This window comes from Camelina sativa, chromosome 12 (genome assembly GCF_030686135.1).
Source record: "Camelina sativa cultivar CO46 ecotype springtype chromosome 12, ASM3068613v1".
Lineage (NCBI taxonomy): Eukaryota > Viridiplantae > Streptophyta > Magnoliopsida > Brassicales > Brassicaceae > Camelina > Camelina sativa.
In genome coordinates, this window is record NC_141891.1 from 39,793,246 (window position 1) to 39,863,548 (window position 70,303).

Sequence of the window (70,303 nt, forward strand, 5' to 3'; positions counted from 1 at the left end):
GCCGCCTGGTCTTGAAGATACTATCAAACCTAGAAAGGTTTTGCGCTTAAGGAAAGCAATATATGGTTTAAAACAGTCACCGAGAGCCTGGTACCACAAACTTAGCTCCACACTGAAAGATCATGGGTTCAAGAGATCACACTCGGATACTACCCTCTTTACACTACAAAATACTAAAGGTATAGTGGTTGTTCTCATATATGTAGATGATCTAATCATCACAGGAGACAATCAAGAAGGTATTAAAGAGGTTAAGGCTCATTTAAATTCAGTGTTTGATATCAAAGACCTTGGAGAACTTAAGTATTTTCTTGGAATTTAAGTCTACCGATCCCCGGAAGGCTTATTCCTTTCACAAAGAAAATATACTCTTGATTTACTTTGTGAGACAGGAAAACTAGGAGCAAAGTCTGTGGACACACCACTTCCCGATGGCTACCAACCTGAGCGAAAGGGGGAGCGAACGGATCCTCCTTATGACAATTCTTCTCGCTATCGCCGACTTGTAGGTAAGCTAATTTATTTAACACTCACTAGACCTGATATTTGCTATGCTGTGAATCAGGTAAGTCAAGACATGAAGAACCCTACAACATATCATTGGAGCATATTGGAGAGGATTCTACATTATCTCAAAGGGAGCCCTGGACAAGGCATTTGGATGGGAAAGAATTCAAACACTGACCTCGTGGGATATTGTGATGCTGATTGGGGTGGTGACAAGACAGATAGGAAGTCAATAACTGGCTATTGCACATTCATAGGAGGCAATCTTGTTACTTGGAAGTCAAAGAAGAAAAAAGTAGTGTCAATGTCAAGTGCCAAATCAGAGTATAGAGCAATGAGAAAGCTTACAACCGAACTTACATGGCTCAAGGGTCTACTTGAGGAACTCGGCATCAGCATGAACACTCCTATTCCCATGCACTGCGACAACCAAGCCGCCATTCACATTGCAACAAACTCAGTCTTCCATGAAAGGACTAAGCACATCGAATTGGATTGTCACAAATTTCGTGAGAAGATTGAAGAAGGAGTCACACTTCCTATTACACGCCAAGCAAGGATCAACTGGCCGACATCTTTACCAAGGCCGCAAGTCATCAAGTTTGTGATCACATCCACAACAAGCTTGGACTTGTGGACTTGACACACCCTTGATCTCAAGTCCTCTAGCCGTGGTCATTACACTCTTTTTCCCTCAATATATTTTTGTCCCATGTGGTTTTGTATATTGAGGTTTTTAACGAGGTAATGCATCACGGCATTCCAAGTTTAGTCACTTTACTCGGCTAAACTTGAGGGGGAGTATTGATCAAGGGAGAGTAGGACTATGTGACAAGGGAGTCCGTACGACCGTCCGTACATCCGACCGTACAACCGTCCGTACAAGTATGAGCTAATGGGCTGCGATCCATCTACATGGGAGAAGAAATGAGGCCTTAGGAGATTGTATTGGAAGAGAAGAAGGATCGAGAAAGAGAGATAGAAAATATCTCAAGTGGTTGGTGGAAGAGAGTCACATGTGACCGTTAAGACAAGTCAACATAGGAGCCGTCGCTTTCACTATTACCTCGTCCAAGAGAAGACTCCTTTATGTCCCTTTCCTCATTAATTCTTCCCAAACGGCTCTATACTGTTTCCTATGGCTATATCAAGCCTTGTAACACACATTTGTAATGGTCTAATCTAAGTCATATTCTTTTCTCTTATTTCTTTGTGTTCTTACGATTCTCTCTCTCTCTCTCTCTCAAGTCTTGATTCCGCAATTCTAACAGAAAACACATACGGGTGACCACTCGAGTCCTTTCCCTTAGACCTACTAAATTCTGTATCCAATGCCTTACTCGATGCACCCTGCGAGCAGCTACACGGGTGACCATTTCGGACCTCTCCCACCATACCCGTCATACTACCCGATGCCCTACCCGATGACCTTCGCGATGCCTTACCCGATCATCCCCTCGGATGCTGGTCCGAGCAAGTCGTCCGTGCACATAACCGAGCTCTCTGATGAGCGAATCCGGCATCTGCTGAAGCCGGGGACGATCTTGGGTATACGTTGGCGAGCATGGAGGCTGCATTTTCATCCAACCCAAGAGGTACCATTTTCACCAACCCAAGAGGTACCATTTTCATCCAAAACAGTGTTTATACCATTGCATTTTATTTTGTTTCATTTTGTGTAATTCTCATACTTCTTTTTCAGACTTTTCTTTACACAAGGGATTGTGTATTTTAAGTTTGGGGGAGGGTCTCATAATGTATTTAACATTGTATTTTATTTTCTTATTTTCTTAATTTAAAAATTTTGCATACTAGTTTTATTCATTTGAGTCTGCATCTATTTGTATTAAAAACCCAAAAAAAATTTGAAAAATTTTAAAATAAATTAAAAGAGTGTTCATGTAGTTGCATTTACATATTAGGATTGAGTCAAAATTGCTTCATATTGGATTGTTGCATATGCATTTTAGGGGACAATGATTAAAACCACCTTGTTTAAAATCACACCTTAGGATTGAAGCTATATCCCTTAATCACAGTTCATTGTTGCTAGATCAATCTTTGGAAAAAATGAAAAATCTTTGTTTAAAACCTTGTGTCTTTTGAAAGCTTCGTCCACTTTTGTGAAACTTGCTTGAACATTGCATCATCTCTATATTATTGGACTTAACCTGAACTTAAATTATCTTGCATATGTGATCTGAATGCTTGCTCATGGTAACTCTAAACTCGGGTTAACACTCCAATTTTGCCAATCTTTTTGTTTAACCCGACTTGTTTTCCTACCCTTGAACACAAACCTCTATTTCAAGCCTTGTTGTGAATTATTGAGTGAGGCCTTTTCATTGTGCTATAAGTTGTGAAACCTTGAGAGTATTGAGAACGTCAAAGAACTGGCTCTTGTTTTATCTAAGTTTAGAATCATTTGGACTAGCTAATATAGGTTGTGAAACCTAGATAGGTGGTTAGCATGATTATTTGGGGTTGGGTTGAGGAATAAAATAGAAACTAAAGAAGAGAGTCCCTAAGGTTGAGTTTAATTAGCTCTAAGTCTCTAAGTAAAAAAAAAAAAAAAAAAAGAGAAAAATCTTGCTATAGTTTCCGAGAGAAAAAAAAATGGGAGTTTAGCGCAAAGTAAGGAAAAGAAAAAAAAATTTGTAAAAGAGAGCTAGATGTTTAAAGTTAAAACCTTAGGGATTGTAAAAAAAAAGAGTTAAAATCAAGGTTGGCGGCAGTTTTACTCTAGGGTGTTTGATAAAAAAAAAAAGTGAATGACCAAAGGGTAGATTATCAAGAGTTAAGCTTTGTATGCCCTAATTGTTCTCAATCTTAGATAGTTTTCACAACTGTCTAGCATTCCTTCTTTTGAGAGTAAGCCACCCAAAAAAATTGTTTGAAACCCACCTACTAAAAAGCCTTGCCCTTGAATCCGATTGAGCTTGATTCACTTTCCATTTGCAAGAACTCGCCAAACACTTAAATAAATGTGAAAAGATGTTCTTTGGAATTGCAAGTCTTTACTGTTAGTTGGTGGATGAACTAGATCGATGTATGGCAATAATCATGGAAAAATATCTGTAAGTATGTTGATTGATCTTAGCACCGTTAAACTATCTTTAAGGACTATAGCTTGAATCCTTCGCTTAGCACAAAAAGGTTATGAGTCCCCATTTTTAAACCACATCTTCCTACTTCCTTGCTAGAGGAATAGCAAGATTTAAGTTTGGGGGTGTGATAACTCTCTAATTTACATGTTTTAGACACAATTATTTGTCCATATTTTGCATCATTTATACCCTAACCTTAGCATTTTTAGGTCCTTAACTGTAGGAATTTGCATTTAGGCCATTTAGGGTGCTGCATTCTTGCATTTGTGTATTTTGGATGAAAATAGGTGCTTTAGAGCCTAAAATGGGGGAAAACAAGGTCAAACCCGAGCATGTACCCAAAGTAGCGATTGTGCAAGAAGAACAATCCGAACCTCACCCCAATCAAAGAGGATCTAAGAGTAGGCAGAACAACCCAAAGACCTACCAGAGGAACTACCCGACTTGATCCTCGTGCACCGCATCAAGCAGACACTCGGTCAGGAATGAGCAACTAGGTTAAAAGAGTTTCCATATATAAACCCCCTCTTCTTCCTCTCGCCCCAGCACGCAGCAAACACTCAGAACTGAGAGAGAGAGCTTCTGAGAGAGAGATTGAGCGACTCAAATACTATTTCTACTTTGTTAGGATTCGTTTTTGCTTCTTTTGTTATTCTTTCTAGTTTTCGATTTTGTACTCTACTACTTTTATCTTATTTTGAATAAAATGCAATTTTCATTGATTTGTGTTTTTGTGCTTTCTATCATGAGATCCAAGTAGTGAAATAAAGTTTCAAGGGATGGTATAGACAAAAAGGTGTTCTTGATCAGTTAGGATTTCTTAGCTTGAATGTTTACTTTATATAAATTTCTTTCTAGATTGGTGTTCTTAATGCTATTTTCAGACCGAGATGTTGAGATTAGATCTAGGGTGTTTTGTCATCGAGAGATGTTGTTGAAATGCTTGAATCAATCAATGCTAGAGATTTACTCATTTAGCCAAAGAGATTAGATGTGTAAGGAGTTTATCGACAATAATGAATCGGTTTGTAATGCCTGCTTGGTCATGTTTCTCCAACGAGAGTTGGGTAGGGGAGTGACCAAGGTTGATTGTTTCTATCACGAGAGTGTTTTAGCAAGATTTAAGAGATTCATTGTCTAGGGAATATTTGGTTGAGGCATTTAGGACATCCCACATTTGTCAGGAACACTTATGAGACAAATTACTCCATCTTTAGGAGCTTTCTTATCTTGATTGTTTAGTTTTATATTATAACTCGACCCCTTGCCCAAACTGGTACTCGATCACCAGCTTTGTGTATACCTTCGAGCTGTTCATCCTTGACTACTTGATCCCATCACCCCACCCGATCTTGTACTCGAATGCTGGAATCAAGTGCTTAGGTTGTGTGGTTCTTGTTCTTTTATTTACCTTTGTTTATTTTAGGTTGTTAGATAAAACCTCCACTATTGCTTGGCTTGATTTGCTCTGTTCTGATCGTATCTTATCTGCTACCATAACAACCATTTGGATTGATAACCCTTTGTACTACAACTGCATAGAGAATTGATACCCTGGGTGAAAATCTTGTTATCAACTTTCCATAGAAAGACTTATAATTTTGGATCAGTTGGGATTCTCCATACCTGAGCTTTCAAGGGATTTTTCGAAGGGAGTTGATTAGCCTGCTCTCTAAGAGTAATATTATTGGACTGTGAGGCTAACCAATAAGCTGATTTGACAGAGAAATCACCACTCTTATTGAACTTCCAAAGGTAAAAGTCTTCAATGTCCACTACAGGCCTGATTTTGATAATGCTTTGGATATCAGAAGGGAGAAAGTTATCCTGGATTTTCTGAGGATTCCACTTTCTTCTTCGCCTGTCTATCAATTCAGCAACTCTCAGATTTGGAGTAATGATACTATTTTTCCTCCAAGGCGGTCTCATCTCACCATCTTCGATCCAATTGTCCATCCAAACTCTTGTAGATTTACCATTGCTAATATTCTTGAGTAAACCTTTCACCCATAGATCTCTACCATGCAAAATGCTCCTCCAGGCAAAGGATGGACGTCCTCCCAACTTTGCATTCAGAAAATCAGAATGAGGAAAATACTTGCTTTTCGTTACCTGAGCAAACAAGCACAAAGGGGACTGTAATTACCTCCATGCTTGGTTGGCCAAGAGTGCTTGATTGAAAGTTTGTATATATCTAAACCCCATTCCCCCTTGATCTTTAGGGAGGTAGAGTTTTTCCCAACTTTGCCTGTGAATTTTGCTAGCATGCTCTGTATTGTTCCACCAGAAATCCACTAGCTAGCTTTGCACATGTCATCTTGGGGAGTTTAAAACAGGACATGAAAAAGACTGGCATTGCCAATGTCATTGACTTAAGCAAAACTTCTTTACCCCCCCCCCCCCTCCCCTGAGATAGAGATTTAGCATACCACCCATTCATTTTTGATTTGACTTTATCTTTTATGTAATTCAGAAGTTGAACTTTAGATCCACTGAAACACTCCAGCATTCCCAAATAAGAACCCGCTCTACGCTCTCTATAGATTCCAATCTTATTCTGAATACCCCTTTTTAGCTCAGCACTTACATTGTGAAAGGACCGACCTTTTTTTTATAATAAATAATAAATATAATATAATAAATAAACTACAACTAGTGGTCCCATACCCACTAGCCACCTAACCACAATCACAACCAACAGCGGAATAACAATAACAATAACAAATAAATGATATCCAATAAAAATAATAACCAAAAGAATAATATCCAGTATAAATTCCAATGATCCAAAACATAACCAGTGAACCAGCAATCCTAAGCAACATTCTAGGACTCAACTCTAGCAACCTAACAGAAGCTAGACAACCAAGCAAACCACTAGAACATCCTTCTCTTCATTGCCTTGATTCCACGATCACACTTTGCCTTTACCTGCACCAGAAACACATATTGCAATGCATGAGTATTTTATAAAACTCAGTAAGGCAATCCTCCCATCTACTGGGCTATACACACAAGCAATAGAGTATCAATAACCAACACACAACAATCAACAAACGACAAATAACAAACCAGGACTCGGCATCGACCGACGCCAACATGCATTGACCGATACCAAATGGGGAAGCATCAATCGACACAGAAGCTGCATCGACCGATGCAAGTGTAACTTGCATCGACCGATACCCAATCCGCATCGACCGACGCATGCTCAATGTAACACGAAAACCCTAGAGCATTACGCGCCGTCCTCGCACTTGCATCGACCGACGCAAGATATGCATCGATCGACGCAACGTCGAGCACCGTGTTTTCCCCAAAGCTTCTCGCTGGATCTTCATTCCTACAACCACAAAACTCGATCCCAAGCCACAAGAAAGCTTCCTAACGTCCATAGCAACGATCTAACAGGTCTAACATCACACAACAAACATATTAAAGAGTCCTCTAGCTTAGATAAGCCATGGTCATGCACTTACCTTTGCCACAGAAGAATCTGAACCTCTAACAAACAAGAACAAGCCTCTAGGAAGCTCCTACAACGATCCCAGCTACAGATCTCACCAAGAAACGCCACAAATCTCCAGAAATCACCCCAAACGTTCAAGAACAGTTTTCTCTTCCTTTTGTTTCTCAAAAACGGCTAAAGTCGTCTAATGAGACAAAAAGAACGACTTAAGGGTTTACCCTTCCTCTTTGCCCAAAACGCAGCGTTTGACTTAAGTCAAAACACACAAAATTGAACCAGCATCGACAGATGCTCCTACTGCATCGATCGATGCACATCCCAAACCGGGATTCTGGTTCACGGATGTTACTATTCTCCCCCACCAAACTAGATTCGTCCTCGAATCTCGAACAACCATCAGCCAAGGACTCCCTTGCAACCGTCTCCACGGTCCGCACTCCTCCGACCGATCTACAAAAGGTCACCTCTAGGCGATAGACTCACGCTCCAGGCGTCATTTTCTCTCGACTTTTGGACTTTCCTTTACTCATAGGCCTAGACTTTGAGTTCTTATTGGCTCCTCAACAGACCTAAGTCTGCATGCCAAATGTTGGCTCCTCATCGGGCCTAAACCCGCATGCCAAAATATATAAGGAAAAATCCAAACTCGTCTCTCAGGTCGTCACCCTACAGCGCGCCTCCGGACCGTCGTCCGAAGTCGATATACCAACCATACTCCCAAGTCACAAAATCTCCGAATATGGCAGTACTAGGAGAACAAAAGTCCCCCAAGAGTCGCGAGCAAACGATTCTGAACACGTCTGAGTCCTATCCCTATCTAGGTTTCCTTCCCGTGGCTCGCGTAAAACATCTCAATGTCCTACCAACCACATATCCCCTCACTGGAATACCTCATGACCACACAAGGATCATATACATGCCACAAGGGCCACCACCAAGGCCAAACAAAATGTCCTAAAGAGGACCGCCACCAAGGCCAAACAAAATGTCCTAAAGAGGACCGCCACCAAGGCCAAACAAATGTCCTAAAGAGGACCGCCACCAAGGCCAAACAAATGTCCTAAAGAGGACCGCCACCAAGGCCACTCGTCCCGAAGGACCGTCACAAAGACCATCTGTCCCGAAGGACCGTCACAAAGACACTCTGGCTAAACAGCCCGCCACAAGGCCACGCAATTGGCTAAACAGCCCGCCAGAAAGGCCACACACGGCTAAACAGCCCGCCACAAAGGCCACACACCGCTAAACAGCCCGCCACGAAGGCCACACAATGTCTAAAAAGACTGCCCCACATGGGCACACTGACTCGAAAGTCCGCCACTAAGGCCACACACAAGCCCCTCCAAGGCTCTCCACCGCTAAAATGGACAAATTCTAACTCCCGTAAAACTTTCCATATTAGCACTTTCTATTTTTGGAAACTTTCCACTTTTGGAAACTTTTATTTCAGGAAAACTTTCCTCCAAAAACTCCGCCTCACGGAAACTTTGTACGCCGAACACCACCTCATCTTGTTACTGAGTCGCACAACCAACCACCCCAAGCGACCGAGTAAACAAGAGAGATGGGCTGGAATACTCCATTCCCGCTCCAGCCACGGATTACAGATGGAACCAGGCTAAACAAGCTCAAGTGGTGGCTTGCTTCTCATACCACTTCTTGAACCTTGCTTTCATCTTCGCCTCAGGGTCCCAAGTCTGCTCCTCAACACCATCATAGTCCCACAAGAATCTCATCAAAGGAATCTTCTTCTTCCGAAGTTCCTTGATCCTCCTCTCGAGAACCCTCACTGGTCTCGCCTCCAAAGTCATGTTAGGCTGAAGATCCTCAGGAATCTTAGTCAACACCTCCTCTCCCTCATGGAGACACTTCCCCAACATAGACACATGGAAAACCTTATGGAACGCACGCATAGCCTCAGGTAACTCTAGTCTATAAGCCACTGGTCCAACCCGCTCAATCACTCTGAATGGACCAATATACCTCGAACTCAACTTAGTCTAAGACAATGACCTGTTCGGACCCCGCAACATGGCCATCTTGAGGTACACTCTGTCTCCTACCTCAAACTCAAGATCTCTCCTCCTCCTATCAGCATAACTCCTCTGCCTATCCTGAGCCTCCTTCATGTTCAGCTTGAGAACCCGAATCTTCTCTGAGTCCAGCATAATGGTGATCATATCCCCCACCTGAGTCCAAACAAAACTAGCACCAAACATGCTCCTCTCCCCCACCTGAGTCCAGCATAATGGTGTACGACATGGTCTCCCATACAAAGCCTCATAAGGAGCCATCTTAATACTCGCCTGATAGCTGTTGTTGTAAGCAAACTCTACCAGGTTCAGGTGATCTGCCCAATGGCCACCCCAATCCAACACACACATCCTCAGCAAATCCTTCAGCATCTGGATTGTCCTCTCAGACTATCCATCTGTCTGAGGATGATAAGCTGTACTCATATGCACCTTCGTTCCCATCTCTGCCTGAAATACCATCCAGAACACCGAAGTGAACTTCGAATCCCTGTCAGACACAATGCTCGCTGGCACCCCATGCAATCTGACTATCTCCCTCACATACTTCTTAGCCAAGACCGCTGCTCCATCAGTCTTCTTAATGGCCAGAAAATTTGCTGACTTAGTCAACCGGTCCACAATGACCCAAATAGCATCAAAGGTCCGTGACACTGGCAATCCTACCACAAAATCCATATTGATCATATCCCACTTCCACTCAGGAATGGGTAGACTCTTCAGTAACCCGCCAGGAACCTGATGCTCGGCATTCACTAGCTGACACACATCGCACCTCGAAACCCAACTAGCCACATTCTTCTTCATCCCGACCCAATGATAGTACCTCTTGAGATCACGATACATCTTAGTCGCTCCAGGATGAATAGACAACTTGCTCGCATGAGCCTCTCTCAGAATCTCCTGCCTCAACTCCTCATCCTTGGGCACACAAACCCGACCGTGCACCAAGATAGTACCATTATCTGAGACCTGATACTCTGAATCCACATCCTTAGAGGCATTCACCAGCCCCAAATCCTTCTCCTGAGCCAACCGCACCCTACTCAGAAGATCTGCTCTATCAACTGCTTCCAAACCCAACGGTTCCTCTGAAACAGCACACAAACTCAAAGCACTGATCTCTTTAACCAGAGACTCCATCTCCTACTCCTGAGCCGAAGCTACCCTCTTCCGACTCAGAGCATCTGCAACCGTATTAGCCTTACCAGGATGATAGGCTATCTCCAAATCATATTCTGCCACAAGCTCCATCCACCGCCTCTGCCTCAAATTCAACTCAGGCTGAGTGAATATATACTTCAGACTCTTATGATCTGTAAACACCTGTACCTTTGCACCATAAAGATAAGATCTCCAAATCTTCAGGGCAAAAACTATAGCACCCATCTCCAAATCATGAGTATGATAGTTGCCTTCATGCACCCACAACTGCTGCGAAGCGTAGGCAATCACCTTCCCATGCTGCATCAGAACACACCCCAAACCAACTCTAGATGCATCTGTATAAACCACATAAGGTTCCCCCTGCTCAGGCAAAGCCAACACTGGCGCAGTAGTCAACATCTCCTTCAGGCTTGCAAAGCCTTCCTCACACTCTTCTGACCAAACAAAAAGAACATCCTTCCCTGTCAACTTAGTCATAGGACGTGCTCTGCTCGCGAACCCCTGCACAAATCTCCTGTAATAACCTGCCAATCCAAGAAAACTCCTGATCTCTGTGGCATTCTGCGGTCTAGGCCAATCTCTGATAGCCTGAATCTTCTCTGGATCTACAGAAACCCCCTCTGCAGAAACAATGTGACCCAGAAAGCCCATCTCACGCTGCCAAAAACTACACTTGCTCAACTTAGCAAACAACTTCTGCTCCCGCAGCTTCTCCATAACTGCCCTCAAATGTACTGCATGCTCCTCAGGACTCTTAGAATAAACTAGGATATTGTCGATGAAAATGATGACAGACACATCCAGAAACTCCTGAAACACGCTGTTCATCAATCTCATAAACGCTGCTGGCGCATTAGTCAACCCGAAAGGCATCACCACAAACTCATAATGCCCATACCTCGTCCTGAAAGCTCCTTCCTCACATCTGCCTCATCAATTGGTATCTGATGATAACCCGACGCCAGATCTACCTTAGAGAACCAAGTAGCACCCCTGAACTGATCCAACAACTCATCGATCCTAGGAAGAGGGTACTTGTTCTTCACAGTGACCCGGTTCAAACCCCGATAATCAATGCACAACCTGAAACTCCCATCCTTCTTCTTCACAAACAACACCGGCGCTCCCCACAGTGATACACTAGGACGGATGAATCCCTTACTCAACAAATCCTCTAGCTGCTTCTTCAGCTCTGCCATCTCTGCTGGAGTCATTCTGTAAGGAGCCTTGGATAACGGTGTCGTCCCCGGTTCCAGTTCAATGGTAAAAGGATCCGACCGAGATGGTGGTAATCCCTGCAATGACTGGAACACATCCTCAAACTCTTCCACTATCGGAATACCGCTAACCGTAGACTTCCCCACTGACTCTGGCATAGATATAGTAACCAAATAAGCCTCACGGCCCTTCTCGATCATCTTCCCAGCCTGAATGGTCGAGATCACAAGACTCCCCGAAGTCGGTCTAATACCCTGAAAAACCAACTTCCCTCCTGGACGCTCAAACTCCACTCTACCCCGATAGCAATCCAAATGCACCATATGCCGATGCAACCAATCCATCCCGAGGATAACATCATATAACTCCACTGGACTGATAAGCAAATCCGCTGGCCACGACTCTCCTGCGATCTGAATATCAATTCCTCTAGCTCGTCCAATAACTCTTAGGAACTTGCCTCCCGCAACTCTGACAACTCCTGTACGCTCTCCAGAATCCCCTCTGATCCCCGCACTCTCTGCACACTCCGGACTAATGAAGCTATGAGAAGCTCCAGAATCAAACATAACATGGGTCTTAAACCCGCCCACCAACAAGGTCCCTACACAAACCTAATGTGTTGAGAACCTAACACTTTATCACAGGAAAAACATAAAATCTGAACCTACTAGAAATTCACAAAGCTTAAGTACCAGAAATTATACCTGTGATCGCCCCGGCACTGGTTCCACCAAGCTCTGCTGTCGTGTAAACCCGTGGCGTTTGCTCAATCTGTGCTACCTGCTGACCTCCAGGCTGCACCTGCTGCAACGCTGCCACTGCTGCCGGCTGCAACTTGGGACAAAAAGGCCTGATGTGCCCTGTCTCCCTACAATGATAACAAACCCGAGGCCCTGTCGTCGGAGCACTCCTCTTGGGACAACTAGCAACCCTGTGATCCTTGCTCCCATAACCGAAGCAACTCGCACCACTCGGCTTTTGCGTAGCCTCCCACCTCCTCTTGGTTCCCTGTGCAGACCTACCACCCCTGCTAGAACCACCCTGCTGCTGAGCCTTACTAGGCTGAACTGCTGGAGCTACCGCCACTGACTGTGCCCGGATATTGTCCTCAATCTCTGCTGCAGTCTCAACCAGCTCTGCACGCGTAGCATAACTCCGACCTCTACAGTGAACTCTCAAATCATCACGTAGAGCCCTCAAGAAACCTCCTGATCTGAGCCTCCTCAGACTCCAAAGCCCGACCCCCATAACAAAGAAGTCGGCTGAACTCCAAGTCCAGCTCCCGCACTGACCGTGTCCCCTGAGACAACTGAAGGAACTGCACCTCCAACCGATCTAATGCCTCTCTAGGAAAATACTTGCGGTTGAACTCCAAGACGAAGTCAGCCCAAGTCATCTCCCGCTGCACTCTCCTAGCAGCCACTGATCTCCACCACAACTCAGCATCACCACTCAAATAGTAGACCCCTATGTCCACCCAAAACTCCTCAGGACATCTCAGAGTATGGAAGTTACGTTCCACACTCGTCCTCCACGCATCCGCAACAGTAGGAACTGTACCACCCAAAAACCTCTCAGTGAAAAGACCCTTCATCTTCTTGAGCATGGACAAATAACGTCCATGTGCTCCCACATCCGCAACCACTGGCTGCCGCTCCTCCGCCACCACTGGTGGCACTACCTGAGCCTGAGCCGGTACCGCTGGTGGTAACCGCGCTAACACCTCTGCTAGCATAGCCGCAACGTCAGTACCAGGGACTCCACCCGCTGGGACTCCCACACCCGGGACCCTAGCATCACCGGCCACTGAAGCATCAACACCGCCCCCTCCTGCCGCACTCACAGAATTCCCCGGAACCCCCTGCGACTCGCCAACACCCTCAGCTGTCACACTCTGGTCCTCGGTCTCACTAACCACTGGGACTCTGCCCCTACCACGACCACGTCCGCGTCCACGACCACGTCCGCGTCCGCGTCCACGACCAGCCACAACATCATCTCTAGCCATCTGCACTACCATGAACTGAAGACTAAGCAAACAATTTCTATTATAACACAGAAACATAAACTCATCGTGGAATCACACAGTCGGCTCGAAAAGGATGTTCTAGGACTCCATGCCACACACAATTGACTAACTCACATAATCAATTAAGACATGCGATCCCAAACATCACAACAGAAACCTAGTGAACCCAAACCTAGAACCGTAAGGGCTCTGATACCAAAATGAAAGGACCGACCTTTTTTTTATAATAAATAATAAATATAATATAATAAATAAACTACAACTAGTGGTCCCATATCCACTAGCCACCTAACCACAATCACAACCAACAGCGGAATAACAATACCAATAACCAATAAATGATATCCAATAAAAAATAATAACCAAAAGAATAATATCCAGTATAAATTCATATGATCCAAACAACATAACCAGTGAACTAGCAATCCTAAGCAACATTCTAGGACTCAAATCTAGCAACCTAACATAAGCTAGACAACCAAGCGAACAACTAGAACATCCTCCTCTTCATTGCCTTGATTCCACGATCACACTTTTCCTTTACCTGCACCACAAACACATATTGCAATGCATGAGTATTTTAGAAACACTAAGTAAGGCAATCCTCCCATCTACTGGGCTATACACACAAGCAATAGAGTATCAATAACCAACACACAACAATCAACAAACGACAAATAACAAACCAGGATTCGGCATCGACCGACGCCAACATGCATCGACCGATACCAAATGGGGAAGCATCGATCGACACAGAAGCTGCATCGACCGATGCAAGTGTAACTTGCATCGACCGATACCCAATCTGCATCGACCGACGCATGCTCAACGTAACACGAAAACCCTAGAGTTTTACGCGCCGTCCTCGCACTTGCATCGACCGACGCAAGATATGCATCGATCGACGCAACGTCGAGCACCGTGTTTTCCCTGAAGCTCTTCGCCGGATATTCTTTCCTACAACCACAAAAATCGATCCCAAGCCACAAGAAAGCTTCCTAACGTCCATAGCAACGATCTAATAGGTCTAACATCACACAACAAACAGATTAAAGAGTCCTCTAGCTTAGATAAGCCATGGTCATGCACTTACCTTTGCCACAGAAGAATCTGAACCTCTAACAAACAAGAACAAGCCTCTAGGAAGTTTCTACAACGATCCCAGCTACAGATCTCACCAAGAAACGCCACAAATCTTCAGAAATCACCACAAACGTTCAAGAACAGTTTTCTCTTCCTTTTGTTTCTCAAAAACGGCTAAAGTCGTCTAATGAGACAAAAAGAACGACTTAAGGGTTTTCCCTTCCCCTTTGCCCAAAACGCAGCGTTTGATTTATGTCAAAACGCACGAAATTGAACCAGCATCGACCGATGCTCCTACTGCATCGATCGATGCACATCCTAAACAGGGATTCCGGTTCACGGATGTTACAATTCTCCCCCACCAAACTAGATTTGTCCTCAAATCTCGAACAACCATAAGCCAAGGACTCTCGTGCAACCGTCTCCACGGTCCGCACTCCTCCGACCGATCTACAGAAGGTCACCTCTAGGCGATAGACTCACGCTCCAGGCGTAATTTGCTCTCGACTTTTGGATTTTCCTTTACTCATAGGCCTAGACTTTGAGTTCTTATTGGCTCCTCATCAGACCTAAGTCTGCATTGGCTCCTCATCAGGCCTAAACCCGCATGCCAAAATATATAAGGAAAAATCCAAACTTGTCTCTCGGGTCGTCACCCTACAGTGCGCCTACGGACCGTCGTCCGAAGTCGATATACCAACCATACTCCCAAGTCACAAAGTCTCCAAATATGGCAGTACTAGGAGAACCAAAGTCCCCCAAGATTCGCGAGCAAACGATTCTGAACACGTCTGAGTCCTATCCCTATCCAGGTTTCCTTCCCGTGGCTCGCGTAAAACATCTCAATGTCCTACCAACCACATATCCCTTCACTAGAATACCTCATGACCACACAAGGATCATATACATGCCACAAGGGCCGCCACCAAGGCTAAACAAAATGTCCTAAAGAGGACCGCCACCAAGGCCAAACAAAATGTCCTAAAGAGGACCACCACCAAGGCCAAACAAATGTCCTAAAGAGGACCGCCACCAAGGCCAAAAAATGTCCTAAAGAGGACCGCCACCAAGGCCACTCGTCCCGAAGGACCGTCACAAAGACCATCTGTCCCGAAGGACCGTCACAAAGACACTCTGGCTAAACAGCCCGCCACAAGGCCACGCAATTGGCTAAACAGCCCGCCAGAAAGGCCACACACGGCTAAACAGCCCGCCACAAAGGCCACACACAGCTAAACAGCCCGCCACGAAGGCCACACAATGTCAAAAAAGACCGCCCCACACAGGCACACTGACTCGAAAGTCCGCCACTAAGGCCACACACAAGCCCCTCCAAGGCTCTCCACCGCTAAAATGGACAAATTGTTCTCAATCTTAGATAGTTTTCACAACTGTCTAGCATTCCTTTTTTTGAGAGTAACCCACCCAAAGATATTGTTTAAAACCCACCTACTGAAAACCTTACCCTTGAATCCGATTGAGCTTGATTCACTTTCCATTTGCAAGAATTCACCAAACACTTTAATGAATGTGAAAGAGATGTTCTTTGGAATGGCAAGTCTTTACTGTTAGTTGGAGGATGAACTAGATCAATGTATGGTAATAAGCAAGGAAACATATCTGTAAGTATGTTGATTGATCTTAGCACCGTTAAACTATCTTTAAGGACTATAGCTTGAATCCTTCGCTTAGCACAAAAAGGTTATGAGTCCCCGTTTTTAAACCTCATCTTCCTACTTCCTTGCTAGAGGAATAGCAAGATTTAAGTTTGGGGGTGTGATAACTCTCTAATTTACATGTTTTTAACATCGTTTTTTGTCCATATTTTGCATCATTTATACCTTAACCTTAGCATTTTTAGGTCCTTAACTATAGGAATTTGCATTTAGGCCATTTAAGGTGCTGCATTATTGCATTTGTGTATTTTGGATGAAAACAATGCTTTAGAGCCTAAAATGGGGAAAAACAAGGTCAAATCGGATCATGTACCCGAAGGAGCGATTATGCAAGAAAAACAGTCCGAACCTCAACCCGATCAAAGAGTATCTAAGAGTAGGAAGAACAACCCGAAGACCTACCCGAGGAAATACCCGACTTGATCCTCGTGCACCGCATCAAGCAGACTCTCGGGCAGGACTGAGCAGCTAGGTTAAAAGGGTTTCCATATATAAACCCCCCCCCCTCTTCTTCCTCTTGCCTCAGCACGCCGCAGACACTCAGAACAGAGAGCGAGAGCTTCTGAGAGAGAGATTGAGCGACTCAAACACTTTTTCTACTTTGTTAGGATTCATTTTTGTTTCTTTTGCTATTCTTTCTATTTTTCGATTATGTACTCTACTATTTTTATCTTATTTTCAATACAATGCAATTTTCATTGATTTGTGTTTTTGTGCTTTCTATCATGAGATCCGAGTAGTGAAATAAAGTTTCTAGGGATGGGATAGACAAATAGGTGTTCTTGATCAGTTAGGATTTCTTAGCTTGAATGGTTACTTTATATAAATTCCTTTCTATATTGGTGTTCTTAATATTATTTTCAGACCAAGAGTTTGAGATTAGATCTAGGGTGTTTTTGTCATCGAGAGATGATGTTGAAATGCTTGAATCAATCAATGCTAGAGATTTACCCATTTAGCCTAAGAGATTAGATGTGTAAGGAGTTTATCGACAATAATGAATTGGTTTGTAATGCCTGCTTGGTCATGTTTCTCCAACGAGAGTTGGGTAGGGGAGTGACCAAGGTTGATTGTTTCTATCACGAGAGTGTTTTAGCAAGATTTATGAGATTCATTGTCTAGGGAATATTTGCTTGAGGCATTTAGGACATCCCACATTGGCCAGGAACATTTATGAGTCAATTACCCCATCCTTAGGAGCTTTCTTATCTTAATTGTTTAGTTTTATTTTATAACTCGACCCCTTACCCGAACTGGTACTCGATCACCAGCTTCGTGTATACCTTCGAGCTGTTCATCCTTGACTACTTGATCCGATCACCCCACTCGATCCTATACTCGAATGCTTGCAATGAGTGCTTAGGTTGTGTGGTTCTTGTTCTTTTATTTTCCTTTGTTTATTTTAGGTTGTTAGATAAAACCCCCACTATTGCTTGGCTTGACTTGCTCTGTTATGATCGTATCTTATCTGCTAGCATAACAACCATTTGGATTGATAACCCTTTGTACTACAACTGCATAGGGAATTGATACCCTGGGTGAAAATCTTGTTATCAACTTTCCATAGAAAGACTTATAATTTTGGATCAGTTGGGATTCTCCATACTTGAGCTTTCAAGGGATTTTTCGAAGGGAGTTGATTAGCCTGCTCCCTAAGAGTAATATTAATGGACTGTGAGGCTAACCAATAAGCTGATTTGACAGAGAAATCACCACTCTTATTGAACTTCCAAGAGTAAAAGTCTTCAATGTCCACTACAGGCCTGATTTTGATAATTCTTTGGATATCATAAGGGAGAAAGTTATCCAGAAGTTTATGAGGATCCCACTTTCTTCTTCGCCTATCTATCAAATCAGCAACTCTCAGATTTGGAGTAATGATACTATTTTTCCTCCAAGACGGTCTCATCTCACCATCTTCGATCCAATTGTCCATCCAAAATCTTGTAGATTTACCATTGCTAATATTCTTGACTAACCCTTTCACTAGGAGATCTCTACCATGCAAAATGCTCCTCCATGCAAAGGATGGACGTCCGCCCAACTTTGCATTCAAAAAATCGGAATGAGGAAAATACTTGCTTTTCCTTACCTGAGCAAACAAGCACAAAGGGGACTGTAATAACCTCCATGCTTGGTTGGCTAAGAGTACTTGATTGAAAGTTTGTATATCTCTAAACCCCATTCCCCCTTGATCTTTAGGGAGGCAGAGTTTTTCCCAATTTTGCCTGTGAATTTTGCTAGCATGCTCTGTATTGTTCCACCAGAAATCCACTAGCTAGCTTTGCACATGTCATCTTGGGGAGTTTAAAACAGGACATGACAAAGACTGGCATTGCCAATGTCATTGACTTAAGCAAAACTTCTTTACCCCCCCCCCCTCCCCTGAGATAGAGATTTAGCATACCACCCATTCATTTTTTATTTGACTTTATCTTTGATGTAATTCAGAAGTTGAACTTTAGATCCACTGAAACACTCAGGCATTCCCAAATAAGAACCCGCTCCACCCTCTCTATAGATTCCAATCTTATTCTGAATACCCCTTTTTAGCTCAGCATTTACATTGACACCAGAAGGGATCGATGATTTTTGTAAGTTGATCTCCTCACCTGTAACTTTCCCGTATCTGAGCAGAATCGACTTAAGCACGTGACTTTAGTCCATGGTGGCATCACAAATGAAAAAGATTGTCGTCTGCGAAGAGTAAATGAGGTATCTCCGGGCCACTATCATCAAACTTGACCCCTTCTATGATCCCTTCCTTTTGCGCCTTATTGAGCAGGTGATTTAAACCTTTTGTGCACAGATCAAAAAGAAAGGGGGATAAAGGGTCTCCCTGCCTTAAACCTCTATGAGGGATTACCATACCGAAAGGCTGGTCATTGATGAGGATGGAGTAAGTGACCGTGGAGACACAACACGTGATCCATTCAATCCACAGAGGATGAAAACCAATAGCAGCCATCAATGATCTCAGATAGCTCCATTCCACACTGTCATAGGCTTTAGACATATCAGTCTTGACAGCCATGAAATTTTCAGATAAGGCTTGTCTCCCACTTAGACTATGTACCACTTCATGAGCCACCAAAATATTATCCGTGATTAACCTCTCTTGTACAAAAGCCGTTTGGTTAATTGACACAATATGTGTTAGCAAAGGTTGCAGCCGTTGCACCAACACCTTGGAGATAATTTTGTATAGCACCATGCATAAACTGATTGGTCTCATATCTTTCATTTCAGAAGGATGATGGGTTTTAGGCAGTAGGGAAAAGTGCGTGTAATTCCACTCAGCCGAAAAGGAACAAAACTCATAAAAATTTTTCACTTCTTTGACAACTTGTGCCCCTACCGTAGACCAGTATTGTTGAAGAAACTTGCCGACATACCATCAGTACCTAGGGCAGTACTGGCATTAATAGAAAAAACCATTGCTTTTATTTCTTCTGCAGACACCCTTTGGATTAAATCATCATTCATACTCTAAGAAACTTTAGGCTGAAAGTTGGAGAACCACGCCTTGAATGGAGTTGGATTGGAAGACTTGAACAGGTTGGTGAAATAATCAGGTGCGACCTCCCCTTTAGATGCTTCTGATTTTTGAGCATTCCCATTAATATCCATCAGAACCTTTAACCTTATTCTTGCCCTGTTCCCTTTTATTGATCCATGAAAAACTTTGAATTACGGTTTCCAGATCTCAACCACTTATGACCACTCCTTTTCTCCAATAATCGTCATTAGCTCAGTAAGCTCTAGCTAATTCTTTCTTGAGGATGTGTAATTGGTGGAGATTAGGCCATCTTTCTGACTGAACACGCTCCAAATCTTTTTCCAAAAGGTGAATCTTCTCAAGAGAATTAGAGCTGTTTTTCTTTTACCAAGCACTTAGAGTTTTCCTACACTCGCGAATCCTTTGAGAAACCCGTAAACCAACACATCCATTACTTGGTTTCCGAGCTTTGACTACAACTTTTTTAACCTCAAGCTTGCAAGAACAGACTGCTAGCAAAACAAAATTGACCTTTATAAGAAGATTGGGATGAGATTAGACTTAGCAGGACCGGTCTGTGATCAGATCCTCTCATATCTAAGAAGGCTTAATTGGATGTTGGGAATTGGTCAAACCAAGCTTTGTTTGCAAAGGATCTGTCCAACCGACATTGTATCCAATGATCTCCTCTTCTACCCGCCCAAGTGAAGATATTGCTAGAGATAAGAAATTCTGATATACCGCAAGATTGAATCATTTCAGCAAAATTATCTTTACCTTACATCGTCTCCATTAAAAACAAAATCTCAGGGAATTTTTTTTACGCAGATCCTTGAGACGGTGAATTGCCAAATCTTGAGACTGTCCTAAGCCTTGGCAATTCCAAATGATGATGCTCATTATCCTTTGGACAATCCCTCCTTTGGGACTATCTCTTTTGGGTTTAGTTTTGTTGATTTACCAGTACTATTACCCTTAAAAAATGCTTTTCCCTTTTCCTTAATTCCAACTTGAAGACCCATCTGTAGACTTGGAGCATCAACAGGGGTATGAGACAATTTTGGTGATGACTTTCTGATATGTTTGGGCAGTCTGTTCCTTTGATTGGCCTTTTTTGGGTGAGTACCGGAAGATCTAGCTTCGTAGAAGCCAGTTCTATAAACCGTTGCACTATCCTGAAAAGGCTGAGATAGAGCAAGGAAGGATTCACCTAAGGACAGATTATTCTCGAACCTTAACAACTGACTAGAGGAATTTTCTTTGATTGCAGCTGCCATCAACTTCGAGCCCTTTGGATCGTTAGTATTTGCGCCCTGCAGATCACCCTTTTTTGAGTCATCAAAGACTAAACCTTTTTCCTTATTCACATCTAAGTGGACTATTGGCACTTCTTCAAGCCTGAGTATCACTTTACTATCAATATGATCGTTTTCCACTTCCCTAACTGATTTTTTCACTCTTTCTACTTTGACATACCAATCTTCATTGGTCTCAACCATTAGATACTGACGCATTCCTTCCAAAACCTGAGGTGCTATTCACTGTCTACCAGTCGACTTATCAATCCCAGCCTGCTCCTCTCTTAGGACACCAAAAGGAGGGTCTGATTCTTTGAGGAAGTTTTCTTTGAGGAAGTTTTCTTTAACTTTTTTAAGAGGGAGACCTCCTTTTCCTTTCACCTCAGCCAAGTAAGAAAGGGCACTCAGTGTTCTCATGGGTAAAACATTGACAAGCATAACACCTTTTCTGCCACTTTTCACCTGTTCTCATTGTGTGATAAAAACAGAGAAATACAACACAATGAGAACAGTTGAGGCTTGTTTGTCTATAATATTAAAAACAGAGAAATACAACTCATATGCTAAACAATGAAATCTTAAATTTTTCATATATATATTTACTGTGTTGTACATTTTTAACTGTAATCACTAGGACATTCGTAGTTATTTTAATTAAGGAAATTGCCATATTGGAGAAAATACAACACAATCAGAACTATTACGTAAATAAAAGACAGACTCAAAGGTATAGTCGGGTTTGACGCAATAATTGCAGATCCCAAGACCATGGTTGGGCCAAGTCGGCAGGCCCAGCTCGTGGCTAAAGCTCATGAAACTGGTGCTTTAAACATCAAACAATATATAAATATTAAAGGCATTATTTTCATAAAATTTACTGTGGTGCAGTGATCAACCCTGGTTTAATATGCCTAGATGTTTGCAGTTTGATAGGTTTTAATTGGTTTAATTCTTTTTTTGCTTTAGGCATTGAAATATAATGCGCCGGCCCTGCGATTCGGTCCATGTAATAAGCCATCCATGGGCGGGCACGGGCAAATATGGCATTTGCCGCAATAAGTAAGTAGAGCGCCAACATGTTGACCATAGCAATGATCCTGACTCTATCGGTGATGTTGTTTTGTGGATCGTGAACCTGGGTGTAAATTGCATTAAACTCCATACCGGCTGAGAAGCGGTAACCTAAGGCTACCCTGCTTAGGGCATCCATTCCATTAAGTCCTTAACATTGGAACTATTCAATAATAAACCATTTCCATTAAGTTACCCAGCTTAAATCACCCTTTATGGCATATTAAATTTATATATAGTATATGCTAGTATAGTAGTAGTGTTTGTTGTTTGCAAGAAACAATTTTTACATTGAAGAAGAGAGAGATGAAGAGTAAGAGTAACTGGCGAAGAGACAAATTTTTATCTTTGAATGGTTGGACAACTTTCCTTTCGCATTCTGTTTCCTCAATCATTCTTCAATAACTTTTTTTTTTGTTTTTTTTTTGTTTCTTACCAAAAAAATAAAATAAATAACTTTATTTTTTTAACTATATATAGTAAACTTAGTAGGCAGTAGGCACGAGCTAAACCATACACATTTATTTAGTTTTTACTATATAGATGTTGGTTGATATGACATTTGAGAATCTATTTTATTTGTTAAAAAAAAATATGTGTAAAAATATTTTATTTATGTTTTGTTTATATATTGCATATATTTTGTTTATATTTTGCATATGTTTTTTTTATTTGTTTTTTTGTTTATTTTTTTATTTTTTTAAAAATATATGTAAGATGTTATGTAAATGCAAAATCTTATCGGTGAAATTAGTTGGAAAATACTTAATTATATGTAATACATTTTCAGTTTTATGATGTTAAAAACCCGTTTGAGAAAATTTCTCTATAGAAAAAGAGTGATATTAAATACTTAATATGTATAACATAATGGGTATATTTTAGGAATTTTTAGCAACATGAAATTTCGTGTCTTCATCCACTCTTTTGGAAAAAAATTGTTTCTCATAACAAGATGAACAAGATTTTATAGTGAACAATAACTATTTATTCAACATTTTAAAGAACAAAAAAAAATAACTAACTTGCGGCCATATATAAACAATCACACCTAAAATTTATATTAGTATAGAGTTTAATGTAAAATATACTCCATATATATCAAACAATCAAATCAAATCAAATCATGTATATACATATATATATATATATATATATATACATATGATTCTATCATGTATAGAGAGAGAGAGATACTGTTCATCAATTTCATAAACGCTGATGGCACGTTAGTTAAACCGAAAGGTATCACCACGAACTTGTAAGGCTCATACCTCATTCTGAATGTAGTCTTCCTCACATCTGCATCATCTATCTGGATATGACGGTAACCCAACGCCAGATCAATCTTGGAGAGCCAAGTAGCACCTCTCAGGTTATCCAAAAACTCACTAATCCTAGGAAGAAGGTACTTGTTCTTCACAGCAACCCAGTTCAGACCGCGATAATCAATGCACAAGCGGAAACTATCGTCCTTCTTCTTAACGCACAACATCAGCGCTCCCCACGGTGACACACTAGGACAGATGAATTCCTTGCCCAAAAGATCCTCCAGCTGCTTCTTCAGCTCTGTGATCTCAGCTGGAGCCACCTGTAAGGCGCCTTGGATAGCGACGTCGTCCCCAGTTCCAGCTCAATCGTGAAGGGATCAGACCGAGATGGTGGTAACCCTTGCAACGACTAGAACAATTACGCAAACTCCTCTGCAACCTTGATACCGCCAACCGTAGACTGTCCCACTGTAATCAAGTAAGCCTCACGTCCCTTCTCGATCATCTTCCTGGCCTGCATGGCTTAGATGACGAAACTCCCCAAAGTCGGTCTCACTCCCTCGAATAATAACTTCCTTTCTGGACGCTAAAAATCCACTCTACCCTGATGACAATCTAGATGAACCCTATGACGATGCAACCAATCCATCCCCAGGCTAACATCATACAACTACACATGACTGATAAGAAAATCTGCTGGCCATGAACCTCCTGCAATCTGAATATTAACTCCCCTCGCTCGTCCAAGGACTCTCAGAAACTTGTCTCCCGCAACTCTGACAACTCCGGCTCCCTTTCCGGGATCTCCTCTGATATTGGCGCTCTCTACGCACTCTGGGGTAATGAATCCATGGGTTACTTCAGAATCTAATATAACGTGAGATCTAAACCCGTACACCAATAAGGTCCCTACAAAAATCTCATGTGCTAAGAACCCTAACACTTGATCACATGCAATTTATAAAAAACTTAAACTACTAAAATAACAAAGTCATAATCTTAGTATTATACATGTGATCGCCCCAACACTGGTGCCACCGATCTTTTCAGTCGTGTACACGCGCAGCGCCTGCTCGATTCACGCCACGGGCTGCAGTCCAGGCTGCACTCCATGCTACACCGCTGCTACCGCAATCTGCTGATACTTGGGACACACTGGCTTGATGTGCCCAAAATCCCTACAGTGATAGCAAACACGAACCACCGACTGCACTGCCGTCGTAGCACTCCTCTAGGGACAGCTAGCCACCTTATGGTCCAGGCTACCGTACCCATAGCACCCAGCACCACTCAGCCTCTGCGTACCCTCCCACTTCCTCTTGGTTCCCTACGCAGGCTTACCGCCCTTGCCAGAATCTCCAAGATGCTGAACCTTCATAGGATGGACTGCTTGACTCACCGTCACTGTCTGTGCCCGGATGTCCTCCTCAATCACAACTGCGGTCTCAACCAGCTCTGCTCTCAAAGCATAGCTCCGTCCTCTACAGTGTAGGGCCCTCATGAACCTCCGGACTTGTGCCTCCTCGGACACCATCGTACACCCCCATACATCAGAAGCTGCCTGAACTCCACGTTTAACTCCCACACAGTCTGATTCCCCTGAGATAACTTCAGGAACTGCCCCTCCAATCGGTCTAGTGCCTAATGTGGTAAGTAATTGCGGTTGAACTCCTTCACGAAGTCAACCCAAGTCATATTCCTCTGCACCCTTGGCAGCCACTGACCTCCGCCATATGTGAGCATCGCCTATCAGGTTGTGGATCCCTATGTCCACCCAAAACTCCTGAGTACATCTGAGAGATTGGAAGTTACGTTCCACTCACATCCTCCACGAAACTGCAGCAGTAGGGTTGGTACCACCCGAGAACCGCTCTGTACCGATCCTTCCCATCTCCCTCAGCATAGTCAGGTAAAAAGAATGAGCTCCTGGACCTGCAGCCATTGGCTGCTGCACCTCCACCACCACAGGCCGCACCCCTGGAGCTTCTGCTGGTACAACTTCTGACAACCGCTCCAACAGCTATGCCAAAAAGCCTGCTAGGTAAACACTTCCACTAGGGGCTCTACCTACTGGAGCTTCTGCACCCGGAACTTCAGCATCACCGGCCAACTTAACACCGACACCGTCCACACCGACTCTCCTATCGGCACCTCCACTTGCCACATTGATGGACATAATATTTTGAAAGTCCACTGGAGACACGATATAATTCGGAAGTCTTGCTAATTCTTTAAATATTTTGAAAATCTCTGTCTTTTACAACAATTCCGATAGACATCTGTGGATACAAAAATTCTGATGATACCATGAAAGTAAAATCAAAATAAAAAATATTCAAACTTTATTAAGATAAAAATTATCGAAGAATCAAATTAGATAAGCTCATCAAGAATTTTATTGTTCTATGAGGTCCAAAAAGGAGAGTGATTTAAGCTGTCAGTTGTCACCAAGTAGGCAATGATTCATGATTCAAGAAAAGTAGAAACCTACTCTTAAGGTTACCTTACATTTCTATTGTAAACAAAAGTTTATATGAATTTCCACTTGCTAAAATTTTGTATACATGGACTAATAAAGTTCTCATCAGATTCTTTTTTGAGCTTCTTGTGGATCTTCTAATAACAACCGACGAAATTACAAAAAGGATGAAGAAAGAACATACAAAAAAAAAGAATCCGATAAACTAAGAGTCAGCATAAAAATAATATTTAAACCCGTCGTCCAATATCCTCTATAAAATATAAACTAAGGCCTTGATTGGAAAAGCATATGAAAAAGCTTTTTTAATTTTATCATCCAATCAACATTTATTAAGAGAGCATATAAGGGAGCATTTAGAAGTTGCAGATGTTCTCATATGCTCTCTTTCTATATGCTCTCATTTGAAGCATTTCCCAAGCATTTAACTCTAAAACATTAATACATATTAAAATGATTTTAAATAATTAATTTATTTTGTAAAAATATAAAATTATGATTTCATAAAATATAAAATTATTTGTTATAAGATAATATATATGAGAAACTACTTAATGTTATTATTTAAAAAAATATAATAATTTATTTAATACATAAAAATATTAATGTGGATATAACGTTTATAATATATATCATTGTTTTATTATAGTTTATTGTGTTATATTATATATATTTTAAAATTTTATTGAAACTAAAAATATAAATATAGATATAAAGTTTAATAAAAAAACTTATAATATATATTAATTATTTTGTAATTAATGTGTTACACGATAAATATATATAGTTGAAAATAATTAAATTACACATTTATATATATAACAATTTATAGTATTTATTAAATATAAAATATATTAAAAATATTATAAAGCAATGAGTGATAATTAATTTTGTTAATCAAACACATTTAAATTATATTTATTTAATTAATATCATATATTAAATATAAATATCATATATGATACTCACTGCTATAACAATCAAAGAAATGTGTTATAATAATTAGAGCATACAACTTATGCAGCTTAATGCTTATGCTGCATAATGCTAATGCTCTAGTATATGTTGTTCCAATCAAGCCCTAAGAGTCAGCATAAAATAACATTTTTTATTAAAAAAACATAAAAATAATATATTACCAAAAAAAAAAAAAAAAAACTCACACGTCGTATATCTTTTAGTTGTACTATTATACGAAGAAAAATATCTTTTAGTTTAACTCTAACAGTGAAGGTTGATATATTCTATATTTACTATTTTTTCATGGTTGTTTATGTTCCATTATATTGTATTTCATTAATATTTTTATTGTGTTTGGTTGCATTCAATGTCTAAATGAGTCATTTTGCATTTTAGAGATCCTACAGTGTCTTTGCCTGTGTTTTGGTGTGTTTTTTTTTGTCTCTTTTAAACCATTTCAGATTTATATAATGGAAGATACACATTCAGATGCAAAGAAAATGATTGATGATTCGGAACCAGTCTGTAGTCCTTTAAATATCGACTCTTATGAAGACGTTTACTTGGGATTTAGTGTAACATATGCGAACCAAAATTGTGGATTTTGGGGTTAGGTGTCGATCGACACCAGGGTAGTGTCGATCGACGCCAACAATTTTTTGTTTGACAAGTTCGATTTAATTGTCGATTTGGGTCGGTTTGGTTTAAGGAAACCTTATAATCGGGTTATTTAAGTGGAAGGTTGATGAAAAGGGTTTTGTAAAAAGTGTTTTGTCGCCGTTTAGATAGAGTTAGAGGGAGAAAAGTGTTCTTGAGGGTTTGGAGGTTTTTGGGGAGATTTTGGGCTTGGATTAAGAGATCTATTGCTGTGGAGTGAAGATCTTGTGCTGGGAACAAAGGAGAAGGCTTCTAAGGGTTGGATTCGTCATTGTTGGGTCAGAGCTTTCTGCAAAAGAGGTGAGTGCATGACCATTGCTGATCTAAGCCTGAATCCTTTGCTTTGCTTGATTTGTTGTTGTTTGTGGTGTTTTCTTGTATGTTTGTGGTTGAGATGTGGTTCCCATGTGTTTTCAGGATTTTTGGGTGAGCATGGGACGATTTGTAGGAGATGGGAAACGGTTCTGCGACTTTCGGCTTCGAGCAGAACGATCTGCGGAGTCGGTGTCGATCGATACCAGAGGGGTGTTGGTCGACACCAATTTCTGTCAGCAGCGGCTGATGCTTGTTTTTCCTGGTTTGTTTGTGTTTGGTTGTTATTTGTTAAACTTTGGTTTCTCAATTGCTTGTGTGTATAGCCCAGTAGATGGGAGGATTGCCTCACTAAGTATTTATGATAATACTTACGCTTCTCAATTGTTGTTTGTGGTGTGCAGGTATTTGACGTGGAATCATGGCGATGAGGACGAGGATGATCTAGGGTCTCGTTTGTGTGATGTTGGTTATCGATGGTTATGTTATTGGAACCTTGGGTAGATTTATGTTAGGTTGTTGGATAGAACGGTTAAGAATGTTATTGTATTGATGATATGTTGGTTTTGTTTTGTTGGTACGTTTCCACTGTGTATATTGGTTGTTGCTGGTTTAATGAAGTATTGTGGTTTGGTTGGTTTAATTAAGTAGTATGGGATGATTAATTATATATTATTATTATTATTAAAAAAAATGGGTCGGGTTGTTTCGTTTAGGTATCAGAGCCATTACGGTTCTAGGATGGTTAAGTGGATGGTTTAGAGCGGTTTGAGAATTTAATTGGTCGAATTATTTTCCTCCTGTTGGATGCATGATGTTGTGTGATGGAATTGATTATGAGTTGTTAGTTAATTTGTTGTGGTATGGAGTCCTAGTATCATCCTTTTCGAGCCTTCAATGAGATTACACGGTAAGTTGTTTTATGTGTTGTTAGTTGTGTAGTGTTTTTAACATCTGTGCGGGAAGTGCAGTTGAAAATTGACAAGTTGTTGGAAAGTGATGAATCACACCGGTAAATACCATTGGCGGTGATTTGTGAAAGTGGATGTGTTGGAATTAGATTTTCGAGAAGTTAAGTTTGAGACTTACGTTGTCCAGGGTGGCTGGAGTGCCACTTTTTAACAATTAGCAATTCGCATGCTGGTCAGGTGGGGGTCTGAGGGTGTGGCCAGTGTGCTTATTGGTGTTGCTAGATGTCTAGTGTTGTGAGTGTGGCAACAGGTTTTGCTCAGACCGAGATGACAGTATTGCGGATTTATTGACAATTTTGTTTGAGAGGATTTAATAAGATGATTAGTTCTTATGGAATCTTGATGTGGAATGGGTTAAGGGATTATGCGATTCTAGAAATGGAAAGTTTCCATAAATAGAAAGTTTCAAAAAATGAAAATTTCTATGAATAGTTAGGAGTTGTCTATTTTTGGAAAGGGAATGTGAAATGCTTGGAGTGGCGGGAATGTTTAGAGGTTGACCTGAAGAGTGGTCACAGATGAGATGATAAGTTCTTACAAATTTTTGATTAGGGATGTCACGGTTCTATGAGATATGCGGGTTCTAAAGATGGGAAGATTTATGAATAGTTTTTATGGAAAGTGCGGTTGCAAACAAATAGAAAGTTCTATGAATAGTTAGAACTTGTCTATTTTTGGAAAGGGCGTGTGTAAACACCCAAATGAATGAGATGTTTTAGAGTTGGCCTAAAGAGTGGTCATGGTGGTGGTGATATTCCGGTGAGGGAATATGGTGGTTGGTAGGACATTGCGATGTGTTACGCAAACCACAAGAGGTAGTTTCGGTCGAGAGATGCTTATAGACGTTTGGACTTGTTTGCTCATGAGGAGATGATTAGTTCTCCTGGGGAGATGATTAGTTCTCCTGAGGGGATGATTAGTTCCCCTGGTGCACCGCGGGCTTGACGTGTTGCGACCCTGAGAGCGGCATAGGAGATGATTAGTTCTCCTAGGGGATGATTAGTTTCTCGGAGGGGATAAGTAGTTTCCCTGGTACCGAGATCTTGAGGGTGACGATCCGAGAGTGAGACGGTATGGCTCAAGGACGATGGTCTGAGAGTGCAGGCGGTGCAGTTCAAAGGTTGTGACCTGAGAATGTATGAGTGAGGAAGCAAACAATGTCTATAACGTGGGATTGAGCATATTGACTGGAGGTAGACCTTAGAGGTCAGGATTGATCTCATGTTTTTGTGTTGTGCTGACTAGTGGGGTCAGGGTTGCGTGGACTGTTGGGACACGTAGATGTGCAGGCTTTTGCGATAGTTTCACGGAAAACCTTGGCTGATCGTGTTCAATCTGGTCGGAGAATGTGCGGGCCATGGTGACGGTTGCACAGAAGTCCTTGGTGGAGGGATGATGTTGCGGAATTCGAGGACGAATCCATGTTGGTGGGGGAGAATTGTAAAACTCGCAAACCAAAATTGTGGATTTTTGGGTTGGGTGTCGATCGACACCACAACAATTTTTGGTTCGCAAAGTCCGACTTACTTGTCGATTTGGGTCGGTTTGGTTTAAGGAAAACTTATAACCGGGTTATTTAAGTGGAAGGTCGACGAAAAGGGTTTTGGAATAAGTGTTTTGTTGCCGTTTAGAGAGAGTTAGAGGGAGAAAAGTTGAAACAACCCGACCCGTTTTTTTTTAAATAATAAATACAATCTATTATTAAGCATCCCATACTACTTAATTAACCCAACCCAAACCACAACTCATCCTTAAACCAGCAATAACCAACATACACAGCGGAAACATACCAATAATACAAAACTTATATAACATGAATACAATATCATTCCTAACCATTCTATCCAACAACCTAACATCACTCTAACCAAGGTTCCAACATAAAAAACACATAACCAACAACACACAAGCGAGACCTTAGAGCATCCTCCTCCTAATCGTCATGATTCCACGTCACATACCTGCACACCACAAACAACAATTGAGATGCATAAGTATTATCATAAAAACTTAGTGAGGCGATCCTTCCAATTGTGTGTATAGCCCAGTAAATGGGAGGATTGCCTCACTAAGTATTTAGGATAATACTTACGCATCTCAATTGTTGTTTGTGGTGTGCAGGTATGTGACGTGGAATCATGGCGATGAGGAGGAGGAGGATCTAGGGTCTCGTTTGTGTGATGTTGGTTATGTATGGTTTTGTTATTGAAACCTTAGTTAGAGTTATGTTAGGTTTTTGGATAGAATTGTTAGGAATGTTATTGTATTGATGATATGTTGGGTTTTTTTCGTTGGTACGTTTCCGCTGTGTATATTGGTAGTTGTTGGTTGAATGAAGTATTGTGGTTTGGTTGGTTTAATGAAGTAGTATGGGATGCTTAATTATATATTATTATTATTATTATTAAAAAAAAATCGGGTCGGGTTGTTTTATTTAGTGATAACATCATTATTTTACTCATATAAGCTATAATTTTCATATGCATTTAGAAAGAGTTTGATGAGATTTCAGGTATAAAAGGACTATTATCAAGTATTTGAGGTTTCAAGAAGGTTTTACAGGTTTTATAGCAATTTGGACCAAGAGACAAGGAAAATATGTATTAGCAAAGATTCAGAGCTCTTCATTACGGGCCACGTTTGAAGAAATTTCAGAACTCACATTTTGACGTGCTTAGTTTCTATGGAAAGCTGGAAGAGTCAGATTTCTCTTCGAAATGGAATCAAGTCAATCCATTCATTCATCCGGAATATAAGCCCGATTTGCCGAGACGTGTTACAAACCGATGTAAGGAGAACCAACCAGCTGATGGGATTTTATAGAAGGCCTGACCAGCGACCATCACTACGGCCTAGTCCAAACCTCCTCCACGGTCCAGAAGCCTCTTTCGCCACCCCATGTCCTGCACTCAAAAAGAAAAGATGTTTCTACCATTACAAAACCTAATACAAGACAAAACCCTATAAATACTCTTAAGACCTAGGGTTTCAGTGTGTACATCATCAACAGCTTTTAGAGCCGCCCTAGCCATGACCAGAGAAGCAGCCGGAACCTCTCGTCCCTCTCCAAGCTTGAAGATCCACCAATCTCTCTTTCTACTCTTTCTAGTTACTTCATACTTTCATTGCTTTTGGGATCAAGTTATTTTTGTGACAACTAGAGAAGTTTCCTTTGAACCTTTTTTGTTTATTGATTCGTTTTTTATAATATCAATGTTGTTTCTTTGCATCATGAGCGATTAGTTTACTTTGTTGGGTTTTATGGGGTGATTCAAGGTGAATTCATGGTTCGCTTCAATTACGTTGTTAGATCTTATTTTTGGTTTTATATTAGAGTTCTTTTGGGACACATTTATCTTAATGCATGTGCTTGGATTGATCACCAAGTGCTGATCTAGAGAACGGGAGCATTAACCGCGTTATCCTACTTCTCCGAAATAGTGTTATACCAAAACCTTGCGTCGTAACCTGCGTAAGTTGAGTTGTGGAGTTTGGTGAATGTATCGAACTTGTTTTACTTGCTGGTTGACATGCATTGTTGACTGCGAAAGTTGAGTAACGGAGTTTGAAGACTTTAGACTTTCATTCTATGAAAATAGCTTGTTAGTTCATTAGTGTTTCGTAGTTGAGAACCTAGACCGAAATTAGTATTTACTTGTTAGATCTTACACTTAATATTGCTGAGAACCATAAAAACCCTGAGATGACTCCCAAAACGCCCAACGCCTTAGTCTTATAGTTTTAAACCATTTTTATTTACATTTAATTTATTTGCAATAGATATTAGGAAAACCAAAACCCCCCAATTCTTATTTAGTCTTAGCCATAGTTCTTTCTCTATTAATCCAATTTGTGTTAGCTATTACTCTCTGTGGGATCGATCCTAAAATACTACACTGATTAATTGTGCACTTTCATTAGTCATGTGGTCTTTTCAGGTAAAATATTAGGAGTGAAATTCCACACACATCAAAGCTTTTTGGCGTTGTTGTCGGGGAGTAACTAGCTGCCAATTAAATTTGATAAAAACTCTCGTCTAAGATACTTTGAATTTTTCTTTTGAATTATTCAATTTTATTTTTAATTTTCTTGTTTTTCGATAACCTTTATTTTCCCTTTTAGTTTATGTTTTTGGATTTTGTAGTGCATGACTAGGAGTCAACCCTCCGGAAATGTATCTCCAATTCAAGACATTGATCGAGTAGAACGTGATCTTAGGAAACTTTGAAAACAACAACTCATGGCCGAAGAAAGGAACCAGGACCAAGGTCTCCTTAACCTCGACCAACCGCTGATACCTCCTGCCCTCAATCAGCAAGGAGAACCGATTCTCTCACAAGGTGGTAACCCCAACCTTGCAACCGCTGATCCGCAACTCGACCCTTTAGTTGGCCGAGACCATCAACAAGCTCCTCGTGATGCTAATCCTTTAGGCGTGGGAGACAACCTCGATGCTCCTCCTCACCAGCCTGCTCTCGTCGCTAATCCACCACTACCTCAAGTTGGCGGAAGAGAACCTGCTTATGTGCACCCTCTAAGACGTGCCGCACCCATACCATCACCGACTATGATGCTCCCAACCAATATCCTCAAGACTGTGCTGCTATCTGAATCACTCATCCTCCAAGACGTGAAATTAAACCTCAAATTATGGGTTTGGTGAAGCAAAATCAATTCCATGGCCTTACTACTGAACATCCGATGGACCACATAGATCTCTTTGAAGAAATCTGCTCTACAACAAGAACCAATGGAATTTCCGAAGATTACTTGAAGTGTAAACTTTTTCCTTTCTCTCTAGCCGAGAAGGCTCATAGATGGTTAAGTCTTTACCACCTGGATCGATCACTAGCTGGGAAGGATGCAAGTCAGCCTTTCTCAACCACTTCTACACAAAGTCGAGATCTAACTCCCTTCGCAACAAGCTGCAAAGTTTTCAACAAGGACCGGTCGAATCTTTTTATGAAGCATGGGAACGTTCAAAGACTATGAACGTGACTACCCTCATCATGGTTTTGCTCAAGGTAACCTCTTAAGTACTTTCTATAGAGGATTACACCCTAAGTATCAACTCTCACTCGACACGGTCAGCAATGGAGATTTCACTACGAAGACCATTCAAGAAGGACGAGCTCTCATCGACAACCTTTCTGCAAGTAGTAGCAACACTTGCACCGATTTTGATAGAAGCATCCGTTCTAGCAATTCCAACGCTAAGGAGATTGCCGATCTTAAGAACATGATGAACCAACTTCTAAGGAACCGACAACACGGCGTAAACGCTTGTGAGACTATTAATAATGGAAACATGGAGCCTTTCCAAGAAGATTCTTATGACCAAGAAGAAGAAGTCAACTATGTTGGTGCTCAAGGATACTAACAAAACCGTGGGTACAACAACAACTTCAACAACAACTTTAGAAATACTTCTAACCTTTCTTAGGGCATCTCCAATTGTGCTCTATTTTTGCCTCTATAATAGAGGAACTCTATAATAGAGGTGAGGTTTACTCCATTGGTCCTCTATTCTCAGCTCTAAAATAGAGATTGCTATTTTTTCCTCTATTTATAGAGGAACCCAATTTCTTTTTACAAAGGTTCCACTATAAATAGAGGAAAAAATAGCATTCTCTATTTTATAGAGGACCATTGGAGTAAAACTCACCTCTATTATAGAGTTACTCTATTATAGAGAAAAAAACATAGAAAACCATTGGAGATGGTCTTATAGGAGCCCAAATGTGGAGAATCCCCAGGTTCGGAATTATCCTCAGCAAGCTAACCGCTTTCAAGGCAAAAACTTTGGTGGAAACAACAACAACTTTCAGCTACGAGCTCAATTCAACAACAACAAGCCGCCTTTCCAAACCGGACCAGCCCAGGCGCCTACCTCTAAAGTTGATGCCAACGTTGATATAAAGATGCAAGAAATCCTTGTTTCTTTTCAAAAGCAATTGGGAGACATCAACTCAAGGATGGATAACATCTATACTGAGCTGAAAGGGAAGTTTGAAAGCATTTCTATCCATGTTAAGAAACTTGAAACTCAAGTTGCTCAAACCGCTAATACCGTTCCACGCCAAGTTGGTGTACTTCCGGCAAAACCCGAAGAGAATCCTAAAGAATATTGCAATGCTATCTCAGTCGAACTAGCCTCACTTACCGTGAAGCCAAGCCTCTGGTACCACTCTTTGACTCTTATGAGGATATTATTCGCATGACATGTCCATTTGATGAAGAAACAGCAAGCCACTACCCCTTAAGGAGACTACCTAAAGCTGAAGATCCATGACGTTTTGTTTGCTCATGCTCCATAACAGGCATTCTCTTTGTGATTCTGGTGCTAATATTAATGTTATGTCAAGAAGTGTAGCTGAAAAGCTAGGATTACGAGAAATATCGCCATCCAACCTCAGTTTAGTCTTTGGAGACTCATCACAAAAGGTTCCCGACGGATTAGTTCGAGACCTACAACTTGTAGTAGGAGATTGCATAGTTCCTACCGATTTTCAAATCCTAGAGATGGAAGAAAAAAATGAAAGACCTTTGATTTTAGAAAGACCATTCCTAGCTACTGTTGGAGCTATCATCGACCACAAGTCAAAGAGGACAATCTTTGCCAACATCAACAAGAAGAAGTCATATCCAACTATCTCCAAGCCGAAACCATGGCTGACCAACTCGTTACATGAAGAACCGATGAATCCTAGCATCGACAAGATGAAGCAATTCGACCATTCTGCATCTACAAGTACCAACAACCTGCTACCCAAGCCACCTAAACCGCCTAAGCCACCACAAATTTCCAAGATCAAGATCATAGTTCCTCCTGAGCTAAGTAGCGAGAGCAAGGAACAGATCCAAAAGATGATAAGGCATACTAAAGAAGTTCTTCTTCATGCAAAATTTTTGAAACTTCCGCAAAAGGACAACTTGTTACTGAAGCTGGAGCAGATTATCAAGATATCAAAGGAGCCGAAGGAGCATTGATTCCTGAAGCTGACTCTTCTCAAGCCTAACTTGGCCTCTAACGTCGAGCCAACGACGTTAAACAAGCACGCTTCTTGGGAGGCAATCCATGTCTAGTAAGTTTTTATTTTTAGGATTTATTTTCTTTTATTTTTAATATTTTGCATTTTATTTTCAGGTTTTTATAAAAAAAAACACAAAAAAAAATAGAAAATAGAAAAGCCAAAAAGAAGAGGAAGGTCCATGGATTGTATACACACTATGACTAGTGGCAAGTACCACCTACTGACCGGCCACCTCCAATGTGACTGAAGCATGCCGCAGGCGACAGATCATCACCATCCTTGAGTGATCGATGCCGAGAGTCCTCACCAGCCATACCAACCATAGCCGATGCCATGTCCTATGTACCATGTACCACGTCCAACATTAGCTGCTAATGTTTTTGACCGTACCAGCTGCTTACTGTCCGCGACCATTCATCCGTGTACCGCGAGAGAACTCCGAACAACCACCATCCTACCACCAACCATCACCATTCTTTTACTTAGGTATGTTTTTGTTATTTTTATTTTATCATTATTATTGATGCATTTAGAGATATATCAAATAGAATTCAAATGAACTTAGCCTAGTTCAAACTCGATGTCAAGCAATCAAAGGAAGTACAAATGGTTAGTCACCACATTTTCATTCCATAGCCGACCTCTAGACATATTTTGGGCAACCAGAAAATGTCTAAGAGTCGACACAACATCATTCCATCAAGGTGACATTGTTCTTAAACCCTACACTTTTCCTTAAATCCTACACTTTTCCTTATGATTTTTAATCCTCAAATCTTTCTTTTTTCCTACTGAGGACGATGTGATTTAAGTCTGGGGGGAAGGATGTTCCATCCTATACTAATGCTACTTTCTATTTTGTTGACGTGAGACCTTTTTCCACTTTTTACATCAATAATTTTGACGTTTTTATCGAGTCACTTTTTTTTTATTGAGTCAAAACTAGTAGGGTTTTATCATCTTATTCTAACGGTTTCTTTGATTTGGATTAACACTCTTATGACTCTTGATTATGCTTGACAAAAAAATGGAAGTTTGGAAAGACTGTGAGCCGACTCAACAATCCCCAAAGTCCCTATTCGATGGATATTCAGATGATCTAACGTTGTCTCTATCTTTTAGAGGACCTAAACCGGACTTAATTATCAAGCCCTAGGAATAGGTATACATTGGACTAGATCACTACATTCAAGCCACACAAGACATTGCACTTCTTCAAAAGTATGTTCCCCTCTCTCTTCCCTTCAATACTCTAAAAAAAAAAAAAGAGAGAGAAGAAAAGAATAAGGATATAGGTAGCAAAGAAGTGAGCCAAGGGAAATCGCGTAAACCCGTGCATACTTTGGATTTCATAGAATCTTGTCCAATATATATATATATAAGAGAGAAAAAGAGCAAGAGATCTATAAAAATAAAATGATACCCTAGAAAATTAGGGAGAAATAGATTCCTTGGAAGTGAGAAAAGAGAGAGGAAAGGAATCGTACGAAGAAATTCTTGGCTTGAAGAGAGTCGACAAGCCTTTGATCGATTTTCCCTTGGTATTTCACTTTTTATTATTGTTTAATTTATGAAAAGAGATGACAATGGAGTTCTGGAAACTCTAAAGAATTGTGGGATCAAGGAGTGTTGATGATTCTCATGGTGGATTACAAATGTAAGTTCCTAATGTCAAGGCGAAGAAGAGTGCAAAGACGATATCCACACAGATAAGTGAATTCCCATTATTTTCAAAACCTCTTTTCCATGACTCTATTTTGATTATTTGCTTGAGGACAAGCAAAGTCTAAGTCTGTGGAAGTTGATAACATCATTATTTTACTCATATTAGCTATAGTTTTCATATGCATTTAGGAAGAGTTTGATGAGATTTCAGGTATAAAAAGTCTATTATGAAGTATTTCAGGTTCAAAGAAGATTTTACAGGTTTTATAACAATTTGGACCAAAAGACAAGGAAAATACGTTTTATGAAAGATTCAGAGCTCTTCAGTACGGACCACTTTTGAAGACCTTTCAGAACTCACATTTTGACGTGCTTGATTTCTATGGAAATCTGTAAGAGTCATCTTTCTCCACGAAGTGGAATCAAGTCAATCCATTTATTCATCCTGAAGATATTCCCGATTTACCGAGACGTGTTACAAACCGACGCAAGGAGAACCAACCAGACGATGGGCTTTTATTGAAGCCCTGACCAGCGACCATCACTGCGGCCCAGTCCAAGCCTCCTCCACGGTCCAGAAGCATCTTTCGTCGCCCCTTATCCTACACTCAAGAAGAAAAGACGTTTCTACCCTTACAAACCCTAATGCAAGACAAAACCCTATAAATACTCTTAAGACCTAGGGTTTCAGTGTGTACATCATCAACAACTTTTGGAGCCGCCCTAGCCATGAACAGAGAAGCAGCCGCAACCTCTCGTCCCTCTCGAAGCTTGAAGATCCACCAATCTCTCTTTCTACTCTTTCTAGTTATTTCATACATTCATTGCTTTTGGAATCAAGTTACTTTTGTGACAAATAGAGAAGTTTCCTTTGAACTCTTTTTGTTTATTGATTCGTTTTTGATATTATACTTTATAATACCAATCTCGTTTCTTTGCATCATGAGCGAGTAGTTTACTTTGTTGGGTTTTATGGGATGATTCAAGGGGAATTCATGGTTCGCTTCAATTAGGTTGTTAGATCTTATTTTCGGTTTTATATTAGAGTTCTTTTGGGACGTCTTTATCTTAATGCGTGTGCTTGGATTGATCACCAAGTGCTGATCTAGAGAACAGGAGCTTTAACCGCGTTATCCTACTTCTCCGAACTAGTGTTATACCGAAACCTCGTGTTGTAACCTGCGTAAGTTGAGTTGCGGAGTTTGGTGAATGTATCAAACTTGTTTTACTAGCTGGTTGACATGCGTCATTGCCTTTGAAAGTTGAGTTACGGAGTATGAAGACTTTAAACTTTCATTCGATGAAAATAGCTTGTTAGTTCATTAGTGTTTCGTAGTTGAGAACCTAGACCGAAATTAGTATTTACTTGTTAGATCTTACACTTAATATTGCTAAGAACCATGAAAACCCTGAGATGACTCCCAAAACGCCCAACGCCTTAGTCTTATAGTTTTAAACCGTTTTTATTTACATTTTCTTTATTTGCAATAGATATTAGGAAAACCAAAATTCCCCAATTCTTATTTTGTATTAGCCATAGTTCTTTCTCTTTTAGTTCAATTTGTGTTAGCTATTACTCTCTGTGGGATCGATCCTAAAATACTACACTGATTAACTGTGCACTTTCAGTCGTCGTGTGGTCTTTTTAGGTAACATATTTGGAGTGAAATTCCACACACATCATTTAGCTTCAGAGTGCTTCATCAACATTATTGTAAATTGAGTTATCTTTGTGTAACACCCGCGAACCGAAATCCCGGTTTAGGGTGTGCATCGATCGATGCAGTAGGAGCATCGGTCGATGCTGGTTCAATTCTCTGCGTTTTGACTTAAGTCAAACGCTGCGTTTTGGGCAAAAGGGAAGGGAAAACCCTTAAGTCGTGTTTTGTCTCATTAGTCGTGGATAGCCGATTTTGAGAGAAAGAAAAGAGATAAAAAGTGTTCTTGAGCGTTCTTGGTGATTTCTAGAGATTTGAGGCGTTCTTGGTGAGATCTGTAGCTGGGATCGTTGTGGGACCTTCCTAGAGGCTTATTCTTGTTTGTTTAGGGTTCAGATTCTTCTGTGGCAAAGGTAAGTGCATGACCATGGCTTATCTAAGCTAGAGGACTCTTTAATCTGTTTGTTGTGTGATGTTAGGCTTGTTAGATCGTTGCTATGGACGTTAGGAAGCTTTCTTGTGGCTTGGGATCGAGTTTTGTGGTTGTAGGAACGAAGATCCGGCGAGAAGCTTCGGGGAAATCATTGTGCTCGACGTTGCGTCGATCGATGCATATCTTGCATCGGTTGATGCAAGTGCGAGGACGGCGCGTTAAACTCTAGGGTTTTCGTGTTACGTCGAGCATGCGTCGGTCGATGCAGACCGGGCATCGGTCGATGCAAATTATACTTGCATCGGTCGATGCAGCTTTTGTGTCGATCGATGCTTCCCCATTTGGCATCGGTCGATGCATGTGTGGCGTCGGTCGATGCTGAGTCCTGGTTTGTTATGTCGTTTGTTGATTGTTGTGTGTTGGTTATTGATACTCTATTGCTTGTGTGTATAGCCCAGTAGATGGGAGGATTGCCTTACTGAGTATTTATAAAATACTCATGCATTGCAATATGTGTTTGTGGTGTAGGTAAAGGCAAAGTGTGATCGTGGAATCAAGGCAATGAAGAGGAGGATGTTCTAGGGACTCGGTTTTATGTTGTCTGGCATTGCTAGGTTGCTAGAGTTGGGTCATTAGAACATTGCTAGGTTGCTGGTTCTATGATTCCTGTTGTTTTGGATATTGATTATGTTGGAATATGGTTATATTTTATTATTGGATTATTATCGAATATTGGTTGGTTATTTCCGCTGTTGATTGTGAGTGTGGTTAGGTGGCTAGTGGGTATGGGACCACTAGCTGTAGTTTATTATATTTATTATTTTTTTATTTTTTTTAAAAAAACAAAGGTCGGTCGTCTCATTTTGGTATTAGAGCCCTTACGGTTCTAGGTTTGGGTTCACTAGGTTTCTGTTGTAGATGTTTGGGATTTGCATGCTTTGATTGATTATGTGAGTTAGTCAATTGTGTGTAGCATGGAGTCCTAGAACATCCTCTTCGAGCCTTCAATGAGATTCCATGGTGAGTTATTGTTATGTTTCTTTGTGTGTTATTGACTTGTTTTCTGCTTGTTAGTCTCTGTTCTTGGAAGATCAGTGGTTAAGGTGTTTGAGTTGTTGGTCGTGGACGGGGATGTGGTCGTGGTCATTTTCGAGCGGGTCTCGAGGCCACCGAGTGTGTGGTCCAGAGGTCCACGAGAAGGTACGTCAGAGGGTCGTAAGCCTATCAGGAGGGATCAGAGAGGGTTAGCCGGTGAGCGTGCCGGGGGTGCTGGGAACCCAGGTGTGGGGTTGCAGCAGGTGGAGCCCAGGGTCGAGATGATCGCTTGGCGGTTCTGTTGGCGTGCTGTTGAAGCGGTTACCGAGAGGGGTACCAGTGTAGGCTCTAGTTGTGCCGCATGTGGCGGGGAGCAACCGAGGGCTGCGGATGTTGAGGACTTTCCACCTTATGTTAACAGGATGGAGCGGTTGTAGATGACCGGTATGAGATTATTCTCAAGAGGTATCAGACCTAGAGAGGCGGATAGGTGGACATATGCAGTTGGAGCAGATATTTCTCTGTTTGGGGGTTAACCCAGTTGGATATTAGAAGTTTAGTGGGCAGGTGTAAAATTGCAATGTTATATACTCGGACCACAGGAGGTACTTTGTGTCGAGAGATGTTTATAGTCGTTAAGGATTGTTGCTCCTAAGGGGATGGTGATTCCCCTGAATACCGATAGCTCGAGGGGCTGAGGGCTCCGAGAGTGGTAGAGGGGATGATGTTCCCCTGAGGGGATGAGTAGTTCCCCTGATACCGAGATCTTGAGGATTGTGGTCCAAGAGTGAAACGGTATAACTCGAAGATGCTGGTCTGAGAGTGAGATCGGTATGGCTTAAAGGTTGCGACCTAAGAGAGGAAGAGTTGGGAGCAAGCAATGTATAGAACGTGAGTATGAACATAACGACGGAATGTAGACCTCGAGAGTGATGATGGCTTAATCTTGGATTTTAGGATTATGTTGGCCGGTGGGCCAGGGTTTTATGACCGGAGTGGTCAAGAATGTGTGGCTGATGTGCCAGGATTGAGTGGCCGGTGGTGCTGGAGTCCCGGGAAGGAGAGCTGCAGCATATATGAGCCGGTAAGGGCATGGTTGCCAGGTACATAAGATTCACGGGAAGACTTCATGGCAGGATAAACTAATCGTTGCGACGATGGAGGATGAAGTTCATTGGAGATGGACAAGGTTACTAGATTTAAGGTTTTGGTAAGCTTGCTGAGGGGAAACCAGTCAAGTAGGTTAAGTTGGCGGTCTGCAAAGCATTTGATACAGTAAATCGAAATATGCGAACGTATGGTACTTGTTTGTTTTATTACGCTCGTATTAATGATTTGCTATGGAGAATAGTTAAGCGGAAAGCTAATTTTGGATTAATCTATCTTGTTGAAGTTTTCCCTAAGAGACAAGTTACTAGAGGTTCTTGGACGAACAAGAGGGTTGACATTCAGGTGGCTTCGAGTTGATGTCGGCATACTTGAGTGTTTGTTTGGCAGAGCTGAAGAAGCAGCTAGAGGATTTGTTGAGTAAGGGATTCAACCGTCCTAGTGTATCATTGTGGGGAGTGCCAGTGTTATTTGTCAAGAAGAAGGATGAGAGTTTCCGGTTGTGCATTGATTATCGGGGTTTGAACCGGGTCACTGTGAAGAACAAGTACCCTCTTCCTAGGATCGATGAGTTGTTGGATCAGATACCGATAGACGAGGCAGATGTGAGAAAGACGGCTTTCAGGATGAGGTATGGGCATTATGAGTTCGTGGAGATGCCTTTTTGGGTTGACTAACGTACCAACAACGTTTATGAGATTGATGAACAGTGTGTTTCAGGAGTTTCTGGACGTGTCTGTCATCATTTTCGTCGACGATATCCTGGTATTTTCTAAGAGTCCTAAGGAGTATGCAGTGAATTTGAGGGCAGTTCTGGAGAAGCTGCGGGAGCAGAAGTTGTTTGCTAAGTTGAGCAAGTGTAGTTTTGGCAGCGTGTTATGGGTTCTCTGGGTCACATTGTTTCTGCAGAGTGAGTTTCTGTAGATCTGGAGAAGATTCAGGCTATCAGGGATTGGCCTAGACTACAGAATGTCACTGAGATCAGGAGTTCCTTGGTTTGACAGGTTACTACAGGACCAGGAGACGAAGTCTCTGGTAGGAGAGATCAGTGCGTTGAGCTTGTGTGCGGTTTCTCGAGAACCATTGGGTTAGGAGGCGGCTTATGGAGCGGATCTTCTGAACAGGGTGTGGTTGGCTCAGGAGAAGGATTTGGGGCTGGTGAATGTCTCTAAGGATATTGATTCAGAGTATCAGGTCTCAGCTAATGGTACTATCTTGGTGCGCGGTCGGATTTGTGTGCCCAAGGATGAGGATTTGAGATAGGAGATCTTGAGGGAGGCTCATGCGAGCATGTTTTCTATTCATCCAGGAGCGACTAAGATGTACCGTGATCTCGAGAGGTACCATCATTAGGTCGGGATGAAGAAGGTTGTAGCTAGTTGGGTCGCGAGGTGCGACGTATGTCAGCTGGTGAAGGCTGAGCATCAGGTTCCAAGCGGATTACTAAAGAGTCTATCCATTCCAGAGTGGAAGTGGGATATGATCACGATGGATTTTGTAGTAGGATTGCCAGTGTCACGGACCTTTGATGCTATCTGGGTCATTGTGGACCGGTTGACTAAGTCAACACATTTTCTGGCCATTAAGAAGACTGATGGAGCAGCGTTCTTGGCTAAGAAGTATGTGAGGGAGATAGTCAGATTGCATGGGGTGCCGGCAAGCATTGTGTCTGATAGGGATTCTAAGTTCACTTCGGTGTTCTGGAAGGCATTTCAGGCAGAGATGGGCACTAAGGTGCATATGAGTACAGCTTATCATCCCAAGGCAGATGGACAGTCTGAGAGGACGATCCAGACGCTGGAGGATTTGCTGAGGATGTGTGTGTTGGATTGGGGTGGCCATTGGGCGGATCACCTGAACCTGGTAGAGTTTGCTTACAACAACAGTTATCAGGCGAGTATTAAGATGACTCCTTATGAGGCTTTGTATGGGAGACCATGTCGTATACCGTTATGCTGGACTCAGGTGGGGGAGAGGAGCATGTTTGGTGCTAGTTTTGTTCAGGAGACCTCAGAGAAGATTCAGGTTCTAAAGCTGAACATGAAGGATGCTCAGGATAGGCAGAGGAGTTATGCTGATAGGAGGAGGAGAGATCTTGAGTTTCAGGTAGGAGACAGAGTATACCTCAAGATGGCCACGTTGCGGGGTCCGAACAGGTCATTGTCAGAGACTAAGTTGAGTCCGAGGTATATGGGTCCATTCAGAGTGATTGAGCGGGTTGGACCAGTGGCATATAGATTGGAGTTACCTGAGGTGATGCATGCATTCCATAAGGTTTTCCATGTGTCTATGTTGCGGAAGTGTCTCCGTGAGGGTGAGCAGGTGTTGGCTAAGATTCCTGAGGATCTTCAGCCTAACATGACTTTGGAGGCGAGACCAGTGAGGGTTCTCGAGAGGAGGATCAAGGAACTTCGGAAGAAGAAGATTCCTTTGATGAGAGTCTTGTGGGACTGTGATGGTGTTGAGGAGCAGACTTGGGAGCCTGAGGCAAAGATGAAGGCAAGGTTCAAGAAGTGGTATGAGAAGCAAGCCGCGACTTGAGCTTGTGTAGCCTGGTTCCATCTGTAATCCGTGGCTGGAGCGGGAATGGAGTATTCCAGCCCATCTCTCTTGTTACTCGGTCGCTTGGGATGGTTGGTAGTGCGACTCAGTAACAAGATGAGGTGGTGTTATGGGTACAAAGTTTCCGTGAGGCGGGGTTTTGGAGGAAAGTTTCCTGAAATAGAAGTTTCCAAGAGTGGAAAGTTTCCAAAAGAGGAAAGTGCTAAACATGGAAAGTTTTACGGGAGTTAGAATTTGTCCATTTTAGCAGTGGAAAGCCTTAGAGGGGCTTGTGTGTGGCCTTAGTGGCGGACTTTTGAGTCAGTGTGCCCATGTGTGGCGGTCTTTTTAGACATTGTGTGGTCTTTGTGACGGGCTTTTTAGCCAGAGTGTCTTTGTGACGGTCCTCTTTAGGACATTTGTTTGGCCTTGGTGGCGGTCCTCTTTAGGACATTTGTTTGGCCTTTGTGACAGGCTGTTTAGCCAGAGTGTCTTTGTGACGGTCCTTCGGGACAGATGGTCTTTGTGACGGTCCTTCGGGACAGATGGTCTTTGTGACGGGATTTTTAGCCAGAGTGCCTTGGTGGCGGTCCTCTTTAGGACATTTGTTTGGCCTTGGTGGCGGTCCTTTTTAGGACATTTGTTTGGCCTTGGTGGCGGTCCTCTTTAGGACATTTGTTTGGCCTTGGTGGCGATCCTCTTTAGGACATTTTGTTTGGCCTTGGTGGCGGTCCTCTTTAGGACATTTTTCTTTGGCCTTTGTGGCGGCCCTTGTGGCATGTATATGATCCTTGTGTGGTCATGAGGTATTCCAGTGAGGGGATATGTGGTTGGTAGGACATTGAGATGTTTTACGCGAGCCACGGGAAGGAAACCTGGATAGGGATAGGACTCAGACGTGTTCAGAATCGTTTGCTCGCGACTCTTGGGGGACTTAGGTTCTCCTAGTACTGCCATATTCAGTGACTTTGTGGCTTGGGAATATGGTTGGTATATCGACTTCGGATGACGATCCGGGGGCGCGCTGTAGGGTGGCAATCCGAGAGACGAGTTGGATTTTTCCTTATATATTATGGAATGCGGGTTTAGGCCCGATGAGGAGCCAACATTTGGCATGCAGACTTAGAGCATATTTATCGGGAGGTTCATAGGGAGGTTTTAAGAGTTTTGATAAAAAAAAAAAATCAGAAAGGAAAATAAAATCTTAGATCTCCCTTATATAAGAGACTGAATATTGTTTTAAGGGGTGATACGTGTCAGGTTGTGGTTGGTCGGGTGTAAAATACAAAAGCAAAAAAAAAACTGAAACCGACGAGATTTTTTTTTTCTCTCTCTCTCTCGGTTGCGATCGAAGGACCTGGAATCAACTGAAACCATGGATTCGAAGGGAATGGTTTACTACAGTTCCCTACAGAACCGAGGTCAATTCCCTACAGTTACTCCCATTTTCATGTTTGCGAATCTTATGGTCTCGCAAAATTAGGGTTTTATGTAATAATCACTAATGAAATTTCTCAATAATCAGGCTAATCTTGTTGTCTGTATTACTGAAGGCATTCCTCAACATGACATGGGTTATGACTTGCTTCTGATATGTGTTTTGATTACTTATTCGATTATAGGTTTGCACAGTAGTATAATATAAGCGGAGGCTAGACTGATGTATTGGGACTAATTGTTGTAATGTAGGTTCGTGTAAAGGCTGCTCTTAACAGTCAATCAAAAACTAGGCTGATTGGCCCTAATTGTCCCAGGATTATCAAACCTGGTGAATGCAAGATTGGGATCATGCCGGGGTACATCCACAAACCGGGGAGGATAGGGATTGTTTCTCGATCTGGAACATTGACATATGAAGCTGTAAGGTCCTTTGTGTTATTTTCATGTTTGTCTCTGTCCAGTGTCAGTTTATTAGCATTTATGATGATTTTGGATTATGGTATGGAAGACCTATTTGTTAAGTATTTCTGATGGTTGCTTATTGGTTAATCTTTACTGCAGGTTTTCCAAACTACTGCAGTAGGTTTGGGGCAATCTACGTGTCTACGATTTGTAATGTTTGTGTTTAGTTTATGGTGGGTTGGTTGTAGTATTATCCGATTGATAAGTGATGGTTTAAAGGGATTGGTGAATACTGATTAAGGAGTGATTTTGTATGATAAAAATCTATGCTTTAGTGGTTTTATACTGCAATTAAGGAGTGATCACTGATCAGGTGATAATAGCTCATAATGTATTGTTGAGACTTGAGACGATCAGTTGGTTTTGTGTAGGCATTTATTGTAGGAGAGCATCCACCAAAGCGTAGTTGGTAGCGCCTATGAAGTCATTGGACTCAAGGGTTACACTTCTTGGGCCATTGGTTATTCTGTTGCTAATCTGGCTCGCACTATTCTCCGTGACCAGCGCAAGATCCATCCTGTCACGGTTCTTGCTCGTGGCTTTTATGGTGTCGACGGGGGTGATGTCTTCCTCAGCCTCCCGGCTTTGCTTGGACGCAATGGTGTGGTCGCTGTGACCAATGTGCATATGACTGATGATGAGTCTGAGAAGCTGCAGAAGTCGGCTAAGACTATATTGGAGATGCAGAGCCAGTTGGAACTTTGAATAAACCACATCGCTCTGCTTCAGTTGTTTTGTTATAACTGTTGTTTTGTTATGATCATCAGTCCCATGGATGATAGTGTTATTTTTGATCTTTTCTTGTTATGTAAATGCTTCTTTTTCATGGAGATTGGAGAATAATCCCAACTTGAGTAATGACGGAAACATAAGAATGAAATGGTGGTTTAAGAGATGATTAGTTACAACTTACAACACAGACTTGAGTGTGAGTTAGATCAATCGACACGGTTGATAATATGAGGCTTTAATGACTGCGTGATGTAGTCATATTTCATTCATTAAAATAGCACAAAAACCCGTTTTCTTATGAGGAAAATCCATTCCTCTGAAGCTTTAGCGAGTGGAGTGAAAAATATAAATGCTTGTAACATGATTTGGTTGAGAATATTTGGGCAAAATTTGGAGCAAATCAGTATTAAAATTAATCATTCTCTCCATTTATAAATTGCATTTCTGTTGTAATATGTATTAATGTTTTTATTATGTTGTGTATGTTTGAAAATTAATTAAAATGCGTTATTTTCTAATTTTATAAAATCTTAAAAGTTTACACATTTATACCACTTCTATTCTAATTAAAATTTAAAAATTTTAAAAAATAATATTTTCAAAAATAAGAGACCCAAAATAAGAACCTACCAATAAATAAGAAAATTTTATCTAAGAGATCATGGGTTCTTATATTTAAAAAAACACAAGATTAATTCATATAAAATTTAAGAACCCCCCTACTAACATACTACCAATAAACTTGGTCTTAGGTCTGATTAGAAGCCAATAAAAACTCAAGGTTTAGGTCTATGAGTAAAGGAAAGTCCAAAAGTCGAGAGCAAATGACGTCTGGAGCGTGATTCTATCGCCTAGAGGTGACCTTCTGTAGATCACTCGAAGGAGTGCGGGCCGTGGGACGGTTGCACGGGAGTCCTTGGCTGATGGTTGTTCGAGATTCGAGGACGAATCCAGTTTGGTGGGGGAGAATTGTAACACCCGCGAACCGGAATCCCGGTTTACGGTGTGCATCGATCGATGCAGTAGGAGCATCGGTCGATGCTGGTTCAATTCTCTGCGTTTTGACTTAAGTCAAACGCTGCGTTTTGGGCAAAAGGGAAGGGAAAACCCTTAAGTCGTGTTTTGTCTCATTAGTCGTGGATAGCCGATTTTGAGAGAAAGAAAAGAGATAAAAACTATTCTTGAGCGTTCTTGGTGATTTCTGGAGATTTGAGGCGTTCTTGGTGAGATCTATAGCTGGGATCATTGTAGGAGCTTCCTAGAGGCTTATTCTTGTTTGTTTAGGGTTCAGATTCTTCTGTGGCAAAGGTAAGTGCATGACCATGGCTTATCTAAGCTAGAGGACTCTTTAATCTGTTTGTTGTGTGATGTTAGGCTTGTTAGATCGTTGCTATGGACGTTAGGAAGCTTTCTTGTGGCTTGGGATCGAGTTTTGTGGTTGTAGGAACGAAGATCCGGCGAGAAGCTTCGGGGAAATCACGGTGCTCGACGTTGCGTTGATCGATGCATATCTTGCATCGGTCGATGCAAGTGCGAGGACGGCGCGTTAAACTCTAGGGTTTTCGTGTTACGTCGAGCATGCGTCGGGCGATGCAGACTGGGCATCAGTCGATGCAGCTTCTGTGTCGATCGATGCTTCCCCATTTTGCATCGGTCGATGCATGTGTGGCGTCGGTCGATGCTGAGTCCTAGTTTGTTATTGTCGTTTGTTGATTGTTGTGTGTTGGTTATTGATACTCTATTGCTTGTGTGTATAGCCCAGTAGATGGGAGGATTGCCTTACTGAGTGTTTATAAAATATTCATGCATTGCAATATGTGTTTGTGGTGTAGGTAAAGGCAAAGTGTGATCGTGGAATCAAGGCAATGAAGAGGAGGATGTTCTAGGGACTCGGTTTTATGTTGTCTGGCATTGCTAGGTTGCTAGAGTTGGGTCATTAGAACATTGCTAGGTTGTTGGTTCTATGATTCCTGTTATTTTGGATATTGATTATGTTGGAATATGGTTATATTTTATTATTGGATTATTATCGAATATTGGTTGGTTATTTCCGCTGTTGATTGTGAGTGTGGTTAGGTGGCTAGTGGATATGGGACCACTAGCTGTAGTTTATTATATTTATTATTTTATTATTTTTTTTTTTTAAAAAAGGTCGGTCGTTTCACTTTGCAATGGAGGTGTTTCAGGCTAATCGGATGTGCGTGTAAAGAGTTATACCTGTTTTAGTGAACGTATATACAGCCAGAGCGAAGACTGGAGGCAGAGGAAAAAACATTAGTCTCACTTCATCTCTCACTTCATCGAGCTATCCGCCGACAAGTCGACGACGGTCCATCTAACCCACAATCTTCTTTGCCGAGAAATCACCGGATAATCTCCACAATCTTCTTCGCCGACGGTTCATCAGATAATCTCCATAACCTTATCCGCCGACAAAGCTCCTCTGTTAACAATCTTCTCCGTCGACGATGAATCGCATTTCAGTCGGTTTGCTTCATTAGATTTTTCGATTTAGTGCTTTCTCAATTAGGGTTCTTCTCATTTCAAGTTTAGATCTGTTTTATTTAGAGATTTCACAGTTAGGGTTCTGTCTTATTTAGAGATTGGAAGTTTAGATCTGTCTTATATTGAGATTTGTCAGTAATTTGGGTTCTCTATTTGCAGGTTTTGGCACTCGCGGTTTGGAGGAATTTCTTTCTGGATTTCACCCAATTTCAATAGGTTAGTCCCCGTTTAGAGCTTGATAAGTTTTGTGTTTAGTTAAACAAAACTTTATTGTGAATTTGATTGTTTTGTGGATTGCACATGTACCATGTTTTTGCCTGAATCATGCTGGTTTTAATTACTAAATGGACGGTTCTCAATAAGGGTTGCATATAAAATGGTGGAGAAGAGATGGGTTCATCTATGCAGGTAATTACTTTTTCATAAATAATTATATGGTAAGTGGTTAATGTTGGTAGGATGAAGCTGCGACCTAGTAATGTTCCTATTGGAGAATGGCGCAACTATATCAAAATCAAAACAAGTCAAGAATTCTAGGTAAACACTTCAACAATATCTTATTCAATCTTTAATTTACTAACATTTTTTCTTTCTAGGCTGTCAGTGATCAATACAAGGAGAGAAGACGCAAGCAGATTCTTCACACCACTAGTCGGAAAGGAATGGCTAGATTGGCAGAAGATATGGTAAGTAAAATACATTATTACATCAGATTTAAATTTTGATAGGTAATGTTACGATGAATGTCTGTTTAATCATGTTGCTTAGAAAAAACAAAGCGAAGATCCATCTACAATCACAAGAGAAAAAGTTTGGGTCAAGCATCATAGATACTCGTTTAGGGCCCTAAGTGTTATAAGGTGTTGCTGCAAACTGCTGTCATTCCAGATGCATGGCTTTAAAGACCTGCTGTTAAGATGAATACTGTTGGGGAAGCAGTTGGATCAATGATTGCATGGCCTCATAATTTTACTGTTGTTATAGACGACGCGATACCAGAAGACATTAATCCTAAGGTACGGTTTCAGTTTCTTTCATATGTGTACCATTAATTTTTCATTTCAGATAGCCATAATCAGCTTCTTCTCTGCGTATGTTTATTAGAGTCCAAGCCCATAATCTATCAACTACTGCAGACTACTACATTGGGGAACAAATGATGAAGAAGTTGTGGCAGAAGGTCGGTGGCAAAGCAGCGATAAGGACGCATTGGTTAATGGAGTTCCTATTAGACCAAAAGTTGTTAAAATATTTCTAGATGTTGTGCATGAACCTGACACATATTTATGGAGGCCCAATTCTAAATTGACAATCCTTGAAGACTGTTTGAAGTCTTTTATAGCATGGCCTGCGCACAGAGTAATGTTCTGCGGACTAAACAGTGGAACACCAGCACGTTCAGTGTCTCCTTCTCAACCAGATTCTGCAGAAACACCCCCAGCTCCTTTGAAGAAACCTCAGTAGGATTCGCAATCCTTTTCACAGTCTTTTACTCAACAAATTCAGGTAACATCTATCAGTTCTGTACAGAGATAAGTTAAGGTTAATTTTGATAGTTTTAAAGCAGTGACTAAGTACTTCTTTTTGGTAAAACATTGCAGATGGTGTTGTCAACGAAAATAAGAAGTGCATGTTGATGGATGTTACTGGAAATAGAAGGGTGGTTGCTGAAGGTAGATGGTCTTCAAACAATCCTGACGCAAGAGTTCACTTTGTTCCTTTGGGCCCTGATGGAGTTCGTGTATGGGTAGACGTAGTAAAGGTCAATGATGCCGCTGTTTAGAGGCCTTCTTCTCAAATTGAGTGTATGGAAGATGCAATAGGTACCACCGTAGCATAGCCAGCGGACAAAGTGATCATCGTCTAAGCTGCTGGAGTAAGAAGCACTATAACTTTCATTTTTTTCATGCTTGATCGTTTGGTTGAGACTTGGTACTTGAATGGTTAGATCAATGAGTGTTGTTTTCAGACTTGTACTTGAATCTTATATATGGTATTTTTAGTCTACAATCAAGTTCTTCTAAATCTAATTTCTTGCAAAGCATTATATAATATTTATATATATATATATATATGATATTTATATCATATATATATAATATATATAAATATCGATTATAGAGCATAGCAAAAAAATCACAGCTACATAAAACTAAATTATAGTGTCAATTTTTTTGCAATAAGAAAATAAATTATAGCAAACATATATAGCTACACTTGATAAAAATATAGTACAAATATTCTGCTACTATTAACTCCATTATAGCAAAAAAAAGACGCTACTAATAACATTATTATAGCAATATTATGACTCTATAATATATTGACAATTAATAGCATAGATAAAAAACGCTATTGTATGTGCCTCCTCTAAGATAGCACCGACAAAGACAGCGTTTACGAAATCGCTATCAAAACGATAAAATAGCGTTTTTCGTGTGCTAACAATAGGCACATTTCTTGTAGTGTCTAGATATTATGACTTCTATGCCTAGAAGGTGTTTGATGAAATTCCTGAATCAAACTATTCAAGAACTTTGCATTCCTAGCCAATGGAAATTGATGATTAGGGTGTTTAGTGGTACTTAGACTTGATTATAATGCATGCTTATCTTCTGATTGCCTTTGGAAATTGTTGATGATTACTTGATTAGCATATGATCTCTATCATGGAAGTGAATTGATTTGCATTAGTGTTCTTAGCAAAAGGATTGTTCTTGATTGTTTGCTTACACATCTAGGATTGATTGGCTATTTCCCAAGTCATTAACCTTGCCCAAGGTTCATTTGTTGAATCTTGATTTAAAGTAGTTTTAAGTTTGTTTTTTCCTTGCTTTGTGTTTTCTTTCTTTTGCCTTGTTTAAATTTGCTTGTTTGTTAAGTTGTTAGATAAAACCAATCCTTTGTTATTAGCTTAGATTAAGCATTTATGTGTATTCCTAGTGTGTTGATCATTGCAAACTGAAGTTCGATAAATTAATTGATAAAAGTACTACATCAATTTGGCGTCGTTGCCGGGGACTAGGCCATTTAATTTTGCGAATATGATTAGCTTCATGCATCTAGTTTTGATGATGAATTCACTTTTGTTTGTTGTTACTAATTTTTCTTCCTTGATTCTCTTATGCTTTCAAAGGTACTCAAACCAAAATAAGAAGAATGGAAGATAAGGTCATTCAAGATGTTGGTTGTGGACAATCAAACAAGCATTGCTAAAGCTCCAAAACCTCAACTAGTAGTAACAAATCCGACTCAACCTCAAGAGAACACATCGACAATAGGAAGCTTTGTTGCTCATTATCATGAGTCAAGATATGGTATTTGACCTCCTCCCATATAAGCCAATGCTTATGAAATCAAGGCAAGTTTGATTAGATTGATTCCAATGCTCTAACTTCTTAAAGGCGAGCTATAGGGAACCCCTATGATCATTTGGATTCCTTTGAGAGGTTATGTAGTACGTTTAGGATTGGAGGTGTGACCGACGATAGTATCAAGCTCATTTTGTTTTCATTTTCTCTTGGATAAAAAGAAAGCCAATGGGAGAGAACTATCCCATCTCATTTGGTCAGTTCTTGGGAGAATTGTAAGAAGATCTTCCTTCTCAAGTTATACTCCAAGCAAAGAACAGCTCAACTGAGAAATGACATAATGATTTTTAAGAAAGAAATTCATGAAAGCTTCCATGGAGCATGGGGAAGACTTCAAGGATATATTCGAGATTGCCCACATCATGGATTCAACAAGCAAGCTATACTTGGTATTTTATAAGGAGGAGTTAAAAAGGAGCTCAAATTGACATTGGACATGGATAGCAAAGGTAGTTTTGCAAACCTCACCATAGAACAAGGAGAGTTGCTTGTTGATAATTTGGCTCAAAGTGATCAAAGGTACTATGAGGAGAACTATGATAGAGTCCCAAGAGCTGGTGGAGACAAGACTAAGCAAAGAAGATAACACAGAGGTTATAACCAAGCTTACCCACCTTTCAAGCTTCAAGGAAAGTCTTTTATTCAACTCCCTGTTCAAGATAATGAAGTGAGTGCCACGTTAAAACGAGTTGTAGAAGGCCAAACTAAGGGTTATATGGATTTGTGTAAGAGTTTTTTTGAGATGCACAATAAGATGGATGGGGTGTACAATGAACTTGATCATAAGATCATTATCTTGGCTTCTCTTAAGAAAATTGTTGATCTCAAGGTAACTCACACCTCTTATACTTCAAAGAATTCAAGTGGACTATTACTGGTTGAAGTCAAAGGTACCCCCAAGGAGTTTTGCAATGCTATCTTCACAAATAATTTGGATATGGTTGATGAGAATGAGAAAGCGGTACAAGAAACTTCTATGTGTTCATATGGTTCTTTTGTTGAGCAATCGGTAGTTGATAGCAATGGAGAAGAACCAAGGATTATGAAGGATCAACAAGAAGATGTCAAAGTTGTGAATGTGATGAATAAAGATACTCTACAGCTTGCTAGTTTTGGTGAAGAAATTTTGGATGGTGAATATCTCCACTCCTGATTTGATGAGCATGAAGTCAGTGGTAAAGATGAGGAGTTGGGTAAAGCTAAGAAGGTTGTTGAAAAGAACAAGAGAACGATGAAAGCAACCCACCCTCCCACCCTTCTCAATACAATGACCTTAACGCCTTGGAGGTATGTGGATGGAACGGTTGAGTATAAAGTAAAGTCCAAGGGTCGTTCTAAGCCTTTTGCAACGGTTAAAGCAATTCTCACACCGGATTTCAAAAACAAAGGCTCAAAAGGTGTTGAAGAGTTGATGAAGGAGGTCCTAACACTTGCATTTAAGGACCCTACAAGGAGAACCAAAGCTCCTTCTTTCACTCCATTCGCTAATGTTCACAACTAGGGCCAAGGTATTGTCCTAACTTTCAATTGTACATACCATTTGTGTCTTGTTTTCTTTATTTTCGTTAGTCTTTCTCTTGGACTTTTCTCACACCGAGACGGTGTGAATTAAGTTTGAGGGAGGGACTTACCATCTAATGTTGTGTTTCATTTTTATTTTCATATTTTGTGTGATGCATTGTTAATAGCTATGTTTTGAGAAAAATCAAAAATATTTTGAAAAAACCAAAAAAAAAACAAATGCATGTAGTTTTGCATATTTGTTCTTGTGTTTAGGATTGAGTCTAGAAGCATTTAGCATGCATCTGCATTTGGGATGATCATGAAATTGCCTTGTTAGAAGTAGAGTCTTAGGATAAAACCCACAGCCCTCATTTATAGTTCATTGGTGCTTGATTAATCTTTGGTATAAAATGAAGAATCTAAGTTTAAAGCATTGTGTCACTTGAAAGCACTTTCTTCTAGTGTAAAGCTTGTATGATCATTGCTGCATCCCTCTATTATTTGGACTTTAATTTATCTTTAAAATATCTTACATATGGACTATGAATGCTAGCTCATGGAACTTTCATTTGGGTTAACAATCTCTATTTGCCACTCTATTTTAATTAACCCAAACTCTTGCCATACCTATGAACCCCAACCTTTTCTTTCAAGCCTTATATTGGTTTGTTGACTTAGACATCTTTGTTGATAATGCTATAGTATTGAGAACGACAAAGAACTGACTCTTGTTTTAGCTAGGTTTGAAATCATAAGAACTAGCTAATGAGACTGGTTTTGAATGAAATATGTGGTTAGAATGTTGATTTGGGTTCAGGTTTGGGAACAAGAGAGAATAAGAAGGGAAAGAAAGGTTTACTTGGTCAAAAGAAAAGAAAAGAAAAGTCTCTAAGGTTAAGTTTGGTAAAAAGCTCTAAGTCTCAAAGAAAAGGGATAGAAATTCTTGTTATAGTCTCCTAGAATCAAAAAGAAACAAAGAAACAAAGAAAAAAAAAGAAAGAGAAAGAAAAGTCAAATAAGATTGGGAGTTTAGCAAAGAGAGAATGAGAAAAAAAAAAAAAAAAAAAAAGGAGCTAATGTTTAAAATAAAGAGTAGCCTTAGAAATATACAAAAAGAATAAGACCAAAAGTTACAAAGGGAGTTTAAGAGCTTAAAGTCTAATTTTTGGGTTGAAGAGAAAGAAAAAAAGGATGAGAAAATGGTAGAAAAGCTTCTAGGTGGGTAGAACATCAAGTGCTAAGCTTTGTATGCCCAAATTATTCTCAATCTTAGATTGGTTTCACAACTTTCTAGTGTTCTTTCTTGTTTGATAGTAAACCACCAAAAAACACCTTTGTCAACCCACCTTAAAAAGACTTTCCTCTTACCAATTGAACTTAATTTGTTTTCCATTTGCAAGATTACACCAAACACTTAAATGAATGTGAAAGAGATGTTCAATAAGATTGCAAGTCTTCGCCAATAGATAGAAGGTGAACTAGAGTGGTGCATTGTGATAAGTTTAGAAAAATATTTGTAAGCACTTTGATTTATCTTATCACCATTGAAATGCATTTAATGACTGTGGTTTGAATCTTTTGTCTCATGCTCTTAGGTTATGAGTCCCATTTTTTAATTTCTCTCCTTTGTTTCCACTTGGTTTTTGCTAGAGTACTAGCAAGATATAAGCTTGGGAAATTTGATATACTCTATACTAGGGAGTCTCCCGCACACTTGTGCGGGCAAAAACTTTTTAAAAATAAATGTTATCTAAAATTTTTTTGTGGTAAAATACATTACTAATTAAATTCTTTTATACGTTTTTGTGGTAAATATATTTTCACAAAATGTAAACGTAAACAAAATTCTTTTATACATTACTAAAAAAAATTCCAACAAAAATGTAAACGGAAAAAATTGACCAAAAGAGACGCTATGATTTAATCTTCAATAATAAGAAACGGAAATAAATTTTCTAATATAAACATAAAGTAATATAGTTAGGGGTGTTACCCGTGAGCATTCGCGACCAAATGTAATTAACAAAAATAATTTAAAATATTTGTAGGTTAGCATCGGATAACTTACCATTCGTGGACATTATATTGGGGTATGACTGCAATAAAAATAGGTTAAAATTCATGCTAAAATCAGTTTAAAAATATTAATATTTTAAAATTATAATTACAGTTAGAAATTCAATTTATGAAAACAGTAAAGCATATCAATAGCATCTCACCATAGATAAACAATCAAAATCACATAATAGTAAATCCGATCCATTAGAATCGAATATTGTGACTGAGCGTCTCTATATTGATAATAATTTTAAAAATAGAATTTTCTCGAAACAAATATTTATAATAGATTATAGTATTTATTTTTCATTTTTTTAAATGGTAAATGGGATATGAATATGTGATTTCTAATTTTTTCCTAAATTTTGTTTTTAGAAAAATAATTAGTGTTTATTTTCAATAGTTTTTTTCTAATTTGTTTTCTTTGATCCTCCTCTTAATTATAATCGTCAGGATCTTCTATCTTATTTAGAGTATTTGCTCATCCTTTTAGTGATGGAGTATCTAGGCGAAAAAACATTGTTTTTTACCGGAGATTTGTAGCAACCTTATAAGATTTTTTCGGAATTATAGAAAATTGTGCTATATCTTCAACTTAAATAGATATTTGTAGTATATCCTCTTGAGTTTTTTTAGTTTCTTCTATCGAAGTCAAACTTTCATAATTATCTATAGAAATTTAATATTTTCAAAAATAGAAGTTTTTCTCGAAACAAATATTTACAATACATTCTAATATTTATTTTCTATTTTTAAAAAAATTTTAAATGGAATATGAATATTTTGGCTTCTTGAGTTAATATGAAATTTGGCAACCAAAAGCATCGATAGTTCTACTATTTTCTGATCTGCTTTCTTCCCAACTGGAAATGTAGATTGTATACATTCGATAGGCCTCCACACATTTGTTAATAGAGACATTTGAAAATTTTCTTGGGATGTAATCATCACTTTCCACTTTGGAAATGTAGAAAAGTATATAATGTGTAGGGTTGAAATCGTGCAACCAACGTTCTCTGATCAATTATATAAAGCTTGATCGGCTGATAGTTCCATATTTTAGTTTGGTTACGTATTTTACTTATTACTGATTTATTTGAAATATTTTCAAAACATGGGTATGAAGATGATATGCTATACGGTCAACTTAATTATAAGTCAACCAAGTAAATTATTTTTGATCGGAAAAAAAAAATGTCAAGTCTGGTTTAGGGGCAACTTATAATTTTAGTGAACAACATGCAAATTAACATTTTGTTCTAGACAAAGACGACTTCTTAAACCAAGCCAAAGGGGTGACACAGAACCATGTCATAACTTTGAGAAAATAGAATAACAAAACAATGTAAGAGACCTTTGTCTATTTTAGAAGATAATAACAAATTTAAACTTCGATCAACTGAAACTTGTTACATACATCAACAACAACTCTATTTTACATAGAAAACAAACAGACACTACATCATAATGAGTTGTGTCTCTTAAAACTTGTGACTCTTGGACGAAACGTCACAAACCAAAACGTCACGACTTAAACGTTGCAACTCTGAAACTCAATTATCAACCAACACTCCCCCTTAATTGAGTTTCCCGCTAACTCCAATCTTGCTTTAACGTTCTTTAAACCTTGTTGTGCTTAATGAACTTCTATGTTTCCACGTAATTAATGACATCTCTTCTCCCTCTGGTTAGAGCTGACTCTTTTTCTTTCAAACAGGCTGTTGCACCGTGTGAATTTCTTTCTCAAAAACATCACACCTTTTTTGCTAAGAAGCCTTCTTCTGTTTCGTACAAATAGACGACTTCTCACGTTGGAACCCTTGGTTTTTTTTTTAACTTTTTTTTCTTGTTACCTGCAAACCTTCTCCAAGTTTCCTTCAAACTTTCAGCATGTGAGTTACGTCACGTGTTTTCCGTGATTTTCATCGGCTGATCTTGCAACCTTCTTCCACTCCATTTTCTCTAAGTTAACTCTTTTCTTATTGCCTTTTGCAACTGGTTGCTTCTCCCTTTTCTCTCTTACGTAAGCAGTTCCTTTCTTGCTCCTTTGATCACCATCACATTCACGTCTCTGTGACGTCTCGTGCGTGAAACGTTTTCATGTCTTCTTCGGTTATCTTATCAACCGGTTTATGCTCCATTTTTCTCTGAGGTAAGCATCCTATTTTGTGCTTGTGCTTGGTGTCTTCCATTGATCACCATAAAATGCTCCATTTTTCTCTGAGGTAAGCATCCTCCTTTAGTGCTTGGTGTCTCCTTTTGATCAGCATAAAGTGCTCCATTTTTTTTCTGAGGTAAGCATCCTCATTTGCTCCATGAGGTAAGCATCCTCCTTTATTATTTGGTATCACTCTTTGAACACCATCACGTCTCCATTCCTGAGTGGTCTTGCTCTGTTCATCCAACAGGCAGCTTCTCCGTGTTGACGTCTTTCTTTCAAACTCAACACCAGTTTTTGCTAATTCGTCATACTCTGTTTATTCAAACAGTGGCTTCTCCGTCTGGTTCCGTTGAAGAAATCTTCCGATTCTCAACTTCATCGAGTGATGTCTTCTTTGCATCCTTGTGATATACCAAGACATTGTTGAGCAAAGTTTCAAAACTCTCCATTCACAATTTCATCTCCACATCTATGGTCTCCATTGCCTTTTTGAGAAGATTTTCTATCTCCTTCATCCCTTTGGAGCTTCACGTACTACTTGTGAAAATAATGGTGCTGTTTGTGAACGTTTGTGAAGGTTGATAGTACTCTCTCTTGTCACCACCATCTTTTCCTATTTCGATCTTCTTTTCTTCTTCTTCTCACCCTAAAACAGGGAATGAAAAAGTGAAAAACTTCTCAATTATTCTCGACAACTTTTAAAATAAGAAAACATCCACCTTATGTAGTTTTCCTAAAGACACAAACCAACCGTTGCAACTTCCTACACTAACAACGCTTCGTACCATGTCACGGTTTACACATAACATTTGACTTTACAACAGTCCCTCTTAATTGAGTTTTGCGCTTCACTACGTTTCTTTTTTAATTCGTCACAACTTTGGTCTTCAAAAGCGTAGAGTGGCATCTTGCCTCCCTCTTGATCGAATGCTTCCCACACTTCGATTCTTCTACTCATTCATTCCATTTTTGTTTCAAATTTACTATCACCTCTTTCACATTGTGTTTGAATTCTCCATGACCTCTTTCATCACGTCTTTCCCGTGATCTTTCATCACGTCTGTCCCGTGATCTTCCATCATGTCTTTGTTGTTGTTATTGCAACCTTCTTCCGCTCACTTTTCTTTAGATGAGCTTTCTTCTTCTCCCTTTTTTGTAACTGGTTGCTTCTTCTCCCTTTGTTTTTGGTTGAATTTGTTATGCTTCTCTTTGTGCTTCCCATGTTGAAGTTCTGCTCTTGTATTACACCATAAGTTATTGCTTCAAATACAGAGCATGGTAGAGAAAAAACAGAGAATGAAAAAGTGAAAAACTTCTCAATTATTCTCGACAACTTTTACAATAAGAAAACATCCACCTTATGTACTTTTCCTAAAAACACAAAGCAACCATTGCAACTTCCTACACTAACAACACTTCGTAACACGTCACGGTTTACATATAACATTTGACTTTACAACACACTTAATAATATACTTATATAAAATAACATAAGCCTAAACTCAATTATTACCAACAACTGCTACCGCCTTCACGACGACCACCGCGTCCACATCGGCCACCGCCGCCTCCACCAGATATGTAACCACCACTACGTCTCTCGTAACCACCGCCGATACCGTAACCACCACGGCCTCCTCCACCGCCGCCACTTCCTCTTGACTGAGCCTCATTCACAGTGATGGTGCGGCCAGCAAGCTCTTTCCCGTTCATTGCTTCAATAGCATCCCTCATGGATTCCTCGTACTTGGAGGTGGCAAATCTTAATCCCCTTGACCTTCCAGTCTCACGATCGTTAATGATTTGTAAACAAAAAATCAAAGAGAATCAAACAAATCAGCAAAAAACAATCGAAGACGACTTTGTAAAAAAACACGATGAAATAGATCGATCTCAGAGTTCATAAAAGCAAGAACATGAACGTACCGATGGGACACAATTATTCAAGAGGGGAAATAATATATTAGACACAAAGATCATATTATTTTCCAAAAAAAAACAGAACTATAAATTTAAGATGAAGAAGAAACATTAATCACAAGTACTTATGAAGAAATATTAGTCATAAATATTTATTTAAATAATAGCATTAAAAATATTTAAATCTATTTATAAACAGAAAGAAATCAAAGTTTTTAGAATATTACCATAAAAATAGAATCCACCTTCGTTTTTCTGCAACTATAATCATTATAAAAAAATATTAGCAAACATTTTATTTTAAAAAATTAAGGATTCATGTTAGCAAAAATTAATACATGAATTTCATTATATTCAATTTTGTAGATCAATGATCATGTTACATATAAAAAAAAGTTTTTCAAATTATTAAACTACAAAACAAAATATAGAAAATAATATAACATATATGTTTTAAAAGATGGAGAAACCATAGACAAAGTCTATGATTGCTTGATCTTGCTTTTTAAAGAACCACTACAAAAAATAGCATAAAAATTAGAATACTAAACACTACTCCTCAAAATTATACTCTAAAGAACCCAAAGATAGAAAGAACAAAATTTGGATTCTTCTTCTGATCTGTTCGTGATCATCTACTTTATTTCATCTTCATTCTTTTGTCTCTAGTCAATTGATCTCAATCACTAAGGGGTTGAATGTTAGTGTGATCACAAACTCATTTTTAAGCATAGATGATCACAATACAAATGTGGAAATATGAGAAAACCACAAAGAAATTCGGATCAAGAGAATAAGTGCTTATGTCATAGTTCAAGCACGAATGCTCAACAAATAAGTTTTTTTGTGGGTTTCTTGAAACCGAAGTTCCTCTAGCTCTTCCTTGTATTACTTTCATCCTAATACTAAAATTCAGAACAAATATATTATTAAATATATTAATATTTATAACAATTATAAGAAAGGACTACAACCCTAAAAAAAAGACTATAAAGCAAAAGAAGCAATGGTTAGTTTTGATCTGAAAGTGAATACTAATGGAGGTATATATGTATATAAAACGTAGAGGCAGTATAAGATTTAGGTCGTGTCACAAATATTTGCTTTTATAATACGTGTGAGGGGAAATATCACTCTTTGATGCATGGTAAGCCTCTTTATCTTTGATGGATAGTGTTCGAACGTGTGTAGTAATAGTTTCTTTGATTCCTGGAATATATTTTTGTAAGTAGTGTCATAAAACATAGTATATATGAGCCAATTAATATACATAAAAATATATGCTTCAATTAATGCCAGAGAAATTATATCCGAAATATTTTGCCGATAATATGCTTACAATTTTTACGTAATTTTTCACATATGATCCGACCCATTAGCCAAATGCTCCAGACTCCGGATATGACATTATATTCTCCAACTCCTTCGTAAGAGGAAGTCCTTGTTGAAAGAATCTCGGCTGATCCAGCTTCATCACCAGCTTTATCCATAAGAATCACAGCCCAAGAGAGCCACTTTATGGCATCAGCATACTGACCTTGTCTCTGGTTATCAATGCCCTTGCTCTTAGCTGATGTAGCAGATACACCTGGTGATGATGGTAGCAAACCATCAAGCTCAGTGGTGGAACCGCCACCTGAATCAGCCTCACAGTCAAAACTTTCATATTCCTTATCTTTAGTCTGTGTAGTTGCAGCTGAGGAATTAGAACAGAGGCATAAATATCAATATGAGAGAATTGAAATAGCACCCTTAGAATTGCTATTTCCCATGGACCTCCCAATGTGGCTCGGTATAAGTCTATGAGTACATGAATTTTCCGATGTTAATCGTGGGATAATCTGATGTGTTACAAAACGGTAAAAAAATAACAATAACCGTACCTGGAATTCATACCAGTGAACAGCAAACCAAGGGGGAAGCCACGAACCATGAGCCTGAGTAAATAAAACAATTGTCATTAGCCTTCTGCTGTATCCCGACTTCCAGACTCAGTTAATTTCTCAAACAATAAAAAAATATAATTTTATAATAGGTTCAGAGAAGCTATGTCAAACCAATATCTCCAGCAGTTTCTTGGCCTTTGTGGTTGCTTCAATACTCAATAATATTTCCTGAAATTTAAAATTTGGATTAAGCTATATGTGAGGCAGAAACCAAAAGCATACGAAATATAATATAATAAGAGGATATTGTACCTCAGCTATCTCAATAGCACATTCAAATTTCAAAAAAAAAAAAACTAAATTGTATTGAATATATAACAAACATATAACAACCTTTAACAGTCAAACAAACCAAAATATCAAATAAATAAATAAGTAAATAAATAGAATAAAATCCCCCATTAGAAGACGAATCAGAAGTTTCAGATTCATTGTCAACAGTCAAATATAATCGTAAATCTAAATGATTAAACACGTCCAGTTGAATTACCTGCATATATTCAAATATCTTATATTGGATAAATCCAAACCCAAACAAATAAAAACAAAAGCTCACCGTAAAATCGTTTGAATCAACCACTAAACAAATTGAACTGATCCGCGGCAATGAATCCATTCACTATACGACCATAAGTAAAAGCCATTAGTCATTTTTTGTGTATATTTTATTTAAAACAAATAAACGGTGCAAAAGAATGTGGGTTAGTTACTATCTGAATGTATTTATATAGAGCTATGGGGGTTATAACAACAATTAAAGGAAGTTATAAAATTCATCGTCATTGAACTAAAAATATTTGTAAATAAACCTTTTTCATTGGTATCCATATTTAGTTAAAATAAAAATACCAAATACTTGAAAATCACTCAGAAGTAGACAATAACATATGTTCTTTAGATTTAGGAAATTATTCTAATGAAATCTACCTTTTGCAAATCAATATAAAATATTATCCCCGTGAAATTAATGGAAAAATAACAAAACTATTCAAATTAGGTATTTATATTCCGGTGAAATTAATGGAACAATAACATATACAAAGATAAGAAATATGTATCAGACACAAACATCGAACTATTATTCAAAAAAAGATGAAAAATCGTTTGTTATTAAACTACCATAAATATATCCTTATTATTAGCTATTATGCAACTATAACCATTACTTTTCAAAGAAATAAGAATTAGGGTTTTTTAAAACAAAACCTGTATTTAATTAAATTCAGATTTGTAGATCCAAAATAAATGAAGCTTTTATTATGATAAGATGGACGAAACACAGATCCTAGGTTTTAGAAATTAGTCACGAATCACAAGTAATTGGTTAGTAACATATGATTTGCTTATCAACCACAAAATAATAGTTAATCTCTCCTTTCATCGGAAAATAAAAGTTCAAACAAAACAAAAGAAGCAAAGAGACATACAAAACAAAAGAAGCAAATAGACATACAAAACAAAAGAAGCAAAGATAAGCATCGTTACGCCATCGTTACTCAAGGACCAAGATTATATTATCACAAGTTTTTTTTCTCTTTTTCTTGTAAAAAAAAAAATCATTGAATAAAAATATAAACATGTTTAACCAAGAAAATAAAATTAAATAACAATCCTCACCAGAAAAAAAAAAAAAAAAACACAATTACTAATAAAACTTACTGATTTAATTTTTTTGCTTGCTTCATCAACTTGTTCGTCCAATCTTGTTTTTGATATACATAAAAACATTCATGGTCCATGACAGGTACACCTAAAACACAATCAAACAGTACAAAATGAGTAAAACTTTTGATATGATTCAACATAATAATTAAAAATTATAGCAGCATAACAATTAATCATGCAAAGCACCAAAGCATATTGACAGTACATCTAACAAAAAAAAATCTAAATCATACAATAGTAAAGTTGATTCATTATAACCAAAATAATATAAAAAAAAATTATACTCTCAAAACTATATGTTTAGCTTAATGAATCCTACTTTTACTGTTTTGGTTGAGCCTCTTTATATATAGCTTAGAAGGAAATTCGTCATAATTATTTTTACTATTTTAATATTTTTGAAAATAGAAATTTTCTTTAAACGAATATTCGTAATATATTCTAATATTTATCTTCCATTGTTTTAAAGAGAGATATTGCATAAATATATTAAATTTCCGATTTTGTAAAACAAATTTCGTTTTTTTTGTTAATTTTCGTTTTTTAATTTTTTTTTTTTAAATAAAACTTAGAAAAGGGCAAAAATGTCCAGTTTTGAATCTCATTAATGGCAAATTAGTAATCTTAAGTCTGAGGATGAATGTGGTGCGTTTCAGCAACCTAAATAGAGAACAAAAGCTTGTCCGAAAATTTTTCAGGGGTATTTTTCATTAAGGGTAAGAGAGGTCAAATTTTGTGAGATTGGATTTACTGTTTTTAATATATTAGATTTACTGTTTTTCATGGTTATTTATATATGTTCCATTATATTTTGTTTCAGTAGTATTTTCATTGTGTTTTGTTGCATTTAATGTCCAAGTGAGTCTTCTTGCATTTTAGGAGGTCCTATAGTTTCTTTGTCTATGTTTTGGTGTGTTTTGTATGTCTTTTGAACCATTTCAGATTAGTATAATGGAAGACACACATATGGATGCAAAGAAAATAATTGATGATTCGGAACCAGTCTGTAGTCCCTCAAATATCGACTCGTATGGAGACCTTTCCTTGGGATTTAGCTACAGAGTTCTTCATCAACATTATTGGAAATTAAAATATCTTTGCAACGAAGGTGATTTCAGGCCAATCGGATGTACGTGTAAAGAGTTATACCTGTTTTAGTGAACGTATATACAGCCAGAGCAAAGACTGGAGTCAGAGGTCAAAACGATCGACCATTTGGTCGCTCGTGTGGTCGATCATCTTGAGCTAGACTTAAACAGACCCCCGGACTTCAACGATCGACCACTTGGTCGATCAGATGGTCGATCAACTCAAGCTGGACTTGACCAGCTTCAAGACTTGACCGATCGACCAAGCGATCGACCAACGGTCGATCAAGCTGGAGAAACGATCGACCTGTTGGTCGATCTTGAAGTCGATCGTACGCTACTTTTTGGAACCAAACCCGGTTTGTTCCAGTTTTTACTGATTTATTTTATTCGAATAAGGTTTGTCCTGGTTTAATTCTAGATATTAGGACTTCTATGCCTAGAAGGTCTCTGATGAAATTCCTGAATCAAACTATTCAAGAACTTTGCATTCCTAGCTAATAGAAATTAATGATTAGGGTGCTTAATGGTACTTAGACTTGATTATAATGCATGCTTATCTTGTGATTGTCTTTGGAAATTGTTGATGATTACTTGATTAGCATATGATCTCTATCATGGAAGTGAATTGATTTGCATTAGTGTTCTTAGCAAAAAGATTGTTCTTGATTGTTTGCTTAAACATCTAGATTTTGATTAGCTATTTTCCAAGTCATCAACCTTGCCTAATTAAGGTTCATTTGTTTAATCTTGATTTAAAGCAGTTTTAAGTTTGTTTTTTCCTTGCTTTGTGTTTTCTTTCTTTTGCCTTGTTTAAATTTGCTTGTTAGTTAAGTTGTTATATAAAACCAATCCTTTGTTATTAGCTTAGATTAAGCATTCATGTGTATTCATAATGTTTTAGATCATTGCAAACTGAAGTTCGATAATTTAATTGATAAAATTACTACATCAAAGGTCATGATTTAGAAATGTAGTCTAAAATTACATATTAGTTAAGATAATCCAAAAAATAAAAAAAATCTAAAATTACAGATTTGTAATTAAATCCAAATTCAAACAACGTGAAATCAAATGGTGGACTGATTTATGTGCATAAGTGATGAAAGGCTTTTCTAGCAATCTAAGCACAAAGATTTAGAGTTGTTCCACAAATTAATGAGAAATTAGAGTCGGACCCGCACATGTTTTCATAAGTTTATTTTTATTTACAAAGGAAATTGTTACGTTGTTGTTAATTAGAAATTTGTTTTGTGTTTTTGTTGCAAGTGTGTTTATAAAATATTTTTATTACAAATAGTATGCATATTTTTAAATTCATTTTGTTGTAGTACTGTTTGTAGTTCGTACTTGACTGTTGCATATTGTATATATGTACTGATATATAGTTTGAATTATTGGTTTTAGTTTTCGATTCTGTACTCTACTACTTTTATCTTATTTTCAATACAATGCAATTTTCATTGATTTGTGTTTTTGTGATTTCAATCATAAGATCCGAGTAGTGAAATAAATTTTCTAAGCATGTGATAGACAAATAGGTGTTCTTGATCAGTTAGAATGTCTTAGCTTGAATGTTTACTTTATATAAATTCCTTTCTAGATTGGTGTTCTTAATGCTATTTTCAGACCGAGAGGTTGAGATTAGATCTAGGCCGGGTGTTTTGCCATCGAGAGATGTTGTTGAAATGCTTGAATCAATCAATGCTAGATATTTACTCACTTAGCCTAAGAGATTAGATGTTTAAGGAGTTTATCGACAATAATGAATCGGTTTGTAATTTCTGCTTGGTCATGTTTCTCCAACGAGAGTTGGGTAGGAGAGTGACCAAGGTTGATTGTTTCTATCACGAGAGTGTTTTAGCAAGATTTAAGAGATTCATTGTCTAGGGAATATTTGCTTGAGGCATGTAGGATATCCCACATTGGTCAGGAACACTTATGAGTCCATTACCCCATCCTTAGGAGCTTTCTTATCTTGATTGTTTAGTTTTATTTTATAACTCGACCCCTTACCTGAACTGGTACTCGATCACCAGATTCGTGTATACCTTCGAGCTGTTCATCCTTGACTACTTGATCCGATCACCTCACCCGATCCTGTACTCGAATGCTTGCATCGAGTGCTTAGGTCGTGTGGTTCTTGTTCTTTTATTTACCTTTGTTTATTTTAGGTTGTTATATAAAATCCCCACTATTGCTTGGCTTGACTTGCTCTGTTCTGATCGTATCTTAACTGCCAGCATAACAACCATTTGGATTGATAACCCTTTGTACTACAACTGCATTGGGAATTGATACCCTGGGTGAAAATCCTGTTATCAGGTTGATTCTTAAATAATCCTATTCGTGGAAAATTCATATGCGTCGGATCTTTACACTGTATAATAGTAGAAGTTGGAACCAATGTAAAACGTTAAGCCACACAAGACTTTACAGTATCATTTCCAAGACTTTGTAATATATTTCACAAATAACTTGAGGTTCTCAATGGGTTTTTTGGCCAGAATATGTGGAGATCTATTGCATTTGAGCACCCCGCGATTTTTGAGACACTAGCTATGAATCCAAAGAAGAAGGAAGAGATCATGAATGACCCCTTCGCCTTCAACAATGGAAGGAGTATTATTATAAGAAGATCGGTAAAGCTTGGGAGAGAGGTTATTTGTTGTATGGACCGCTGTCCACCATGAACCGGTAAGTCCACCATGATTTCAGCCATGGCTAATCTTCTAAAACTATGATCTTGAACTTACCACGGTAAAGAACAACTGGGAGGTGAAAAAACTACTTACAACAACATCTAGTAAGTCCATTGATAACTCTCTAATTTACATGTTTTAGACACCCTTTTTTGTCCATATTTTGCATCATTTATTCCTTAACCTTCGCATTTTTAGGTCATTAACTGTAGGAATTTGCATTTAGGCCATTTAGGGTGCTGCATTGTTGCATTTGTGCATTTTGGATGAAAACATGTGCTTTAGAGCCTAAGATGGGGAAAAACAAGGTCAAACCCGAGCATGTACCCGAAGGAGCGATTGTGCAAGAAGAACAGTCCGAACCTCAACCCGATCAAAAAGGATCTAAGAGCAGGAAGAACAACCCGAAGACCTACCCGAGGAACTACCCGACTTGATCCTCATGCACCGCATCGAGTATACCCTCGGGCAGAATTGAGCAGCTAGGTTAAAAGGGTTTCCATATATAAACCCCCTCTTCTTCCTCTCGCCCCAGCACGCCGCAGACACTCAGAACAGAGAGCGAGAGCTTCTGAGAGAGAGATTGAGAGACTAAAAAACTTTTTCTACTTTGTTAGGATTCATTTTTGTTTCTTTTGCTAATCTTCCTAGTTTCGATTACTCTACTACTTTTATCTTATTTTCAATACAATGCAATTTTCATTGATTTGCGATTTTGTGGTTTCTATCATGAGATCCGAGTAGTGAAATAAAGTTTCTAGGGATGGGATAGACAAATAGGTGTTCTTGATCAGGTAGGATGTCTTAGCTTGAATGTTTACTTTATATAAATTTCTTTCTATATTGGTGTTCTTAATACTATTTTCTGACCGAGAGGTTGATATTAGATCTAGCGTGTTTTGCCATCGAGAGATGTTGTTGAAATCCTTGAATCAATCAATGCTAGATATTTACTCACTTAGCCTAAGAGATTAGATGTGTAAGGAGTTTATCGACAATAATGAATCGGTTTGTAATGTCTGCTTGGTCATGTTTCTCCAACAAGATTTGGGTAGGGGAGTGACCAAGGTTGCTTGTTTCTATCACGAGAGTGTTTTAGCAAGATTTTAAAGATTCATTGTCTAGGGAATATTTTCTTGAGGCATATAGGACATCCCACATTGGTCAGGAACACTTATGAGTCAATTACCTCATCCTTAGGAGCTTTCTTATCTTGATTGTTTAGTTTTATTTTATAACTCGACCCCTTACCCGAACTGGTACCCGATCACCAGCTTCGTGTATACCTTCGAGCTGTTCATCCTTGACTACTTGATCTGATCACCCCACCCGGTCCTGTACTCGAATGCTTTCATCGAGTGCTTAGGTCGTGTGGTTCTTGTTCTTTTATTTACCTTTGTTTATTTTAGGTTGTTAGATAAAACCCCACTATTGCTTGGCTTGACTTGCTCTGTTCTGATCGTATCTTATCTGCTTGCATAACAACCATTTGGATTGATAACCCTTTGTACTTCAACTGCATAGGGAATTGATACCCTGGGTGAAAATCATGTTATCAATTTGGCGTCGTTGCCATTTGGTTGAATTTTGTTTGCTACGTTTAAGATTTCAGCACTTGCTAGATCAAGTTCTTTTCTATACTTTGGTTCGGATCTGACTTGTTTACTTTCGTGTTTCTTTGTTTTGCATTTCAGGTACAACCCGAATACCCAGCCGCCCCGTCACTCGATCACCTGGATCAGGTAGACCTTTGTGTACTCACTCGGTTCATTGATTGTGCATGCAAACACGATCCAAGGGTAGTCAATACTTGAATCCTTTCATAGACAACATCGACAGGCCAAGGTTACTCCATCAACAACAAGTCCAGCAACTGCTACCAACAACAATTCCACAACCAACAACAATTGAGGAGGTCATGAATAATCAGAATGGTCTACCAGCTCCTCAAGATAGGACCAATATAGGAGCAGGAGATGTTCCATCTACTCACACTCAAAGACATGACATTGTGCCACCTGCTGTTAAAAACAACAACTTTGAGATCAAGAGTAGTCTCATCCAGATGATACAGAGCAACAAGTTTCATGGACTGCCAATGGAGGACCCATTGGATCATCTAGATGAGTTTGACAGGCTCTGTAGCCTAACCAAGATCAATGCAGTTAGTAAAGATGGATTCAAGCTCTGGCTTTTCCCATTTTCTTTGGGTGACAAAGCACACATTTGGGAGAAATCACTTCCCAAGGAGTCCATCACCACTTGGGAAGCATGCAAAAAGGCGTTTCTTGCCAAATTCTTCTCCAACTCCAGAACTGCAAGACTATGTAATGATATCTCCAGCTTTGTTCAGAAAAGCAATGAGACGTTCAGTGATGCTTGGGAACGTTTCAAGGGATACACAAGCAGATGCCCTCATCATGGTTTCAACAATTCTTCATTGCTAAGTACACTTATCGAGGTGTAG

General features: G+C 39.4%; 3 protein-coding genes, 3 long non-coding RNA genes and 2 other non-coding genes across 8 annotated transcripts; 2 read left to right on the forward strand and 6 right to left on the reverse strand.

Annotated features, from left to right (window-relative positions):
* Nucleotides 1-5,207: 5,207 nt before the first annotated feature.
* Nucleotides 5,208-5,931, reverse strand: LOC147933362 (uncharacterized). Its single transcript, XM_087477422.1, has 2 exons — nt 5,899-5,931; nt 5,208-5,726 (listed from the first exon to the last, which is right to left on the reverse strand). Exons 1-2 carry the CDS (start codon nt 5,929-5,931, stop codon nt 5,208-5,210), a joined length of 552 nt encoding a protein of 183 aa, XP_087333548.1.
* Nucleotides 5,932-17,865: 11,934 nt separating this feature from the next.
* On the reverse strand, nt 17,866-19,536 carry LOC147933363 (uncharacterized). Its single transcript, XM_087477423.1, has 3 exons — nt 19,034-19,536; nt 18,723-18,921; nt 17,866-18,384 (listed from the first exon to the last, which is right to left on the reverse strand). Exons 1-3 carry the CDS (start codon nt 19,534-19,536, stop codon nt 17,866-17,868), a joined length of 1,221 nt encoding a protein of 406 aa, XP_087333549.1.
* Nucleotides 19,537-19,781: 245 nt separating this feature from the next.
* LOC147933364 (uncharacterized) lies at nt 19,782-21,305 on the reverse strand. Its single transcript, XM_087477424.1, has 2 exons — nt 20,753-21,305; nt 19,782-19,954 (listed from the first exon to the last, which is right to left on the reverse strand). Exons 1-2 carry the CDS (start codon nt 21,303-21,305, stop codon nt 19,782-19,784), a joined length of 726 nt encoding a protein of 241 aa, XP_087333550.1.
* Nucleotides 21,306-45,972: 24,667 nt separating this feature from the next.
* On the forward strand, nt 45,973-47,072 carry LOC147933365 (uncharacterized). The gene is made up of 2 exons (XR_015573829.1): nt 45,973-46,143; nt 46,285-47,072. It is a non-coding gene; the product is annotated as an uncharacterized LOC147933365 (long non-coding RNA).
* Nucleotides 47,073-53,055: 5,983 nt separating this feature from the next.
* On the reverse strand, nt 53,056-53,162 carry LOC147933366 (small nucleolar RNA R71). The gene has a single exon (XR_015576877.1). It is a non-coding gene; the product is annotated as a small nucleolar RNA R71 (small nucleolar RNA).
* A 5,183-nt stretch (nt 53,163-58,345) lies between these two features.
* LOC147933367 (uncharacterized) lies at nt 58,346-59,118 on the forward strand. The gene is made up of 2 exons (XR_015574134.1): nt 58,346-58,674; nt 58,763-59,118. It is a non-coding gene; the product is annotated as an uncharacterized LOC147933367 (long non-coding RNA).
* A 694-nt stretch (nt 59,119-59,812) lies between these two features.
* LOC147933368 (uncharacterized) lies at nt 59,813-60,534 on the reverse strand. Its single transcript, XR_015574133.1, has 2 exons — nt 60,442-60,534; nt 59,813-60,300 (listed from the first exon to the last, which is right to left on the reverse strand). It is a non-coding gene; the product is annotated as an uncharacterized LOC147933368 (long non-coding RNA).
* Nucleotides 60,535-70,156: 9,622 nt separating this feature from the next.
* Nucleotides 70,157-70,263, reverse strand: LOC147933369 (small nucleolar RNA R71). The gene has a single exon (XR_015576817.1). It is a non-coding gene; the product is annotated as a small nucleolar RNA R71 (small nucleolar RNA).
* Between the last annotated feature and the right edge of the window lie 40 nt (nt 70,264-70,303).

Bases quoted from the DNA above. Each gene is read 5' to 3' on its own strand.
- LOC147933363 (XM_087477423.1), bottom strand. From the start codon at position 19,536: ATGAAAGATATGAGACCAATCAGTTTATGCATGGTGCTATACAAAATT. The intron at 18,922-19,033 runs GTTTGATGATAG...GATTCTGCTCAG, and splicing joins GGGATCATAGAAGGGGTCAA to ATACGGGAAAGTTACAGGTG. The intron at 18,385-18,722 runs GTCAAATAAAAA...TTGTTTGCTCAG, and splicing joins TGAATTACATCAAAGATAAA to GTAAGGAAAAGCAAGTATTT.
- LOC147933364 (XM_087477424.1), bottom strand. From the start codon at position 21,305: ATGCGTCAGTATCTAATGGTTGAGACCAATGAAGATTGGTATGTCAAA. The intron at 19,955-20,752 runs GTAAATCAACAA...GATCAATAAAAG, and splicing joins TTTTAAGGGTAATAGTACTG to GGAACAGGGCAAGAATAAGG.
- LOC147933362 (XM_087477422.1), bottom strand. From the start codon at position 5,931: ATGACATGTGCAAAGCTAGCTAGTGGATTTCTG. The intron at 5,727-5,898 runs GTGGAACAATAC...TTGTTTGCTCAG, and splicing joins AGCTAGCTAGTGGATTTCTG to GTAACGAAAAGCAAGTATTT.